At 37.1% G+C, this 72,089-nt stretch overlaps 4 protein-coding genes and 1 non-coding gene across 7 annotated transcripts; 4 read left to right on the top strand and 1 right to left on the bottom strand.

Moving 5' to 3' along the window:
• Nucleotides 1-16,225: 16,225 nt before the first annotated feature.
• On the top strand, nucleotides 16,226-16,298 carry Trnar-acg. The gene has a single exon. It is a non-coding gene; the product is annotated as a tRNA-Arg (tRNA).
• An 11,042-nt stretch (nucleotides 16,299-27,340) lies between these two features.
• On the top strand, nucleotides 27,341-31,822 carry LOC121734725 (upstream stimulatory factor 2). 2 transcript variants are annotated; one of them, XM_042125326.1, is made up of 7 exons: nucleotides 27,341-27,483; nucleotides 27,649-27,692; nucleotides 27,911-28,003; nucleotides 28,685-28,762; nucleotides 29,343-29,464; nucleotides 29,805-29,989; nucleotides 31,364-31,822. In XM_042125326.1, exons 1-7 carry the CDS (start codon nucleotides 27,428-27,430, stop codon nucleotides 31,524-31,526), a joined length of 741 nt encoding a protein of 246 aa, XP_041981260.1. In that variant the 5' UTR covers nucleotides 27,341-27,427; the 3' UTR covers nucleotides 31,527-31,822. The 2 variants fall into 2 exon arrangements, with proteins under 2 accessions (XP_041981260.1, XP_041981261.1); XM_042125327.1 differs by lacking the exon at nucleotides 27,911-28,003.
• Nucleotides 31,823-33,917: 2,095 nt separating this feature from the next.
• LOC121734724 (zinc finger protein 37-like) lies at nucleotides 33,918-55,357 on the bottom strand. Of its 2 annotated transcripts, none has more exons than XM_042125324.1 (10): nucleotides 55,062-55,357; nucleotides 43,323-43,516; nucleotides 42,735-42,793; nucleotides 42,061-42,250; nucleotides 40,399-40,769; nucleotides 39,337-39,899; nucleotides 38,616-38,747; nucleotides 36,904-37,052; nucleotides 34,826-34,920; nucleotides 33,918-34,127 (listed from the first exon to the last, which is right to left on the bottom strand). In XM_042125324.1, exons 1-10 carry the CDS (start codon nucleotides 55,164-55,166, stop codon nucleotides 33,931-33,933), a joined length of 2,055 nt encoding a protein of 684 aa, XP_041981258.1. In that variant the 5' UTR covers nucleotides 55,167-55,357; the 3' UTR covers nucleotides 33,918-33,930. The 2 variants fall into 2 exon arrangements, with proteins under 2 accessions (XP_041981258.1, XP_041981259.1); XM_042125325.1 differs by having other exon boundaries at nucleotides 38,631-38,747.
• A 3,352-nt stretch (nucleotides 55,358-58,709) lies between these two features.
• Nucleotides 58,710-59,772, top strand: LOC121734844 (phosphomannomutase-like). The gene has a single exon (XM_042125471.1). It carries the CDS (start codon nucleotides 58,928-58,930, stop codon nucleotides 59,666-59,668), a length of 741 nt encoding a protein of 246 aa, XP_041981405.1. The 5' UTR covers nucleotides 58,710-58,927; the 3' UTR covers nucleotides 59,669-59,772.
• Nucleotides 59,773-63,838: 4,066 nt separating this feature from the next.
• Nucleotides 63,839-65,865, top strand: LOC121735008 (protein FAM177A1-like). The gene is made up of 3 exons (XM_042125675.1): nucleotides 63,839-63,883; nucleotides 64,814-64,978; nucleotides 65,196-65,865. The coding sequence occupies exons 1-3, from the start codon at nucleotides 63,839-63,841 to the stop codon at nucleotides 65,460-65,462; spliced, it is 477 nt and encodes a 158-aa protein (XP_041981609.1). The 3' UTR covers nucleotides 65,463-65,865.
• Nucleotides 65,866-72,089: the final 6,224 nt, after the last annotated feature.

The following is a 72,089-nucleotide window of genomic DNA, read 5'->3' as shown; positions in this document are numbered from 1 at the left end:
GTTACGGGCTTCATCTGGTTTTAAATATCTTTGGGAGAATGAGAGTATACGTCATAGTGAAAATTGATTTAAGCTGAAGTAGATCACGTCGTAGGCTTTGGGTCTCCTCTGACCCGCCCTTGAGTTGGTTTCCATCTAGGATAACTATAACAATCAAGACCTCTCTCAACCCACAATGTCGCCCACAGGACAGCTCAACTTACACCAGCCAATGAAAGTGTGACTTGGCAAGATTCGATAGGTGACGTAACTGTGCCTCTCTTAATTCCAGATATCCGTAAACTATTCCCAATCTTAGGACTCTATGGTAGGGTCCAAAATGGCTTGATGGTACAAATGTTTTGCAGACTTTCCGTCTCCTCGCTGGCGCCTGGTAGGCGCCGTCAGAGATGAAGTCATATCTGTGAAAATCCGTTAATATATAACACCCATGTAATTTACTCCCAACTTATTTATTTCTTTTATGTAATGAAGGTCAATGTTCTTACGTGCGTCAGCCGTTATGTACGAACGCATGTAGCGTATTTTATTAGAAAAATTGCGCGATATATACCTATTTTCTTCTCTAGAACCTTATGAAATAAGGGGGCAAACGAGCAAACGGGTCACCTAATGGAAAGCTACTTCCGTCGCCCATGGACACTCGCAGCATCAGAATAGGGTAATAGTGGAGGGAAGGGAAGGGAATAGGGGTGGGTAGGGAAGGAATAGGAGAGTGCAGGGGGTTGGGCCTCCGGTAAACTCACTCACTCGGCGAAACACAGCGTAAACGCTGTTTCACACCGGTTTTCTGTGAGCCCGTGGTGATTTCTCCGGTCGAGCCGGCCCATTCGTGCCGAAGCATGGCTCTCCCACGAAAAAGATAATTATTATAAAAGTGTAAGAAAGAATAGGTATAAGGAGATTTTTTATAAAATACCTAACCAGTAGCACAAACGGGAGATCTGTTAATGGGAATGTGCAGGAATTTAGGTGGAAACACACTCAGTATAGGTTGTTAAACTAATATGTATCTATAAATTAATAAATTTGAGACGCCAGTGGGCAGCACTTTCTTGGTTTTAAAAACATATTTATAAGGCACATTATCAAGTATATAATAAAGTACAATATTCAGATTTTAAATTTAGGGAAAAGGCATTTAGGTGGCAACCATAAAGTTATTATACCTATTACCTAGGTCAGGGGTCACCAAACGGCGGACCGAGGTCCGCATCCGGACCGCCAGCCCATTGTGTGCGGACCAAGCATGTTCGAAGATGATCTTCGTTCATCTTAGGACTTCAACATCTCCAGGATTTATTGTCAATATCAGTCTATAGCTTGCACCAATGTTTCACTCCAAACTCCAGAGATCTAGATAATTAGCTACAAAAATGGTTACTTTTCTCATTGATATCTAAAAAATACCTTTGTATTTTCCGTGATTACCTTTGTTTAATTTTTTTTTTACTTAAGTATATAAAATGTGTGGACCGCGAAGGTCATTGCATGTTTTAAACGGACCCCGAGCGAAACTAATTGGTGACCCCTGACCTAGGTATATAAACTTTATGGTGGCAACACTTATCAAGTAAACGATAATAATATAAAAACCTTCGGATTTGAAACGCTAGTTTTTCAGCAACACCTTCATTATACACGTTCTATATAAGTTCTCTATAAGCAGTCTTAGTGTTACTCCATCCTTTTAACGGTGGTTTTCTGTTAGCCCGTGGTATCACAAGTCGAAGTCTTCATATGTTTGAAGTCGGTTTTCTGTAAACCCGGTATCACTTCACAGTAGTAAAACAACGTTGTTATCGCACCGGTACTAAAAGCTAATTCGCGTAAATAAAATCGTAAAAAGACTATTAAAGTTCGAGCCGAGAACCTTATAAATATCAATTCCTTCAAATGTCGCCCTCATAAAAATTACATTAGCTAGCAGATTACCAATCGCGAATTCCTTGTCGTCAAACACTAATCATATTTTTACGGTTTTGTTTACGCTCGTCGTAAATTTTTAAGTACCACAAAGTTGTCTGCGGAAGAGAAACAACGTCTTGTTATCGTGGTAAAAGAATACTTTACTACAATGATTTCATACTAGAATCAGCACGTGCTTGACGTGGGAGAGCCATCCTTCAGCACGAATGAGCCGGCTCGACCGGAGAAACACCACGGGCTCACAGAAAACCGGCGTGAAACAGCGCTTGCGCTGTGTTTCACCGAGTGAGTGAGTTTACCGGAGGCCCAATCCGCTACCCTTTTCCCTTCCTTTCCCTACCCTCTCCTATTTCCTTCCCTACCCTCCCCTATTCCCTTCCCTTCCCTACCCTATTACTATTAAAAGGCCGGCAACGCACCTGCAGCTCTTCTGATGCTGCGAGTGTCCATGGGCGACGGAAGTTGCTTTCCATCAGGTGACCTGTTTGCTCGTTTGCCCCTTATTTCATTAAAAAAAAGCACCAGCATTGGCAGTAAACAAAAAGTTTTGTTCGATATAATATTGTGATATGACGTGTGCAACACGCCGGATTTTGGTCGGATTGTTTACACTTGACTGTATGTGCTAGTGGCGCCCTCTGCAAATATATTTTCGCCCTAGTCAAATATAGCTATTTTCTTTTATTTCTATTGGTGGGGAGGGTGGACAGCATCACTTGTAAACCTCGATAAAGAGCACATAATATTAATTAGTAGTTTATTTATTTTCGTCATTTCCGAGCTAGTAGTGTTTAGCGAGTCGTAGTTGTAATAAACCAGGCTATATGCTCTGCAGCTGATTGACCCGCTCGACCTCAAATTGATGAAGAGGCTCGAGTGTCACTTGGCTAATAGCCTCCAATTAGCCCGCTCGGATTAAAGGTAAATGTCATAGGTAAAAATATTCATATGTATACCTATACTTATCGAAATAACAAGGAAAAGGTTATGAGGCAGCACATGCATAGACAGTCAACAAAAAGTTTTGTTCGACGTTTAACTAGATATCTGTCAATATTCTGTACATTAGCTATTCGTCTTCAAATTTCGTCATCTTCTTTCATTCAACGTTAATTTTGGCGCATGCAATAATTGAATGTGTCAACGAACGCAACGCCAACATTGTCATTTTTGTTCAGTTGCAGTCAAGAAGTTTACAGGGTGTAAAAGGGTGTAAACTTCTTGGTTGCAGTGTCTGTCAGCTTTTTGTAACATGTGCGACGAAAACATTTTACTGGGTGGAATATGTGCGGCTTATTTGGTCACAAGAAATTCCAGAAACAAAATAACAAAGCGTAAGTGTTGGATACAGTCAGAGGGCATGCGTCGCGGGCATGCCTCACGTTCGCTGTTGACTGCGCTATAACGCATGCCCCTGTGCCTTTTTCTGTTCGTCAAACAGAAAAAGGCACAGTGTGGACAAAGCTTATGACGCCGTGCAACATGTCGGATTTTGGTCGGATCATTTACTGATATATGCTAGAAGTGCCCTCAGCTCCAACCTTTGCGTAATATTTCCTATTTTAGGGTGCAGTAGCCTTTCCTAACTTTTCAAATCGTCGATGAAACCAAAATAATTGAGTAGTAATGAAGCACCATTGTAACTAAAACACTCCGCGAGAGTCGAATAACAGAGTGATTCAATTTTAATGGGGTCGGTAAACACAACACCTACAATCAAACAAGCCTGAGTGGGGTACCACAGATCTATTGTTACTGGATAGATAATATCCTTAGTTAATTCTGAGAAATATAATATTGAGAAGTTAAATTAGTGATATTATAAATATATTATGCGTTTACATAATTATTTTTGTTGATAGAGAAATAGAGACACGTGGAGGGAGGCAGGGGAGGCGTAAATCCATACTTGCTTCCATACTAATCCATACCAATATTATAAATGCGAAAGTGTGTCTGTCTGTCTGTTACCTCTTCAAGCCTAAACCGCTGAACCGATTTTGCTGGGTATGGAGATACTTTGAGTCCCGGGAAAGGACGTAGGATAAAGGACATAGAATACTTTTTATCCCGCGATAAACAAGTTTTGGCGCAACAGAATTCAAGACATGAGTGGAAGAATCTGGTAAGCAACATGAAAAAACTTCAAAATTTTTGGGTTAAATGGAGTGGCAAGTTTCAATTGGGAGGGACTTGGTCATGAAAATATGTCACTGGCTCTAGGACCAGAGGCTTTAGGGCTGGAACATTATTTGAAATTGAAAAACTGTGGATTATATTATGTGTAGCCAGATATATTAGCTAGGTTATGAAGTAGATAATTAGAAGGTTTATTAAAATAATAAGGGAAAAAATCTACGGAAAAAATGAGTCATTGTCCGTATGTTACGAAATGTTACTTATTTGATTCCACTCACGTCTTCAATTGAAGCCGTCATCTAGTATTTAATATAATATTATGAATATTTTAGGTGCTTCGTGTGAGAACTAAATTCAACAAGAGTAAGTAAGAACTTAGCCAATATTGTACCTAACTACTCTTATAAATAAGGAGGATTAGGACAAAAGCTATCCATTAATATGAAGTCAGCGGTAACCCCACGGTACAATATGGGGTCGTATTACACCCCATAAATACACTACGATGTTACTATCAATCATAAGATAATAAAGGTACATGTTACTTGTACATTTTTCATCCCTGTTTTGCTGAAAATCTGACAGGTAATGAATTATACTTTAGTATCTGAAAAAATACTTGGACATTTCTTAATATTATTTTTGATCTTTAATGATTGTTAAGAGACTGTTTTCCACAATACATTTATTTTTTTTATATCAACTAGAATCTAGATACCCACAGCTTCTTTGCAACAAGACCTCCGGCTCGACCGGAGAAATACCACGGGCTCACAGAAAACCGGCGTGAAACAGCGCTTGCGCTGTGTTTCGCTGAGTGAGTGAGTTTACCGGAGGCCCAATTCCCTACCCTTTTCCCTTCCCTACCCTCCCCTATTACCCTGTTCCCTCTTAAAAGGCCGGCAACGCACCTGCAGCTCTTCTGATGCTGCAAGTGTCCATGGCCGACGGAAGTTGCTTTCCATCAGGTGACTCGTATGCTCGTTTGCCCCCTTATTTCATAAAAAAAATTTTTCAACATGAAACTATCCTTTATCCCTTGCCGGGGTTTGAAGTTTCACTTTATGATTTTTTTTTATCTTCTAAACGAGTTACTCTAGATACAGTATGTTATATAATATTGTATATCTAATATATATTATAGTAATTAAAACTCTACCTAATTAGGTTTACTAAACTAAACCGCAAGCAATAGCCTTGGTTAGCTATGGCAATATTATAATTATAAACCAATGATATTCTATGTTACTAACGTAACTAGATTGGAAGTTTACGGTAGCAACGCGTTGCCACTTCGAAGATGCCTGCAGGCATATCTCACATACATAATGACATAACGAATATATGACTTGACTTGTCTTTTGAACAAAAAAGTGGTTACGCATTTCTGAGAATCTTTTGTAAGACATTGCTACTCTAGTATTTTAGAAACTTATTGTTATAAACTATTTGCATGATAATTGATAAGTCATTAATGACATCAGTTAAGCCCAGTATACACTTACGGCACAGAACAAATCACAAACAGTAAATCATCTTCATAGACCATCAGAATCAGCCTGGAGTCAGACGGGCGGACTGAAATCTAAGTCTTAGAGTAATAACTTGGTCCTGTTTTATCCTTTGGGTACGGGCCTCTAAATATTGACAAATTGATTTTCCTAACGGCCAAGTGCCAACCCACACGTACCACAACCACACCCCGTCGCAACGACAAAATGCCGTCAAGCAGAGGTTGCATTATACATGTGAATGGTGTCACTGCAGCTTTTTGTAGTTGCGTTGTGGTACCGACAAAATGTCGACGTGGTTGCGTTGTCGCCAGTAGTTGAGATATGGTTACGTACGAAAGTCAATGAAACGGAGGGGGGGTAAAAGCGCGGGCGGTGTACGCGCACTGTAATTGCGTCGACGCAACGTTGTGGTTGCGATGTGGTCGGTATCACACAAGTGGTCGACAACGACTGCAAAATGTGGTACGTGTGATTAGTCCGTGTGGTTATTGTGGTGATTAGTGTGGTTGTGGTTGTCATGTGGTTGTGTTACGTCTTCAATTTATTTTAAACTTTGTAGCTACTGTGCTTGGGGACTTCAAGTGCCAATATAGATAGGGCAACGTTTGCAAGCTCTCTAATGGGTACCCGGCTTAAGGCTCTGTATGCGCAGGGATTATGTAATAACCATAGTTGGCTTTCATATAAGCTGATTTAGCAATCGCATATTAGCGTAAGCCTTGTTTTCATAGAATACTAATAATTTAGCTAAACGCTGGAAATTCATGGCTTAGCATTTAAGAAATCTGTATTAGAAAAACCGTTCTAGAAATAATGGACACTCTACAAATAGTTTTTATTATTCGTAGTAGAAACTGATAAAATCTATTTTAAGCTTATACGGGAGACTAGAGTAAGTTAATCAGAAGAAATTATTATTAGAAGAGATATGCTATGACTTATGACTTAGGCTCTTATTGTAATATTGTACTTTTGTATAGGCATGGGTTTGCCGATGATGTCATAAGGTAGAATCTGGGGCGTTTGCCTATATAAATAATTAAAATTATATCTTTCAGCGCTGCAACTTTTACAGTCAACTCTTAATTAGGGACACATATTATACACCCTGAAGTATTATCGCTTAGTTTTGTTACATCTTGTAAAGGCCTAATAAGATACATAGTATATTTAATACAACAAAACATAATTACAATATTCCTGACGAAATTGATTTAAAGTCCAATAACCGAAAGTACGGAAATGAAATTAATTGAAACGTTCTCAACTTAATTGTCCTGTTATATTTTGATACAGCGTAAAAGCTTGAAATATACTTACCCCCTTATATAACGCCCCAGCCACAATACTGCGCCATCAGCCAACTCTGTTCGAGCTATTTATTTTTACGAGAGGGTTATATGTTTAAGGATATTATAATATTATATTTATTATATATGTACTCAGTAGCACGCTATCTTCTTATACATAAAATTCTCGTGTCACATTGTTGGTTACCGTTAGGGTTTCCATCCGTCCGGATTTCCCCGGATTTGTCCTAGTTTGAAGGACGTCCGGGATGCGTCCGGCCGGTTTTTTGAAAAGTATCCGGGTGAAATCCGGAGACTTTTGCTGAGTGAAATCCAACTTTTTGCCAGGCAGCAATAAACGAAAGATAAAAACTCGCTAAGCATACACACTTTCTTTCTTCTTTGATCAAAATCAAGTACGATTTCAAGGAAAGTTCTATCTAATTTAATCTAATTTTGTTGAAAAAATTGGGACATAATAGTAAATAGTTTTTAATGGGTGTCCGGAGAAATAGCCATATTTCGGCCAAATGTCCGGGATTTTTGTCGTGCTAGACTGGCTACGGCAATAAAAGTGATGGCAACCCTAGACTTACCGTACTCCTCCAAAACGGCTTTACTGATTTTTACCAAATTTTATATGCATATTCAGTAGGTCTGAGAATCGGCTACTGGCTACTTTTTATATTGATAAGTGCATTTGTTGAATAAATAATGGTAATATAAATGGTAAAATTTTTATATTGATAAGTGCATTTGTTGAATAAATAATGGTAAATTATTACAACTCGAGACTGACGGCGACCATTGTTTGTGCAACGGGATGGCAATGGACGATGCCATGGTGCCATACTTATTTAGTCACTTCAATGAAAATATAGTATGGGCGAAATACTTTGTATGGCAAAACTACGTTTGCCGGGACAGCTAGTAATGATGTAATATTTGTAACTACTAAATCGAACTGAAAAAATCTTATTTATTTGTGTTGGATAGTCCATGTGTCGAGAAAGGCTTTAGGCTATATAACATTAGGATGCTACCAAAAAATTGCTGAGCGTAGCATCAGCGACAAATATTGTGACGATAATAATAGAAATTGACGCGGACAAAGTCGCGGGCAAAAGGCGCAACTCAGAGGCAGTTCAGTCAAAATTCTGTCGCAATTTTTTCGTCGCAGTTAGGAGTAGCAATTCAATCGCAATTCAGTCGCAATTAAGTGCTAATTCAGTCAAAATTGGGCCACAATAAATTATTAATTATTTAAACAAGTAATCATCGTAAAGGATTACGGAACCTTTTTGTGTCATCCTATTAATTTTCCTGATGAAGGATACATGTGGAACATAAATTATTCTGGAATATTCGATGACGAGGCGAAAAATTGCTGATAAAGGCAGCCTATAGAGTGATTCCACAATCAATATTGGGAAATGATGGATACATTTTTTGCGGACGATGGAAACACGTGTGTGGCAGGAAACTGACAGGCGTATGTGTATAAGGCTGGCCGCATAGTGGGCGCATACTCGGGTTTTTCGTATTCGATTTCCTAATATGGAATTTCGTTTTGGGATTCCGTGAGACTAGAGCAAACGTTCGTTTTTCTTCACCGCGCTGGCTTGCACTCGGAACGTACGAGCGGACGCACATACGTAGCGGAATTTGTCCCGTTCGGAATAAAGCGAACGTGGGCATTAATGTATTTTCTATGGATACTATGCATTCGGAATGAATTCGGAATAAAAAAAATCACCCCCTTAAATAATTATTTTATTTTATTTTATTTTTGGTATTTGTTGTTATAGCGGCAACAGAAATACACAATCTGTGAAAAATTCAGAAGTCTAGCAATAGCGGTTCTTGAGATACAGCCTAGAAACAGACAGACAGACAGATAGACATCGAAGTCTCAGTAATAGGATCCCGTTTTTACCTTTCGGGTACGGAACCCTAAAAACAACAGCTTTCGTTCTACCTTTCCTACCTTTAAGTTAGAAATTTCAATTTCAATGGGATTTAAAGTTTGTATTATTCATGCTTGCGATTGAAAAGTTTAAAGATAACATCAAAAACTTTCACAAGCTACTTGCTTACAAGTAGAAACAAAGATCTAACTTGTTTTTATATTACAACTTCTATCTTATATCTTTAAACGAGCAATTCTTGTATATATGTATATAATTGGAATCTCGGAATCGGCTCCAACGATTTTCATGAAATTTAGTATAGTTTCGGGGGCGATAAATCGATCTAGCTAGGAATCATTTTCAGAAAATGTCTTTTTATTCGTGTTTTATCGATAATCGATAAACTGAAAAATATGACTCTTCCTGACATCTATTGGCGAATAATAATATTATTTTTTGAGCAACTAATTGTTTTAACGACCAGCAGATGGCGTTATCAAGTAACACGAAGTCAATGAGTGTTTGACTGTTTGCTATACCGAGCGAAGCTCGGTCATCCAGGTACTTATTGTTTGCAACTCCATTGCTCCAAAAACATTTTTATCGCGCGGGAACCGTACATAATATTTTCGGGATATAAAGTCCATATCCATATCCATACTTCCATATTTCCATCCATACTAATATTATAAATGCGAAAGTGTGTCTGTCTGTCTGTCTGTCTGTCTGTCTGTCTGTCTGTCTTTTACCTCTTCGCGGCCAAACCGCTGAATCGATTTTGCTGAAATTTCGTATGGATATCTTCATACGAAATTTCAGCAAAATTTCGTATGGAGATATCCAAAAAAATAAGACAGACTTTGATTCCCGGAAAATGACATAGGATACTTGTATCCTGGAAAAATGTACGGTTCCCGGAGTTGCGGGCTTCATCTAGTATCCTATAAATTATAATATATATTCATTTCCGGGACTCAAAGTTTTCCTATACCAAATTTCAGCAAAATCAGTTCGGCGGTCTGGGCGTGAAGGTATAACAGACAGACAGACAGACACACTTTCGTATTTAAAATATTAAGTGACTATGGATTTAAGGATCTCTATAACAGAGATTCAAATTCAATTTCTAATATAAAAATTAGATATTTGAATCTGTTTTCGAAAAGGTAATTTAAAAAAGTATAAACTGTATAGCCATTAGATTTAACTATTTAGTTTTAAATGTTATTTTAGAGAACCGGATATTTTAACCTACAACCTAATGGCTGTATAAAACTAAATCCATGTTCGATCCCCGATAGCCCATTAAAAACAAACTCTCTTTTATGGCAGTAAAGTGACGTCACAGGAGCCGTTACGGCGAAGTACCGTGATTACGTAGAACAGTGTTTCCCAACCCGTGGTCCATTAGTATATGCTATGGTATATGTATGGAGGTCCGCGGTGACATCTCTAGACCAGACATAATCCGATTTTTTTGCTATTTATTTTACATGGTGGTCCGTGAAAACTGTGCTTGATTTCCTAGGGGCCCATCACTAAAAAAGGTTGGAAAACACTGAAGTAGATAACTCCGTAATGTATCTGTCGGTTTATTTTAAGGTGAACTAGATGACGTTCACAACTCCTTTGCGTCGAGTTCGTTTATCGCGCAGGAACCATACATTTTCCGGGATAAAAAGTATCCTATATCCTTCCCCGGGACTCAAGGTATCTCCTAGTATTCAAGTACGAGTTTTGACACTTTTTGGTCGGGAGTTAATCGAATTACCATTAAAAAGCCATACTTCTATTATTATAAATGCGAAAGTGTGTCTGTCTCTTACATTTTCACGCCTAAAGCACTGAATCGGTTTGCATGGCCTATGGACATACTTTAAGTCACGGGAAAGGGCCTAGGATACTTATTATCCCGGAAAAATGTACGGTTCCCGCAAAAACTAATTTTGCTGCAACGACGATTCGAGCGTCATCTGGTGTTACATAAATTATCTATCGTGTCAAATAGGCATATTATGCCTATGATGACACATGACAACTATACCGTGAAGCCAATGAGCGTAGTTTTGTGAGTTGTAAGTCGCAGAATTTCGGTTGGCATCAATTCTGCTGCATTCAGTTTCATAGAAAATTCCTACTTTATTCACACCAGCGTAATTTTGTGAGTGATCAGTATCAAAAATAATTTTCTCACCTCCGGGCGGAAAACGTCAACTTTCGTCCCGCTGCGCTTGCCGATGTTGCCGCTTTCCGCCACCGTCGAGGAGAAAAATGAAATGAAAAAGCCTTAGATCACAATATTATGTAATTGTTGGCCGAGGCGAAGCCGGGGTCAACAAACATGGTGATCTGAAACATTCCTTATTTTCCTGCATTAGGTACGTAATGTACTAATACGCGACCGAAATTCTGCGACTCACGAGTCACGACTCATAAAATTACGCTCGTTTGGCTTTACCACAATAGACATATAATTTTGTCTACTCTGGCTTTACTTAGCGGCACCTTGTGGCAAATAGAATTTCAAACACTCTCATATAAAATAAGTTATTCGTAAATATTTTCCACTAAATTCGATGTTACGCAAATGGAAAATTCGATTTGTATGAGTGGGCGATGACACGAGGACGTGATTTATGAAACAGCAGGTGTCACTCGCTACCTGTCACTTTCACTCACTGGGTATTGGAATGTGACAGAATGTGATTGAAAATCCTGAGAGAATGTATTCAGAAAAATATTTAACATATTAAAATACAAAACTAAGTTCTAATATTCTAGTTTTTTGGCGAAGATGAAACCGTACATTTTCATCCAACAGCTATCCTATTCCGAGACTCGAAGTATCTAATTATTAAGTAATTATGTATATAATATAATATATACGAGCATTAAATAAAATCGGTAAGTATAATGGTTTAAATGAGACGAGGTAACTTACATAAAAACGCTCTTTCACGTTTTAATATTAGTGTGGATTATAGGTAATAGAATAAAATAACAATACACAAATGTACCTACACAGCTAGCTTAGAACAGTGTTTTTCAACCATTGGGTCGCGACACACTGGGGATCTGTGAAGCTTCTGTGGGTGGCCCGCAGTCGAGATAATAGTAAAATAATTTTATACGTGGCAGAGCCATGCTTCGGCACGAATGGGCCGGCTCTACCGGAGAAATACCACGTTCTCACAGAAAACCGTTCTCACAGAGTGAGTGAGTTTACCGGAGGCCCAATCCCCTACCCTATTCCTTTCCCTACCCTCCCCTATTCCCTTCCCTTCCCTACCCTCCCCTATTACCCTATTCAATATTAAAAGGCCGGCAACGCGCTTGCAGCTCTTCTGATGCTGCGAGTGTCCATGGGCGACGGAAGTTTCTTTCCATTGGGTGACCCGTTTGCTCCTTTGCCCCCTTATATCATAAAAAAATAAACAAAAAAATAAACGAATATTAAAAGATTGATTCGTGATAAAAAAGCAAAAGTGGGGGAAAGATTTTTTCATACCACATTATAAAAAGGGTTGAAAAACACTGGCTTACAATATACCTCTAATATTAGCTTGGTATAGTATATTTGTACTTTCATCCTGAAATGAACACGCATCCGGTAGACCCAATCTTAAACTTAATCTGATAACTGGTCCATCCCTTCCGTTTCGGGGCACAACAATCTCATACTACCTACCCCATACCACCCCATACTATCCCATATTCCCCATACGACCTCATACAGCATACTATCAATGGATATACCCCATACCTCCCATCCCCACAATGGGTAATATTTTTCCATCACAATAAATATTAATCATAAAGCAAAAATCGTTAAAGTACTAGTCTATAGGGAACGGGCGCATCTAAAATGATGCAAACTGGTGTTCTTGATTATTTAGGGTACTTTGCTGGTCTGATCTGGTCCGCATGCGGGTGCTCCTGGCGACACGTTGCCCGCATAAGAGTGAATAACATATAAGAAATTATAGGATGCGGGCAACATTCATGCGGACCAGGGGCCGTACCACGAAACCGTTTTGAGACTCAAACAATCGTACGAGAATGCCGCGTCCCACTCTGACAAACGTGAAAATATGACATTGTAGTAGGACCATAAAGATAATATTAGGTATATTAACTTTATGGTCCTACACTAACAACGTCATATTTTCACATGCGGAATAGAGCAAGAATCTCAAGCTGTCAAACGAAACCGAAATTGGTTTTATCTGTGTGTAAAAATATGTGTACAAGCATGATTGAACATAATTTCTATGAGATTAAATTGTCAACATGCGGCACGTGCCGACTGGACGTCAAAAAAAGAGTGCTGCTGTCATGTATCACACGTCTCTTTTTACCGCGCAGTGTTACTGATAGTGACATCTCTCTTGCTCAGGCCTTTGTTTCTCTATACCGCTAGGTATATTAACTTTATGAGTAGGACGCGTCATACTCGTCCGATTGTTTGAATCTCAAAATGGTTTCGTAGTAGGCTACAGAGCCGCGCGCGGGCGTAGACACTCTTGACAGGAAATTGCCCTTACTTGAAATACTACCTATAGTTGCTTTGCTGCACGCTGCCTACCTCCTTTCCCATGATTTACTGTTTTATAAATATTTTGAACCAATTTAAAAAATGCTTTAGTAGTAGAGTTCATTCAGTGCCAAACATTTTCTCTTTATTACGTAAAGGTGCATGATGCCGCAATACGCAAAACAGTCGCCATTCAGTCTGTACAGTTCACGGTCAGGGCTAGATAATAAACTTGAATTTCTAATTTATGTGACCTGCTTTACCCGCGAGTTGGGCCCATGGCCAACACTTTTGATGGGGCCAACCACGGAAGAAGGATAAATACATGGAAGAAGTATAAAACACACCATTAGTTTTTTATACGTTCTTATTCTTTGCAAAAGGAGAAACCCTCTTAGCTTTTTTTAACCCCAGCCAAAACGAGGGGTGTTATAAGTTTGACGTGTCTGTCTGTCTATCTGTCTGTCTGTCTGTCTGTCTGTCTGTCTGTCTGTCTGTCTGTCTGTCTGTCTGTCTGTCTGGCTGTCTGTCTGTCTGTCTGTCTGTCTGTCTGTCTGGCTGTCTGTCTGTCTGTCTGTCTGTCTGTCTGTCTGTCTGTCTGTGGCATCGTAGCATCCAAACGGGTGGACCGATTTTGATCTATGTTTTTTTGTTTGAAAGCTGACTTCATTGAGAGTGTTCTTAGGTATAGTTCATCATCATCAGCCTGCTCCGTGCTGAAAAATCGCGGTTCATCTGGTTCATGAAGAGCGGATTAGCAACTTGTAGTCGTTTGGTGGGCTCTATATTTTGCAATCTAGTTCGTGACATTTATGACTATTTATTTACACATTAATGGAAAGTTGACCTGGTGCTGCAGCATCACCTGGTAATCAATAGGATACCCAACTCTTCACCAACTTAGAGCAATGGTTTCGTGTTTGGGGTCATTTTAATTGCGACAACTAGTAAGACGTAGATAAACAGTAAATTTTTGCATGCTGCTGCTGTAGCATCACCTGGATTCTATAGGAGCCGAGCTCCATATGAACCCAAAGTGGAGGTTTCATGTTTGGACTGATATTGACGGCCTCATCCAAAAGGACAGATGGTATTCATTAGGATATAATATGATCCTGTTGATAGGAATTATTCTGCACTATAACGAACACAAGTTTAAAAAGCATGAAATAAAATTAAATTAAGAAATTTAAAAAAAACCCCCGCCAAACAACTTTAAAAAGTAATAAAATAATATATTTTACTGACTTTAAGTTTAAATAATTCCTAAGTGTAAAGTGATATTTTTAACCCCCGACAAAAAAGAGGGGTGTTGTAAGTTCGACGTGTCTGTCTGTCTGTCTATCTGTCTGTCTGTCTGTCTGTCTGTCTGTTTGTCTGTGTGTGTATCTGTCCGTGGCATCGTAGCATCCAAACGGGTGGACCGATTTTGATCTAGTTTTTTTTGTTTGAAAGCTGACATGATCGAGAGTGTTCTTAGCTCTAATTCATCATCATCAGCCCGCTCAGTGCTGGACAATCAGGGTTTATCTGGTTCATGAAAGGCCATTAGCAACTTGTAGTCGTTTGATGGGTTTTACATTTCATTATAGTTCATGACATTTGTGAATCTATACTAATATTATAAATGCGAAAGTATCTCTGTCTGTCTGTCTGTCTGTCTGTCTCGCTTTCACGCCAAAACTACTGAACCGATTGTAATGAAATTTTGTACACAGATAGTCTAAAGCCTGAGAAAGGACATAGGCTACTTTTTAACTGGAAAAAAGGGGTTGTAAGGGGGTGAAAATGCGTAAATTTGGTCAAATTAAGTTAGTTCCAAAAATGCAAAACAGATGGCGCCAAGAGTCCCCTAGATCGCGCTATTGCTTGCTCATGTGTATTTCTATAAGAGGTGGTACCATGTTAATTTGAATTTTTCGATTCTTTCGATTGTTATACACGTTACTAACTAATAACTCACCTACCAACTTAGATATCAAATTCAAAAACAACAGCGCCAAAACTACTGAACCCATTGTAATGAAATTTTGTACACAGATAGTCTAAAGCCTGAGAAAGGACATAGGCTACTTCTCACTGGAAAAAGGGGTTGTAAGGGGGTGTTTATGCGTAAATTTGTTCAAATTAAGTTAGTTCCAAAAACTGGAACAGATGGCGCCAAGAGTCGCCTAGATCGCGCTATCGCTTGCTCATATGTATTTCTATAAGAGGTAGTACCATGTTAAGTTGAATTTTTCAATTCTTTCGATTGTTATACATGTTATTAAATAACTTACTTACCAACATAGATATCAGAATCAACAGTCTACCAATAATAAAATATACTAAATAGTTTATGGGTATTGGGCAAAGCTGAAGTTGTGTAATGCATTATGCAGCTAAGTTGTGTAAGTTGTAACGCTAAATAAGCTTGGTATAAAAAAGTTTAATTTAATAAAAATCATATTATGTGCACACTACACGGCTGTTTTGGGTATTTTGATTTAAGGGTACCAGGGTTTCGAAAAAGCTTTTGACACCAATTTTATTGACACCGCGCGCTATAAACTGAAGTCCACGCGGACGAAGTCGCGGGCAACAGCTAGTATACAATATACGTATACACATATTAATGGAAAGTTGACCTGGTACTGCAGCATCACCTGGTAATCAATAGGATATACAACTCACAGGCTCATTTTAATGAGCATTGTCCAAAAAAAATCACATGTACTTTTTTTTCGTTAAGATAGGGTATTTTAAGAATATAAATTAAATAATAAAAATAAATTCATTGGCTAGTTTTTTCTCAATATTTTTCAAATTATTCAAATTAAATCTTGAGTCTTGAGTCTTGACTTGACCAAAAAATATTATCTTAGAAAATCTTTAAAACATCCAATTGTAAATTTCGCGATATTGTCTCACGGCCCTGTGGCGCAACGGATAACGCGTCTGACTACGGATCAGAAGATTCCAGGTTCGAATCCTGGCAGGGTCGAGTACGTTTTTTGAGCTTTTTGCTATTGGACACAATTTTTATTACACTCTTATTTGATTACAAACTACTTGTGACCCGCGGTGTCACCCGCTGTTTATTAGGGAAAAAATATATTTTCCATAGTAAAAAGTAACCTATGCCTATTGTAGACGACATACAAACTTTTTATTAATTAAATTCAATCGCTAATCTCAATTTTTCTTTAACGATTTTACATTTCAAAAGTGTAATTAAATTGTTCTAACGAAATCTAAAGCAAACCAGCTTTATATTGATCTCCTATTTCAGGATTTAACTTTTAAGGTTGCGTTGCACCAACTAACTTTAACTATAACTTTAACTTTAAACATAGATTGAACTATTGTTGTCTACTTTCTGTTGTGGATTGAATACATATTATACTTTTAATTTTTGTAAAGAAAAGCATAAAATAGGTATTTTCAATTTAGTCACCAATATTTTAACTCTCGTTTAAAATGACGTATTGTTTAAATGATTATAAATAAATACTTTAAAATTATTAACTAAGTAGGTATAAGTACTTATTTTATACTTACTTATAAAATAAGTTTTTTTTTTATTTCGAATATATTGATGTTCTTAATTCTCATTTACATATTTACTTCAATTCTACTTTAAAATTAACCTTTTCGGTGTCCAATCTGTTTTATCATGTCCACGAGAGAGAAAGGGTATAAAGCAAATAAAATATTAAACTATGTCCATAAAATTTAGCAAAATTTTACGAGGGGCCACCGTCCATACAATAAATTGTGCTCTGAGACATGGGGACCGTACATTTATGAATAATTCATGTCCCTGCCTGGGGACAGTTAAACTTGCTTAGATGGCCGCAGGGTTAAAATTATTTCATCATATTAGAACCCGATGAGTAATATTATTGGCTTTTTGTTGAATAAAATTGATTTGAATGAAAACCAATTAAGGATCAACTGTAAATTAATTTTCCTTTTCTAATAATAGTATGAAATAAGTCAAAGTATAATATTTATATATTTTACTTTGACTTATTTGACTCACTTTAGTTACCGCTACGTTAAATTTTTTATCAGGCTAAATGTATTTATAATATTTTGTCATAATATTTTGTCATTACACGTATTTGTTTGATTGATCTTTAATCAATAATTTGACAAAATAATATCGATGACGATTAGATTTGAAGCATTTTAGCAATTTATACAAAAAAGTATCCAAAACGTCGTATCGGAAATAAAAAGTACGTTTGTTCTTGTTTGAATGGAACGAACTTTTGAAAAGAGTTGCAAAAATACAGCGTGCTTAAAAAGGTTTCTATGCACGGCAGTTTCTATTAACCCAAGAGCCAGCGACAGCCAGACTTTCATCATTTTATAAAAGCTGAAAGTATGCGTAAAGCTTATATTATAATAGAGGCCAGGGCCCCCGTAAGGGCTACTGGCGCCTGTGTGCAAAAAAAGGATTTTGGCGCCCCTTTAAGGCAAATTTTTTGGGTCCTTGGTTTTGGCGCCCCTAAAGATGACGATTTGGCGCCCCTAGAGGATGGCGCCCGTGTGCATTGCACACATTGCACATATGGTAGCGGGGGCCCTGACAGAGGCAAGAACGAGCAGCAACTATAGCGTTTCGGTTGCGGCACAGAATATAATATATTAGTAGTACCAAGTTGCGGTTACTTTAGGCAGTATCCAGTTGTGAAGGTCTACCTGAACTTTGATCGTTACCTAATATCCATACTTCCATATCCATACTAACTAATATTATAAATGCGAAAGTGTGTCTGTCTGTCTGTTACCTGTTTACGCCTAAACGAGATACCTTCAGTCCCTAAAAAGGACATAGGATAGTTTTTATCCCGGAAAAATTTACAGTTCCGGCGCGATAAACAAATTTTGGCGCAACGGAGTTGTTATAAATGTGAAAGCGTAGAAGTTTGTTACCTTTTCACGCCTAAACCGATGAACCGATTGTGCTGAAATTTGGTATGTAGATACTTCGAGTCCTGGAAAATGACATAGGATAGTTTTTATTTGGGAAAAATGTACGGTTCCTGCGCGGTAAATGAATTTTGGCGCAACGGAGTATAAAGCTAAATATTTTTTACCTAATTTTCTCGGAATAACTGTGGGGACCTCATCTCTCACTGCCGGACACTTAAGACAGTTGTTTTCCCCTGCCAAACGAACGCCTCCGTGGTATAGAGCCCGGCTCTTGACTCGGAGGTCGTGGGTTCGATTCCTGCGTTGGAAACATATTATTTTCAAGTTTGGTTAGGACAGTGCAGGCTGATCACCTGATAATCTGACAAGTAAGATGATCCATACATCGGATGGGCATGTAAAAAGTCGGTCCTGCGCCTGATCTCTCGCCGGTCGTGTCGGTCTTCCGTCCCACTGGGTTATGAGAGTAAAGGAATAGAGAGTGCTCTTGTGTTCTGCGCACACACTTGGGCACTATAAAATTACTCCTGCGTAGCTGGCTTGGTTTCATTGAAACCGGCCGCCGTCACCGAATTCGGTGTGGGAGCTATTTCCCCTGCCAGACCACCTCAAAGTCTAACTTTAAGGGTCGCTGGCTCTTGTGTTATACGGACGTTTGTATGGAAATGTGTGGAACCCGGTTCATTTTACGGATGTGACACGTTTAACTATCGATTTTCATACAGCGACGAAAAATCCGCTCGTGGTTTTTCCAATATCCTGTGATTGGAAAATGGATGTGATTGGATGATAGGTTTCTTTTGTTTTTCAAATGTTTTTACAATGTTGTTTTGATTTTCGTTTAGGGCTCAGTATATCGAGAGGTATTATTTATATTTAGAAAAAATTAAAATCCAACTGATAGCATCAGGCAATTATACTAGATCTTAATTAGATACTATGTTGCAGTAGTTAGATACTTACTACAAGTTTTTATGGAATAAAATATTTCCTACTACATTTCCGGAACATAAACATGAACCCTAAAGAATCTACATACCTAGGTACCAAATGATATACTTACTCGATTCCAGCGGCTTAAGACTGAAAAGATCTTTACACTGTTAAAAATATATATAATATACGATAAAATAAATTGCAGTATTTTTATGCGTTCACAACGTTATTTTCAGCATAAAATTAAAGAAACTAAAATGAATGTGGCCAACTCGTTTGGCGCACTTCCAAAACAGCCGTCCAATTAAATGGCGAGAATCGGACAAACTTTCAGCCGAAACGAAGAGAGAACTTTGTTACGAACTACAATCTCTTGCACTTAACTCCGATGGCTACTTAAAGTTCTTTTGGAGAGCCAAAACAAAACTCGTTCTATGCAACGAAATAAGTTTTTACGACACTATCAAGTTGGAACAATTCATTAAAAAAATCGTAGGATGACCTCTGTGGCTCAGTCGTTGAGACTTGAGCCACGTGAATTTTAGCCTAGGGCTAGGTTAGTGTGCAAGTGGACCTTAGGGTACCATATAGATACGAATGTAACTCCTTATTTGTAGATGTCGGTACTTTACAATTTAGGCTCTACAAACAAACCTACATAGACTTTAATAATAATAACTCCCACAACGGTTTCGGTGATGGTGGCGAGGATAAGTCGAACAATGCCTAGTGTAGGTACCTACAACAAAAAATCACATAAATCGGACTTCTAGTTTTTTTTTTTAATGAAATAAGGGGGCAAACGAGCAAACGGGTCACCTGATGGAAAGCAACTTCCGTCGCCCATGGACACTCGCAGCATCAGAAGAGCTGCAGGTGCGTTGCCGGCCTTTTAAGAGGGAATAGGGTAATAGGGGAGGATAGGGATGGGAAGGGAAGGGAATAGGGGAGGGTAGGGAAGGGAATAGGTTAGGGGATTAGGCCTCCGGTAAACTCACTCACTCGGCGAAACACAGCGCAAGCGCTGTTTCACGCCGGTTTTCTGTGAGAACGTGGTATTTCTCCGGTCGAGCCGGCCCATTCGTGCAGAAACATGGCTCTTCCACGTATGAGTTCCGGAGATATTATGCGAACACAAACATACATACACTTTTGAAATTTGGCACCTTTGTTCAGAGTTCAGACGCTTTAAATATTATATTAGAATAACATTATATGTATACGAAAACTGGGTAGATCTTATGTTACCCACATGTGGGTCGAATTGATGACCTTCTTTTTTGAAGTCGGTTAAAAATCATAACTCTTCCTTTTGGCTTCGGTTAAATCCCGAGTAAACGTTTCAGAGATGAGCTAGTCAAATATAATTTAGGTAGTACAAAGTCTTAACAGATTAGATTTCTGTATTCTGTACATTGTACTTAGTACTCTGTCCCCAGAGGCAATACTGCAGATATTGGATTCTATAATAATTATTATTGTTAGGTAACAATTGTTGCTGGTAAAGATTTCAACTTAGGTAGAACTTTCATAAGAACATTTATTCTGGCAACCCTGCATCGTTATAAAAAAGATTTCGACCATTATAATTATAGAGGATGCTACTGCACACTTGCAGTATTTTCAAATGCGCTAATATAATATAATTATTACCCATATTATATTATTAGCGCATTTAAAAATACTACAGTTAAGTGGGCTTCGGTTTGACCGAGCATACCTACTCAGTGGCGTAACTGTATGATCTGGGGCCCATACCCCATGGCAATATTTAATGGACAACCCCAGGAAGATTGAAAACTTTTTGGGATTCGAACCTGCGATCCCACGCTTGACCACGCGTAGCCACAAAGGTCGTCAAATTTCGAATTGCAAATCCTGAAATATTGTTTAAATTATGGTTTTAGCACTAATTTACAGTGCCGAATTAAAAAGTGCAATGCGGGTTTGTTATCGAGTTGATGGACATATTCATTAATGGTCGAACGTGGTTGAACTGATGACTTTTCACAAGCTCGTGCAATTTTAATTAAATCTGAATTGTCGTGAGCCTGCCGGGAAATTTGGTTTGAATTGCTTTAAATATTGCACGATTATTGGGAAATTTTGTCCCTGTTGTTTGATGTAAAGGCCCATATTTTAATGTTTTTTTTTTATATTGTTTTACTATCTGACACTAACCGAGCAGCTAAAACTATAATAATTAATTACTTACAATTTACGTGGCATGTTAATGAATAATTCTAATAATTTTACTAATGACATCACTCAGTCAATTTGTTATAATAATGAATTACAATAATTTACCTACCTGACATGATAATGAATTCAATTATAATATTAATAATGTAATTAAAAAATTTAATTTTTAAGATTTTAGATGGGCTTTGTTCATTTAAGTAAGTATTAATATTTTTTAATGATTTTGCATGCGTAATAATAGATAACAAAATTAACATACTGTCTGTGTACTCAAATGTTGCTGTAAAGCAAGCAATAAAAGGCTTTTTATTTTTATTTTATTTATTATTACTAGCTGACCCGGTAAACTTCGCACTACTTTAGCTCCTAATATAAACCACCCTGGACCTCCACGAACATTTCAAGGCCAAAATTAGCCAAATCGGTTCATCCGTTCTCGAGTTTTAGCGAGACTAATGCCCGTTTTCACCAACACCTAAAATTTAGTTATCCCTTAAGGGCAAGTTATTCCAAATTCACGTTTCTATACTCTACTCGGGCTAACTTGTCGCTAGCGGCCATTGACTCCCTGTCAAAAACTTGTCATTTTCCATATAAAACCACGATTGACAATATCTGACACTTCATTGTCAATCGCGGTTTATATGGAAAGTGGCAGGTTTTTGACAGGGGGTCAATGATTGCTGGTGACAAGTTAGCCCGAGTGGAGTAGGTATAGAATGAGTAATTTTTAAAGAAAGCGTCATTCAAAAAAACTGAAAAATATATACATGTAGTATGTATAGATACATCTTTTAACTAGTGACTTTTATGGTTAGAAACACAATACAGATAATTTTACTCGATAAAAAAAATCCGAAACAACCTCAATTTTAAAAATATTTTGAGTTTTAAAGGACTTACAGGACTCAATCAAAAAATAATTTGGACAGTTCGATAACTTTTTTAATTCGATTAATTTTACAGGGAAATGATTGGATACATGTTTAGTTATGATATTTTTCATCTAAGTAAAAAGGGTTTTTCTCCTATTTCGCCCTATCATGGACGCGGCGAGCATCGTAACCGCCACCGTACAAGGCGCGCTGATTTGAATGTTATTTTAATGTCATTTACGTCGATATTCGCACTGACAGACATCAACCTGCTAATTTAGTAATAACCTGCCCTTAAGCCAATATAAGGAGCACCTAACGCAGGTTTTGTTTTTACCAACGCTTAAGTGACACCGACAACATTATAATTTAGGGGATAAATTGACAAATGACAACCCCGTAACACTCAGGTGACTTAATATATTTTGAATAAAACAACCTATTATGCGATTCATCAGTTAACCATTAGGCGACCCTTATAATTTAGGAGATGAATTGACCGTTAGGTGGCGGCGACGACGACGACGTTAGGTGACGGTTGCCTTACAATGAATCTGTTACATTATCGAATGGCCGTCTGATATTTTATTTGTTTTTTTTTTAATGAAATAAGGGGAGCAAACGAGCAAACGGGTCACCTGATGAAAAGCAACTTCCGTCGCCCATGGACACTCGCAGCATCAGAAGAGCTGCAGGTGCGTTGCCGGCCTTTTAAAAGGGAATAGGGTAATAGGGGAGGGTAGGAAAGGGAAGGGAATATGGGAGGGTAGGGAAGGGAATAGGGTAGGGGATTGGGCCTCCGGTAAACTCACTCACTCGGCGAAACACAGGCGCAAGCGCTGTTTCACGCCGGTTTTCTGTGAGAACGTGGTATTTCTCCGGTCGAGCCGGCACATTCGTGCCGAAACATGGCTCTCCCACGTAAAATAGTGAACTCCCATAAATATCTTCATATTTATCACAAACCTTCCTCTTTAATCACTATATCCGTTGCGTAGTTTTAAAGATTAAAGGGAACAAAGGGACATGAGGACAGAAAAATCGACTTTGTTTTATACTATGTAGTGATATACGTCACCTAAGAGTTACGGGGTTGTCAATTCATCCCTTAAATTAATATAATGGTTTAGGTGTCACTTAAACGTCGGTGAAAACAAAACTGACCCCCCGGTGTGAAACGGTGCCCCTAGTTTATTAGCTTAATTTTAGGTGATGTTGGTGATAACGGGCCCTAGTCATAATATCTACAAGATATAGTTTTATTAAGCAACTCATATGAAAAAAATGCTATTATTTTTCTTATATAATTGAAATTATTCTAATTCTATTATTGGATACGAGGGGTGGATAAAACCGTATTCAATATTTATGATTTCCAACATTTCCAATATAATCATGTTACGCTTGGCTCGTTAGCGACGTCACTTTTCATTCTACCGCGTTAAAAGTTAAAACTCTGTAGACATGTTTTTCTCGGATAAAAAATTTATTCAAATTTCAATGTTCGATGAGTATAAAATAATTATTATTGTATTATAGGTACGCTCTATAAACACCCTAAATTGTAAGTTCGCTTTTACGAAATTTTAAGCTATTGCATTATAGCTTTTATGTGAGTGCATACTATTTTCCGGCTAAAATCTCTTCCGAACAATTTTCAAATTCAAAATTGCAGACATTGACAAATTTGACAGATAAGTGAAACAAAAGATACGAAAAACCATTTACGTAAAAGAGACAGTTCTATTTTTAAACGTCGAATCGTATCGCTGTCTCTTTCTTCGCCTGAGCTATGACGAAAATTCGATTTTTTCAGATTGTTCGAAAAAATAATTGAAAACGTAAATAATCGAGGTATTTATTGCAATCAAGACATGTCGTAAGAGATTCCATGTGTTTTGTTTACTTTCGAGTCATAATTGGTACATTTTCGAAGCACGCACGACGTCATTTTCAATTTGTTTAGGTAAGACAAGACGCGGCACGTTCGTGACTGCGCTCGATGCAGACTAAACAACAGACGGCCCAATTGGGCCGTATTTGAAGCTTCACAACGCGCGCGCTAGTAACATATCTGGTTTGAGTATTTCATCATTGGTAAATTGGCGAAAAACCAAACATTGAGACCTTTGTCGCCTCCCCTCCCTCCGGCTCACCTCCTAGACGTCAGGACTTTTTAGCAGTTTTTAGTATGTTTTGTCCTTTATTATTATTATTAATTGACTAATTGAGATACTTTCTAGAGCTATTCCGAATAGGTAATAATTATTAAGTATTATTCGGAATAGCTCTAGAAAATATTTATTCTCGTCTTTCACTGCCGCGGACCGCCTGCCGGACACCTATAACAACTTTGCTTCCCATTTCCAGTAGACTATTTACTTTTTAACGTTCCTGGCTCTATAAAAAAATTGAGCCTTGAACAACCAACCACCTTTACCACTTGATAGCTCGACTGAAATAACAAGAACTTAAAATTCAAATTCTGTACTGTCGCTAGTCGGTCTCTCAGCTCAGCTCACAGCAGCTCTAAGGTCTAAACTGAGAATACGCATGATATAAGTACCCAAAAAAATTACTTCTTATTAAATTGCAATTTGAAATCGATAATAAGTAATGATAAGCATATTAATATTTTAATTGCATCTTAAATCAATATGGCCATAATGCAATTTGATTGATGGGAGATGGATAAAATTGTATTTGCGTTTGGCGCATGATTTAATTTGTACCTGGCGAACGCGCCAGGTACAAATTAAATCATTCCCCGCCACGCCATCAGCTACTTAATCGCATCATACGGGGTTTTCATGCCGAAGTATGTATTGATTTGCAAAAACAACATAATATAAAAATATATAAGAAATTTTAAAGCCCCCCGCAATTTTCCTATAACACATACACACACACAATCACAAAGTAATAATAATATTATAATATTATGTCATTTGGGTAACTTTGAATTGCAGTTTAACTTTGAACAATACAATTATTTACGACAATAATGTTAAACCAGTTAGTTCAAAGTTAAACCGCAATTCAAAGTTACCCAAAATGAGCGTATAATATAATATTATTATTACTTTGTGATTTATCCGTTAATCGTTAATTAACGAAGTTAACATTTTGATTAACGGATTAACTTTTAAGTTAACTTTTAAAAATATTAACGGACTTCTGCATATTAACGGAAGTTAACGAGTCCGGTTAACTTCCGTTAATATGCAGAAGTCCGTTAATCGTTAATCCAATGCCTACTATTTACCGCACGGCACTGCGGCGCGGCGCGAAAACAGGATCAGACAGTTAATATGAAACGACAAGTGCCGGGCGGGCGAGCAGCGCGGCGTCGCGGCACGGCAACAGCGAATGAAACAAAAACAATACTAAATACATTTTCAGGCGCGTGCGAGTGAGATTTGTTTCGTTTTATCATATCATTACTCAGCGCCGGTGCTTATAGAGTGAAGAGTGATTTGTTTATTGTTATTATAAATCATTTGCATGTTGACAAAGAAGAGTGCAGTGTAATAATAATAAGTTCACTACTCCGTGTGACTAGCTAGAAAAAACGAGCGAGATCCTGGTGTCCTGAAATACAGGCTACGCCTAGTTTAGGCACCAGTCTCCCACATAAGTTGTGATAACTTTGTAGAGTGTGTAAAACATCTTGTATTGTACCTGTGGTGAGATAAATAAACCAATTTTTTATTTATTATTATTTATTAATTTAGTTAGCTAGATTACAATAATTATAAAAGTATTTTGTTTTGTCCCTAACCTGTTAACTTCCAGAACCTAAACCAATTAAGTACTTACAGGTTTTGTATGTACACATAATATGCTAAGTACTTACATACGGTTTTGCTCGATAGTTTAACTTCAAATCGAGCAATAACCACCGTGTGGACCACAAAACTGACAGCTCGAAGGCTCGCTTCGAGCCGGCTCGATGGAATTAAATATGTCAAATATGTCATTTCCTTCGATTCGGAGTAAAACTATCGAGCAAAACCGTATGTGAGTACTTAGCATAACGCAATGATATAAGTCATAACAAGGCCATAATTATTACACATATTAACGAATTAACGATTAACGTTAACTTGCGTTAATTCGGCCGAAATGCAACGCTTTAACATTTAACGAAGCTAACTTTTTTTAACGGATTAACGATTAATGAAGTTAACTATATTATGATTAACGGTGCCCAGCTATGCACATTAAGAGGCCAATTCACAGCGTGAATGGGCCTCTTTAGGTATTGTAAAATGTAAGCACGTAGACATTTCATATTGAATGTCATTGCACTATTGTATTTTCTATAAAAAAGAACATAAACGCGGTCTATCGCAATGTTGCCAGATCAGGGGATTTCCCCCTAGATTTAGGGGGTTTTCAACCAAGATAGGGGCAATGGGGGGAAAAAATATTTGGGGTATTTTTAGGAGAAATTCAAAAACACGTCAAATACAGTTTTTTTGCCATATTATATTATCACGTTCCTAATGTTTTTAGTTTTTTTAATAATGTTTTTTTGCCATCTTTAAATTACTTGAGCGCCACAACAACTAATCGAGGTCGAGATTCGAGATGTTGAAAAGATGAGGAACAAATTTAGCCAAAAGTAACAAAATGCAGCAATAATAAAGTTTAGTACGTATTATATTTTTATTGAATATTAAAAGAAAAAATAAATTCTAGGGGATTTCTGCTGGACTAGCACGGCCACCAGTAGAAATGCGTAAGTATAGACAAACTGTGGAGATAAACCTAAGGTGAAGTTCCTATCTTTTTTCGTTCCGAAAAATTCAATTAAAATGCCACTTTATGACAGATTATAGTCCTAAAAATTCAAATAATATCCTACTTTTTGACATAATATTATATTAATTATATTATAGTCTGTCATAAAGTGACATTTTAATTTAATTTTTCTCGGTCGCGATTAGCCGGGGTTAAATGATCGGAACGGCACCTTAAGTTTATGTCCACAGTTTGTCCCTACTTTCGCATTTCTACTGGTGGCCGTGGTAGTCCGGCTGGGGGAAATCAAATTAGTTCAGGGGTACGTCGCCAAGACCATCTGGCAGCACTGGTCTATCGTCTATGGTGTGTCACATGACCATTATTTTGTCCCCGTGATCAAGATACAGAAAATTCAAAATAAATTGCAATGGCCAAAGTGGAAATAGATTTAATGGACGTTCACGAAAACTCCCTCGATAATAGGTAAACATAGCTAACGTTATTATGTTTTATCTAAATCCATGAATGATTACATAATTTTAGTGTTTTACGTGCCATCGAAGGTCAGATTTTAGTTTTGCGTTTTTGCAAATCGCTGCCAACAAATTTCTCAGTTGTCTGACTTCTAAAACTTGCAATTATTTACAGTGCCGATAGTGAATACTGTGGAATGGTGGATGACGGCTCCTTTGGTAAGTTATACTTTGTTTTCTCGCCATAAATCTTGACCATCTACCTTTAGGGTCTATGATGTTCCACAAATTCAGTGCCTTCTGGTAACTTTGGAACGTATTTTCCTTCCTTTGAGTGTGTTTTTATTATAATTCTTATACGTACCGAGTACAGTGTGCATTGTTTATTGAATTAGTGTACCACCATTAACAAATTAAATTAATTAAACCTATTACAGAAAGCAGTGAGTGTGAGGGTTCACAAATAGTGTCAAACGCGTATCTTGATGGTAGTGAGGACACCACATCATCATACAGTTTCAAAGATTTATGTGAGTTTGTAAATTACTAGTATGGGTCACTAGTAACTTTTTGCACACAACCCTAAACACACATAAAAAGCTATGCAATTTTTGTAGCCAAATTATTACTTGATGTGACATTTTTAGCACTAGGGCCTTATATATCACGAATAAGGGGTTATTAAACTTCTGAATTATCTTTTTAGCTTACTAAAATACTAATTCAAAAGCCCAAAAAACATTGTCCAAAACTTACACATTTAATGTTAAATCCATGTGTTTGAGACATTCTTTGGCCATTCTTATGGTTTATTTATTATATATCTAACATAAAATGTTCACTAACAACCTTTATTAATACTTTTATGGTATGAAATATGCAGACCAACTCCTTTGTTATGACCGAGTAACTCAGACCAAACTTGACACGTTTTTCACGCTTATAAGGCTCTCTCCACTAGTCTAGATCTCAATGTTTACAAAAGATGACATGCTGACTGCTCAGTCTCTCATACTTTAGTGCATCATTATAATATTATCGCATTATTGAGTGGTTAATAATATCATATTTGACTAATGGCATCATAACTGGTGATACAGAACTTAAACTAAGACTGAAACTAATCTAAACAATGTGTTTGTAAAATTATTTACTATTATTATGCTTCAATAGGTTTAACACAAATAATATTACTATATTATCTGTTACAGCCGGAGCAGTAACATACAAACTAGTACAAATGAAAGATGAAGAACCTAGCGACATGACCACACATTCACCATCTCACGGTAAATTATTTTTATTGCTATTGTAGTTTAGGTAAGGATGGGGGGGGGGACCGTTATTGGTTAAAATATTTGTAAAATTATCATGGTGAATAAAGATATTTGTATTAGATAAGCTATTGTGTCTAGTTTTTCCACGATCGAAGGATTAAGTTTATTTTTTAATAAGAGAGTAGCTAATGCTACATAGATGTAATTGACTTGTACTGTTCAGATTAAGTCTAGTATACCTTGGCCCTGGGGCCTCGTATAAGATTTGTTAGGGGGGCCTTAGGAGTTGTTAAGATTTCTCAGATAAAGAAATAAATAAAATTGACATAGGTCAGGTGGGCAGGGGCCCTGAATAATTGATACAGCTTATACTATGTGCTGTTATTAAGTTTGTAAATAAAATGTAACTTGATTGTAACAATCAATTAATATTTGTTCAATTTTATCGCCAGTTAAAATATTCATTGTTAATTCAAACTAATTGTATTATCTGTACTAATTTTGCTTTAATGCTAGATTTTCACATTTTTTTGATAAATAAAAATTGAGTAAAAGTTTTCTATCATGAAGCATAATTTTTTTTTTATTTCAGTCATGCCAAGTGGGGAGTTCTATGTAATAAGTAATCCTGAAGATATATTCAGTTCTTCCAACCCAGACAAGAAAGTCATCAGAAGGCAGCCCCTACAGCCCAAAGCAGTTACAGCCAAAAAGGTAAAATATGTTTACCCCATACAAAGTTTTGCTAATTTAAGTATCTGTAAAAATAGTACACTTTATTTGTATAAAAATAAAAACATACAATTATTGTGTAAGACAAAGATGGTCCAAATCTATTGGTTTTAACAATTGCATATTAGAGATTTAAATAGATTATTCTTGTGTGGGGTCATATTATATTTTGTCATGTTACAAACTATTCCATGCTCTTCCTGAGATTCGAAAGTATGTCAAGTTTTACCATATTTAGTTCAGTGGTTTAGGAGATAAAAGGTAACAGACAAAATAATAAACACTTTTGCATGGATCAATCATCATAAAAATGTACTTACAGAGGGATGACAAAAGACGAGCCACACACAATGAGGTAGAAAGACGGAGACGGGACAAAATAAACAGTTGGATCACAAAGCTGGCTGCGCTGGTCCCTAATTCTGGACTCCCGGACACTGCCAGCAAAGGTGGAATACTAGCCAAAGCATGTGAATACATCACAGAGCTGACCGATAAACAGAAGAAGTAAGTTACTGCATATACTGCATACAAATCTTTGAAGTGTAGGGCAAGATGTACTTATGTTCAGAGATATTAATTATGTTCTGTGCACCATATTGCCTACCCTTCCATACTTATAGTACCCACAAGCCACAGCATGCTTGCCCCTTTTCTTATGATATTTACTGTCACTACAAATACTTTGTAGTTTGTAGGACATTTACCACTATAACTAGATGTTAGCAACTTTGTAGAGCAAATTATTTTTTCCAGAATAGAAACTCCTATATCCACCAAAGTTTCAGTCAATTTTCTCAAAATCTGTTTAGCAAATTTAATTTGAAAGTGTAACAGACAGACAGACACATATTATAATAAAATGGTGTATTTTAATATACACCGTGTATCGTTTCGGTTTGTGGACCATATTATAGTGTAAAGGAGTGAGCCCATTGAGACGGGCCGTGCCGGGGCTCAGCGTGCTGGGGTTCATCGCAAAAATCCGCCTCCATACAATTTTTATGGAAGCGGATGCGCGTATCGCACACTGTGTCGGGGCGTAGCGGATTTCCGTTAATGCGACAAGGCCCGGAAAGGCTGGACATACCCGCTGCGCGGTGCGCCCCGGCAACAGTGTGACCACACTTTACATAGATTTCCACTTTTTGGTAGATTTGAGGTCAAATGAATTACGATTTTTGTAGTCCAAAATTTTTTGTAAATTTTAATAGAAGATTAATATTATATAACAAATAGTATAAAAAAAATTAAAATGCAAGACAGTCCATATAAACATTTTAGTTTTATTTTAGTTTCAACCACATAGAATACATTGATTAATAAAGGTAGATTTTTGGTAGAAGATAAAACACGGTCTAGTAGATTTTAGTAGAATATAGCAACGTTTTAGATATATAGAATCACGAGTAAGCTATCCAAAGTACTCAAAATCCGTCAATGCGATGCGGCCCGGCCCGGCAATAGTGTGCTATAGCGCATTTTGCGCTGAGCCCCGATCCGCCCCGGCACGCGCCGACAAACTGTGCGCGTACATTTAGTAAACATTTTACTTAAAAACAATGTTTGTAAGAATACAACATTACAAATAATAATATATTATGGACGTGTTTTTATTAGTATTCAGGGGTAGGTAATAAACTATTTCATTTAATGATTGATGGATTTATCAATAAATTAAAGATTATACATAATAAGATTTGCCACCATACTGCATTTTTAATTTATTGATAAGATCAACCATCATTAAATAAAATACATAGTTTATTGTTTACCCCTGAAAATTTTACTTAAAACACATAGAGAATTTGGCAAGCGCAACGACGATATGTGTCTTTCCGTCTGTTTATTTACAAACTCAGCTAAATACTTTTGTTACAGGTTGGAAAAATTGGAAGTGGACAATGATAAGTTGGTATTGGAGATTTTGCGATTAAATCATGAACTCACAGAACTGCGTAAGGAGAACTCAGCGATGCACATACAGCTTGCTGAGAAGTGTATCTCCCTGCCTAACACCAGGCCAAAGGGAGAAAAGTCTTAGTGGAAATTAATAGTATGTTCGGACAATTATTTAGATATTGTGAGGTGCTGACAGTAGTGACTAGAAAATAGTGGCATCGGTAGCACTGAACGGATTGTAATGCTGTTATCAACTTGTTGAATAAGTTATACTCCAAGTGTAGATAACAAATAAGGTAACAGTTAGACAGGTATAAAGATATACCCATAGATAAAAGTAGTATTAATTTCTTTTATACATTTTTTTATGTTATCAGGATAAGACTTGTTGATTTGTTATGTAATAAATACTATTATGAAGTAAGTAGGTACTACAAACTTAATAGTTTTAAAATACAACTATTTTCTTTATTATATAAAACTATAGTCTTCATCACAATTCAAATAATTTGTTTACAAAATTATTAAGTATTTATTATGTTGAAAAACAAAAATCTGATCCATTTTTTACTTTTTTACATTCACATTTTGTAGACATAGATTGATTCTGTAATTTTGTGATTTGGCCTATATTTGAAAAGCTTCCAAAAAGAAAAGTGGTTAAATATTCTGTTGTTTATTATAAATTTTTTTACACGAAAATTATGACAAGAAACAATAAACTAAGCAAGTACCTAATTGTAAAGTGCTTAGTTTTTTTTAAATATTTGGAACAATAATTTCCAATGTTCTGTAATATTTTATTGATCTCCAGTAACTTTCACAATGCAAGCAAAAGTTTACTAAATGTAAAAGTGCATGTTGCATCACTCCTATCTATTGGGTAAGTCTTTTTGAGATTGATGTATACTTGCTATGCCTTGGTAATAAAAAAATGATAGTATCACTATCAACTCTACAAACTTTGCTTGTCTGGCACATTGAAAAAGTCACGTAACAGACTCAGATATTGAACCATACAATACATAGTTTTATGCTAAGTACTCAGATATGGCTTTGCTCGATCGAGCAATAACGTCGAGCAAAACCCGCGGCTTGTGATTTCGTCCACACATTCAGCATTGCTCGATAATTTTATTATAAATCGATATTCCATGGAGCCGACTCGATTTGGAGTAAAACTATCGAGCAAAACCGTATGTGAGTACTTAGCATTACACTACATAAATATTATTATTGAGAGGGTTCATTTATTATTTAAGTTCTTATGAGATTAATTTACTTTTGACATCAGGAGAAATTTGCGGTAAACAAATCGCTGAGCGATTATACTTTTCACTTTTTTTTTTATTTCATAATTTACCGATTTTGCTTATAACAATTGAACGAATGCATACTGTCAATATAAATATGGGGTAGAAGAGGTGTTTGTGTTAAAACACCTCTGCTTGTTTTTTTTTTTATGAGGAATAGTAATTAAAAAAGTTTCTTAGTAAATCCTAGTTTGTCCCCTTTGTTCGGACAGTATGCAATTCCATTTGAAGGCTCCACTGCAATAATGATGAATGTCCTAAGTTGCTAATTTTAAGATAATTGGGTTTTTTAATTTAGAATGGTATAACAAAACTTAAAATAATTAAGGATTATTTTGAAGTAAACGCCTGTGACGTTGAGCGTTTTAGCCGTGTAGCCGAAATATAAAAAACATATTTATCATGGGACTACAAGCAATATTGCTAATTTTGTAAATACATTTTAAAGATATTAATTCAAGTGACCAAATGGCATTACTCGTTAAGAATTAAATTTTTTTGGACGTTCATCATTATTGCAGTGGTGAGTGGACCCTTCATTTGGTATATTATTCTCATTCGTAAATACCAAAAATAATATTACTTTGTCCTTATGTCTTGGATTTCTAAAAGTATACTGAATGAAAGATGGTTATCATAGTTATGTTTAAGTTGGGCCTTGTTTTAGCCTAAATTAGTATAAGAACTAAAATGGGGACTACAGCGAGCCTTTAGCGGTGTCTGTGATGTTTACTGAGGCACTAATGTTATTATATTTATATTGTAAAATGATTTTGTACATAATAATTTAATAAAATTGTAAACTTTGGATGTGATTTTCTTTACAATAACCAGCGCGGCGCGGCATTGCTAGATTTTTTTTTTGTGCCAAGTCGGGACTTTGGAACTTTTTGAGTGGAAAAGCGGGATTCTTCAGTCAAAAGCGGGACAAAGTAAAAAAAAGGTATAAAATTAAAAGTTTTTTTAATTTTTATCTTTTTATTTACGTTAAAATAACGTTCACGTGACAATAGATAGCTAAGTAGCCATAGAAAATATCTTCATTACGCACCTTTCTTTCTCAGCTCGCTGCACGTACGTTCGGGCTTTCCCCGAAAAGCGGGACTGAGCCTGTCCCGCGAGGGACATTTAATTCTGATGAAAAAATCGGGACGTCTGGCAACGCTGACAATAACTCACTATAAAATGCGAATGTGGGTAATAGAATAATGACCAAATTGTGTTGGACTATATTCAGTTTATTAAGTTATTTTCTTCTAAGAATATGCTACTTATGATATGATCTTGATAGTTATTTGTTTCTTCATTATTTTGTATGATACTTCCTCTTGTATTTGTATCTTTTTTCATGCATTGCTTCACATGGCCCTTATAGTTAGTTATCGTCACATATTTTTTATGGCAGTATTCGCATTCAAACGGCTTTTCTCCTGAAAGGTATATAATTCGGTTAATATTCGCTGCGCTAGTATAAATTGACCCTAAGTGGCATAGTTATTATTACTTACTGTATCGTGGGAGCAGGCCCGGATCTACTTTTTAAAAAGGGGGAGCAAAATCCCAATTTGCCGCCCTCCAAGCAAAAATAGGTATTTTTTTTTTTACCGCATAATGAGTTCTACGGAACTTTGTTGAATTGAAGTGGCGGTGGTGAGAAGTCACAAGACAAGGGACGCCTCCAAGTCTTTTAACAACAGATATAATTATGCGAAACAACGTTGACTGGGTAGCGCGGTGGGCCACCGGTGGCGCGCGCGGTGGGCCACCGGTGGCGCACGCGGCGGTGAAGAAAGCGGCAAAAGATTGGCAGGTGGCCTCCGGCCGCCCCCCAATCTTTGCCGCCCGGGGCAAGTGCACCCTCCCTAGATCCGGGTCTGCTTGGGAGAGCCATGCTTAGGCACGAATGGGCAGGCTCGACCAGTGAAATACCATAGGCTCACAGAAAACCGGCGTGAAACAGCGCTTGCGCTGTGTTTCGCGGAGTGAGTGAGTTTACCGGAGGCCCAATCCCCTACCCTATTACCCTATTCCCTCTTCTGAAGTTGCGAGTGCCCATGGGCGACGGAAGTTGCTTTCCATCAGTTGACCCGTTTGCTAGTTTGCCCCCTTATTTTAAAAAATAAAATACCTGTATGACTTTTGATATGCTTGTTCAAGGCATCCGACCGCGAGTACCGCTTCAAGCAAATGGTGCAATGATGTGGCTTCTCTCCCGTGTGTTTTCTGAAAATAACAAATTATATTAACGCTCGGTTATCGAGGTGAATTTCTCGTTAGTTTGTAGATTAACTAGTTAATGTGTATTAATTAATGCGAAATTCGTTTATGGCGCGGGAACTTTACATTTTTCCGTGATAAAAAGTATAATATGACCTTTCTCAGGACTCAAAGTATCCCTGTACCAAATTTCAGCAAAAGCGGTTGACCGGTTTGGGAGTGAAGAGGTAACAAATAGACAAACTGAAATTATTGTACCATAACATTTGCCCGCAAGCATTAAGACACAAAATTAAAAACGACAAACGACACATACGAACCGAGGGTTTCTGAGGGATTTTGACTAGTGGATAACTCTACTGTGTTCACGAGCGCTATAGAGTCGGGTCTAAAATACATTTAATTTTGAACGACATGACGAAAACCCAATTTAAGGCGCGGATCCACCGCGGCGCACGCTGTACACGGCCACGCGGTGAACGTTTCCACTGCAGCACACGCTATACAGACACGTTACTCATGACTAGACATCGGATTATATGCATTTGCATACTTGCATATGCAAATGCATATAATGGCACTTTTTAGGCGATAGTGCATATTTTGGCAATTTTTCGTTGATAGTACATATTTCGGTAGTTTTATGCCCTCGTAGTCTCCAAACTAGCTATCATGACATACAGTAAGGCCACAAAACAGAGGTACGATCGATCAAAACGCTTAAAATATGCGGCTTCATCGCCATTTAAAGAATTCAATACAGCGGATAGGTACAATAGCTTTCTAGAAATAACATTTTTCTTTGTAGTTGGCAACATTAGTAAAAAATTTGAATAAAATAGTTACCGATTTATTAAACTTCCATGGGCTAATATTAAGATTGCAATTCGAAATTGTTGGTAGAAAATTATTATTGGTGCTGTATAAAAAACGAAAAATCCTGGATTTGATGAAATTATAAAAAAATTACGCTTTTATTAACGGCTCCGCCGGAAAGCTCTTCAAAAAAATAATAAATTTTAATAATAAGTGACTTTTGACTGTGCATATTTTGTGCATATTTCGGCCATTTTATCGTGCATACTTGCATGCATATTTCGGCACTTTGATCGTGCATATAATCCAATGTCTACTCATGACTATGTACACAATTATTGTTACGTACTTTAAATCCGCTTAGCATCCGTGTATCCCGTGTACAGCATGCGTAGTGCAGCCAGCGTTGAGCTACGTGTGCACTATATTCGAGCAAGTCACGTATGTCAATTCATACGTAATTACGTAGCGTGTCCGTGGGTTGCAGTGGACACAGTCACATAACATATTATTTTGCAAAGCGAATATTGACGCGCGTGCGTAGTCTCTCCGTGCGCTGCGGTGGATCCGCGCCTTTAAACGCACGAAGGCAGTTGGCAGGTGAATGTGCCGAAAGATAAGTCTTAATAAGCTTTTATAACCGCGAGGGCACAGAAGGAGTTTCTTGTGCGATTCCTCATTCGGAAATGAAAGGGTCGACGAGACGACGACACGTTACACGACCTACGTTGTAATTGCGTCGATTGCAGATTTTACCGCGAGTAAACTGTATATAACACGCCACCTCATGTGACGGGTGAGGCTCTGGCTTCTGGTGCAGCCGGTAGTTGGACGAGCTCGCTGCTGACTCATAGCGCGAGTGTTGTGCACTCTAACCCCCTTACTAATAAATGTTGTATAAGCTTTGAATAGTTATACAGTGTTTTGTTCCTGTCACACAAGTGACATTTTTAATTGGATTGAAGAAGACAAAACACTATCCCCCTTACTAATAAACGTTGTTTATGCTTTGAATAGTTATACAGTGTTTTGTTCCTGTCACACAAGTGACATTTTCAATTGGATTGAAGAAGACAAAACACTGTATAACTATTCAAAGCTTATACAGCGTTTATTAGTAAGGGGGTATGTGTATAACATTTGTCGTAACGCGCCAAGAGTAGACTGTATTACCTCATGTGACACGTGAGGTCGGACGTCCGCACGAAGCCGGCGCCGCACAGGTCACAGTGGTGCGTGTAGGCGCGCGCGTGCCGCCGCTCGTGTAGCCGGTAGTTGGAAGAACTAGCGAAGTGTTTGCCGCACGTCGTACACACGTATTTCTGGAAAGTTACATATTTTATATCTTTATTAGCAGGATTAGACTAAAGAGCGGTAGCGTTGAAATTTGCACCGATTGCTCAAATACTGCTCGAGCGGTCGGTGTTTGATAATAATATCAAAGTGCACGGATGTATTGCGGTTAGGAATTTAGTATGAAAACTGCAGATCGCCGTGCGGCAACCGCATCTTATAGTCGAGATTGCAAGATGCGTCTATGAACGGCCTAAGGTCATTTGCCCACAGCCGCCGTCACTCGGACGTCACCGACAACATGTTTTATTGATCTAGCGACCCTTTGCTGCCGCTTTGTATAGTCTGACGTCTGTCAAAAAAGTGAAGAAATTAAAAAATGGCAGCATCGTAGTGTCATCACTTTTTTCTTAGATTGATTTGAAAGGGATGACACTAAGATGTTGCCACTTTTTTCCGATTCCGTGCGGATGTCGCCGCAGAGGCACCATGGGTATCTTTTCTGTATGGCGTGTGACGCCCGAGAGGAGATAAAATGTTTATCTGTAAAACTATGATGAAATTATATTTTTCAGTTTCAGTTAGTTTTAGGATATTGCATAAAAACTTACACTTCAGGAGCCAACAGTGATTAGTATGGCCGACGAATTATTTTATAAATATATTACGCCAACACCAGCAAAATCTCACATTTATTCTTATAATTAACTAGCAGCCCGCCCCTGCTTCACACCGGTATGAAAAAAACACATTTCATTCAAAAACTACAACTTATACAATGTTTATTTGTTTATAAAATGCTATAAAAAGTAGATATACATTTTTTGGCGTTATACATGACTAGCAAGTAGCATGTAATATCCCGTTTTACAATAAAAAAAGGTTTACAACACCTGATAAAAATAAGTCACTTACCTTCCATTTCTGTTTGTACACGTAAATAATCACGTTCGCTGTTGGGTCGCTACTAAAAGAAAAACATTTGGAAACAGACGAAACGACGATAAATTAAATTCATGGCGGGTGGGGCTTGAGAGGAGTCATCAAAGTTCCTGGCGCTAGGCGCCTCAGAGGATTCACGAAATATTTGTTAGCAGCCAGACGCAAAATATTGCAAAAAATTACACCGCACTGAATCGGTTAATTTCTTAACTTTTTTGACAGGCTATAGTAGCGTGCTGCAAAATGAAACCTCATTCTCGGTGGACAAACAGCGCGCCCTACAATATGTGTGTCGCATTTCATTTAAATCTGTCAAAATAGAAGCCTATTCGATGAAAGTAAATACACCTTTTCTTCGTAACAATATTATTTATTGTAAATACAGATTTTTAGGCTTGTATTTGTATGGAAATTTATTAAAAATTATATAATTTATTCATCACAATGTTATTGCTAGTATAATGTAAGTGCAAAATAACGATAAGGGCGCTTCCACCAGAGATGTGTTGCGAGGAATGTGTTTTTGAGAGCCAATAGAATCGCTTCATTGACGTGAGCTTGCCATATCGCTCAGCGCGGCGATGCTATTGGATCTTATAATCCCCTATTAAAAACACATTCCTCGCAACACATCTCTGGTGGAAACGCACCGTTATAGTACATACCGAGCGGACAGCTTTTTGTGGTTTGATGCCAGTATGTGTTGCTGTGTGATTTTCCAAAGAATGTTTACTTGTAAATCGATTCAGAGGGCAGTATTCGCAAGTATAAAATTCAGGCTCCTGAAAGCATAAAATTGTGATTGGACAAATATTCTTCTTTATAAGTTATATCTAAAAAAGATTACATTTTATATGCTAGTTTCTTCCTCTTTAACCTGTTTATATAATTCAGCCTTTTCCAAAGTGGGCGATAACGCCCCCTAGTGGGCGCTAAAGGTCTAAAGGGTTTGGTGTGGGACCAAAAAAAATGGAGGCGTTGTGTAGAGGCTTGGGGATTGTAATTTCATTTCATCTAGATGCATTTTAATTCATCAAGCCCCATACGGTCACCAGTGACCGAGACACAATAGAAATTCTATTGTGTCTCGTTTTTCTATGATCGACGGGTTAAAGAAAATGCATCTATTCCCTCACATTAGTTAAATAAGGAAAAGAAATTAGGTGAAACAATGGGGGCGCTAAAATATAATTTGTTTTCAAAGTGGGCAGTAGACAAAATAAGTTTGGGAACGAGATAAAGTTAGTTAGTTCCCTGGTTTAGATAAAGTCGGCCAAATTAGTGGTTCTGATAGATATTAGATCTAGGATATTTGATGTAATATAAATTGCTTATAACATACTTAACATTAAATAATATCAAAATACTTACAGTGTGTTTTTGTAAATGTTTAACAATACATCGCGGAGATACAAAGTATTTTCCGCAGTAATCACATACATATTCTTTGCGTTTTATCTTCTTCGGTGCAGTAAAAATTTTAGTGCCGTGATATTTTTTACTGTGTATTTTCAATCCTTTCAAATGCTCAAACTGTTTCTTACACATTTTGCAGTAGAAGTTTGTGATATTAAAGTTTTGTATATCACATTTCTTGTTTTCTTTATTTGGTTCTATGTTTTTGCTTATTTTGATACATTTCTTTCCTGATTTCACCGTGTTTCTTACAATTCTTTCTTCGTTTATTGGTATATTAACTTGCAATTGTTTTATATTTTTTACATTATCTTTAACAGTGAACTCCTGTGTATTATGATCGACAAAAAAATCTTTGATATCTATCATATCTTCTTTAACATTATTGTTAAGAAACTCATCTAATATATCGTGACTCAGTTTGTGTTGGTTATTTTCGGCTGCGTCATCTTCTAGCTTGTCTCCGAACAATATATTTGATATGAGTGGGGTCGATGGTGGAGAAATATCACCTCTGACTGAAATTTTAATCAATGCCAACCATCAAAAGTATGCCACTAAGTGGCTGTTAACAATAACAATAAGTGTTAATTAACTTATTCTACAGGTTGTCAGGCTGAACAACGTTATCCTTAACACCATCAAATGAGCCCATCAAAATAAACAACTTTTTCTATGAGAACAATGCTGGGAACTCAAAAAAAAATGCCGTCTTCATACCCATACAAATTGCCCGGATCGGCAATGGTTTTAAGGATAACGGTGTTCACCCAAACAACCTGTTTAGTTTAATAAAACAAGACGTTGTTACGTCTTACAGAAACAAAATAGAGTTGACCCTCAGTATTATACACCTCGATTGTCGGAATCGCAGATACAATAGATTTTCAATTGTTATGCGACAACCGGGTGCTGCTTGGTGATCGATGGGCGAATTAACTTTGTTATTTGCACTAATAATTAATTATTCACCGGAAACGAAACACAAATAGATTGTACTAACCCTAGGCAAATTACCTGTTGGAGTAAGGATTAGGTCCAATGGATAACTTTCAGTGTCTTTTCTCAGTGCACTCTCTAAATTCTTGTCAATAGAGTCCCTATCGCTAGCTTCTTTTTTATCTTCTTTAAATTCATCAGTATCTCCCATAGGTTCATTATCTTCAAAATTCTCTTTAGACTTATCAAGACTCAGATCTTTGAGTGGGCTTAAACTTGACTCAAGTAGCTTTTGCAATGAAATGTCTTTGACTCCGTAGTGGCTATCCAGAAACTTTTCTACGCTTTTAAAGTTGGTGTATTTATTTTGATTCTTCTGATCGGCATCTTTTCTCGGTGTGTAACAGTGGTCTGAATTCGCCAAGCGAGGTGTCGCAAATGGGCTGAAACTAAAACAGTACTTGTTATTGTATGTGAGTCTTATATCTTTAAACGAGCAATTCTTGTATATTATATGTATAATTTATATACAGGGTGCAATTAAACCTTCCTGCCAAATTTTTTCCAGGGCTTAGGTATCATTTTATTATTGTATTTTTTTTTTAATTACATATTTTATCCCATTTAAAATCGTTGCAGAACAGTCACTCGCGGCGCGGGGTAATGAGCGGGGGTGACGCGGGGGAGGCGCGCGCGCGGGGGAACGTCACGCGCGGGCGACGCTTCGTGACCATTAATTGTAGTGTTTTTGGGATAATTTTCGAAAGCTATTTCTCAACATTTTAGTACTGAGTGATTATAAAAGAAAAAATACGTGTATTTTTATTTTTGACAAGGATCAATATATAAAAATTTGACAGGAAGGTTGAATTGCATCCTGTATATAATTGGAATCTCGGAATCGGCTCCAACGATTTTCATGAAATTTAAATCATGAAATTTAGTATATATGGGGGTTTCGGGGGCGATAAATCGATCTAGCTAGGAATCATTTTTAGAAAATGTCATTTTATCCGTGTTTTATCGAATACCGAGCTAAGCTCGGTCAAATAGCTAGTATAATATACAGCTAAATAACGCCCCCAGCGCCATGCGTTTATCGCGCGGGAACCGTATTTTTTTCTAGGATAAAAAGTATCCTATGTCCTTTCTCGGGACTAAAAATCCTCCATAAAAAAATTCAGCAACATTGGTTCAGCGGTTTGGGCATGAAGTGGTAACAGACAGATAAACACACTCTCACATTATAATATTAGTATGGATTGACAGTGAGTAAAATTATTGCAAAGGTTAAAAATGTTTGTGAGTTTCGGGTGCTAAAGTCAAGCTTAAGAGGTCGGGTGCCATCGAAATTCTCATACATACGTAATACCAAAATCATTTTTTCATACGAAAATATTTAACATGTTTGAGTTATTTTTCAGCTTAAAATTATTTAAACACTAAAAAATATTTAAATTGAAAAATAACTCAAACATGTTAAATATTTTCATATGAGAAAATGATTTTGGTACTTATTACGTTTGTATGAGAATTTCTGCACCCGGCCTCTTAAGTTTAATATTGTACTCGTAGCACAGTCTATTTTGTTATTATCAGAGATAGATGTTATTTTATTGTATGTATAAGGTTAAATAAACAAAAACCACCGAGATCTATAAAAGTCTGTACGAGTCAATGTGTCAAAAATGACAAAAAATGTATATTTTATAAAAAAACCTATAAAATTATACAAATTACCTAAAATTGAATGGTATAGAATCTGTGTTTATTGACGCATCATCCTGCAACCAGCACGAGTCCAAGGAATCATCTAATATGTCAGCTTCTTCCTCAATAACCTCTAAGATTATTTTTGCCTCATTATCTGGTATTTCCTCAGGTGGCAAAATATCCGTCATAAAGTTCTGTATACTTGTACATGTTGATTCTGGAACGAGTTTAAAAGATCAATAGATAAAAAGCACGAATAAATAGTCTACTAGCTGTCCCGGTGAACTACGTGTCACTTTAAAACCTTCCCTGGACTTCTACGAATATTTTAAGACTAAAATCAGCCCAATCCGTTCAGCCGTTTTAGAGTTTTAGCGCGACTAACACATTAGAAAATCCATTTTTATATATAAGAAGATAGACAGTATAAAGATTTCTGTTTAATTATTATACACAACTTCTTTTTGTATTATGAACATAAAATAAATAAAAATAAAATAAAATAGACTTTATTTTCTACAACAGTTTTACAAGCATGATTAATAATTAACAATTATATTTAATTTTAAGTAGTAATCGCCTCTACGGCGTAGGCATCTGGTACTTTTGGAACATTGGAAATTTATTAATGGGGCCAGATGTATGTTTTTCACGTGACATTAATATGAATTTAACACCTTTATAAATGTAAATTAATTTACCATTATCATCATCCTTCCTTGCGTTAGCTGGTGTGCTGCTGCCTATCATCAGTGGAAGCCTGAAATTGAACAACATTTGCCATTAAATTCCACCCAAACCCATCAAACCCCAGGCAGCAGCCAGCTGCCGCATAACAATTTAAAATCTATTGTGTTTGCGATACCCACGATGAAGGTGTTAAGAAATATTAAAATTATGTTTCTCACCAATTGGTTGTAAGTATTATTTTTCTTTAAATAAATAAATTTATAAAAAAAATGTCTTTATCCTTAAAATGGTAGTTAAAATGTATAAAATAGTGTGTACTAATAAGTTGGAGTGGAAATATTCAAAATATTAAGTGAATTGTCAAACAATTAACCCATGAACGCCCAAGTGGCACCCGGGTGCCGCATTTAAGCAATTAAAAATCTATTGTGTAGAGTCTGCGATTACCACGATCAAGGTATTAACCAGTGTAGTAACTAAGAACTAAGTGGAAAACAATAAGATATCCATTGCAAGAGATTATTTTCTTATATCACTTATGAAGGTTTTTTTTTAAAGAAAGTTAAAAACATTTTTTTGGCAATGGCAAGAATACCTACCTAAACTTCAATGAGTCATCATTATTTTTCAAATAAGTGCACAAGTCAACGGAGTCTCCATCTTCTTTAATAGCAAAATAGCTTTTCAACTTTTTATCAGAATTTCGGCTGTTCTTCTTAAAAGTACATGCTATTTTCATGCAGCTGTAACATTCTTTGCAGATTTGAAAGGTAATATTGTCGTTTCTTTTAACCTGTAAAATATTTGAATAATATTATATAAGTAAATAAAAAGTTATAACTTCCTAGTTTTTTTTTCTACATTCATTTCCCATGTAAATAGAATACAAATTAATAATAATATCTATGGACGCTTCACACCATGTCAGTCTGGCCCCGTGCTAAGTACCTAAAGGACTTGTGTTACAGGTACCAGACAACGGAAATATATTTAATACTTTTATACTATACATATATATCACCGAACCGGTGGTAGGCAACATGTAGTTCAACATTCTGAAAATATTTGATTCAAATTTATTCAGAAATAAAACAATTTTTATTTATTTTATTTTATTTATTTAAGATTTTTATTATATCATACACATATTTAATACACATCCAGACCCGGGAACTTTGAAAACTCTTTGTTCCTTCGGCGGGATTCGAACCCGCGACCTCCGGCTTGAGCTACCGACGCGCTCACCACTGAGCCACAGAGGTCGCCCTTTAATTGATTAACCGATTCAATGCGGCGCACCTCTTTGAAGACTTTCAGTCGTGGCGGCATACAATTTTCTCGTGACACGTGAGCCGTGTCATACGCCATAGAAGTAGATGACACGGCTACCGTGTCATCCACCACGTTCAAAAAAGTTTATTGTTTTTCTTGGTTTTTACGTGTTTATTAACGTGATTTATTTAATTGAACCCAAACCATTCATGTTAACGGAAGGCTACGTTGTTTTGAGTTGATTTAGAGTAGTTTTATCCTGAAAATGGCAGGTAAGCGAATTTTTTATTCAGATGTTGCAAACCTTTTGTAGGTTTCAAAGTTAGAAAAATGAGTATATTAAATAGATCTGGGTTTCCGATGTAAATTATACGTTCGTAGATAAAGGACTATGAGAAGAAACGTCCCCACCAACCAACAGAGCAGAAACAGGTGTCATTCGAAAGATCTACTAGAATAGAGATTTTTTTTACTATGGCGACATCTGTCAAATACGTGGGGTTACAGTGCAATTCCATCAAACTTGGCGCGGCGTCGTCATCGTGCCATGACACGACGCCGCCACCATGAGACGGTGCGACGCCGCACAGTGTCTCGGTGACGCGAACGGTGCACTGCGCGCCCCTATTCAGGGTGAAACTTCCGAAAAATGGCGTTCCAAACTTAAACGAGGCATGTAAAATACCTATCAAAGTCACGTAGTGGAAATATTGTCAGATTTCAATCAATGGGCCACGGGTGGGCGCACTGTTCGTGGCACCGGAAGTCGGAACACGTGTCACGGTGGCGGCGTCGTATCGTGGCACGGTGACGATGCCCGCCGTGTTTGATGGTGACGCGACCTAATGTTTTATAATAATATATAAACACTGGAAAGGAAAAGTCGCTGAAGCGCCATTTTGTCCACATAGAGTTATTATATATTTGGAATCAGCAGATTTTTCTGCGTCGAATGATCGGGGTTTCAAAGCAATCAGAGTAATTTTGTGGTCAGTTAGCAAAATGAAAATTGGCTTATTTTATAAATCTTTTCACTGAACGACGCTCAAAACGGTCTTTTTTACACCTATGTTGCTTAAGTTATTTTTCCATTAAGTACTTATTTGGAGCATGAATAACACTTAAGCGATTATTCCACTAGCTCGTATTGTTTACTATGGCACATCAGCAATTTTTGCTTTCTCTCAAAAGTTAAGCTATGGCGGTTAAGCGAAAAGGTCCTCTGGTTATTTCAATAAAGATATTGTTATGTCAAAAGTGTCTACTGATAAGATGAAAATGCTGCGTTTTAATCATTTTTACCTGTATTTTTTTAGTTTCTGTGTGACAATAGCGAAAATAATGCTAAATTCAAGACTTTATAAATGGATTTCAGACATTGATTACTGTATCACCCAAATAACAAAGTTCTCCTAAAGTGCACAGTTTATAGGCTTGCAGCACTAGTAACTCTCTCTTGGTAGTTCCAAGTTTTACTACCAAGCTTATAACAGGTGTTGGCGACGCGACCTCCACCGTACTGCACCTTTAAGAAATGTAAAAAAGAAACTAAGTTATGTTTTGTCTATGGCGAAGCGACGCCTCGAAATTCAACTGTTTTTTCGTGGTATGATATAAAAGAGAATTGTCGGCGGATTTTTGTGGCAGTCTATTTTAGTTTTTTCTGAAGTGTACATATTTGTGGTCTTCCGTTAATATACCGTGACTTTACTCGTACATCCAGAATTTTATTATTCCTCCTCCCGTAGCCTACAAAGGCTGGTCTTCGAGCCGCATCGTCTATTTTCTTCGTCGGTAACCAGCACGCGATGTCCAATCCTGCGCCACACGATATGGTACTAACTCATGGCGCGAGGCAGAGGATGTTGCAGAGTCAGTCGGCACGGGAGGAACCTTATGGGGATGTACGAACTACCGGGGACCGCGGCAACAGTCACAGGTCGGAGCCTGTCTGCCGTGGATCCATAAAGTCCGAACGGAAGACTCATAGCAAGTCGTCCAGAATGTCCAGAAATCTCGAGTTCGAGGCCCAAAAGAAGCTCATCGAGCTGGAGGCAGCTGAGGCTTCAGAAGCCCTAGCGAAGGCCCAACTGGAAGCCGAACGGAAAGCCGCAGAAAAATTAGTCAAGTTCCAACAAGAAGTTGTAGAACCAAAAATGGCGGCGAAAATTGCCGCACTTGAAGAGCAATATTCACACAGAAGTGCAAGCTCAGAATGCTCGTCGCTATCAAACAAAGTCGAAGAATGGCTAGAAAACGGCGAACAAAATGTCGATATTGTAAATAATTGTGTAAATAGTAAAAATAATTATTTTCATCGAAGCGTCGACGACGCCAACTTGTCCACCGCGCATGCGCGGAGCGGGCCGGCCGCCGCCGCCGCCCGCGCCGAGCCGATCGAAGTCGCGCGTTTGTCGCCAATCGATGCGAATACACAATCGGGCTTCAGTAAGTTAGCAGAAGCGCTAAAGGAAGTAACTGTGGCCGCTACTACTAATGCCGTGAACGCGGGAATGGTCAGCCGATTGTGTACCCCGAAGGAGCTACCTGCATACTTCGGCGACCCGATGGAGTGGCTCGCTTTCAAACAGGCGTACGAGGAGTCGACGGAGGTCTGCCAGTTTACCGCCAAGGAGAACATGTGGCGCCTGCGAAAGTGTCTCAGAGGAGCGGCCCGAGAGTCCGTCACCGCCCTCCTCATCAGCGCCGCCGACCCCGAGGCCGTCATGTCAACGCTGGAGCTGCAGTTCGGCCAGCCGGATGTCGTCCTGCCTAGGATACTCAACGAGATACGGAAGCTGCACCCTGTGGGCCCGGAGTACCACCGAGACATCGTCAGCTTCTCCATCAAGGTGAAGAACTATGTGGCTGCAGTCAGGTGTCTGTCCCAGGAGGAGTACCTACGCGGAGTGAACATAACGTCCCTAGTGTTGTCTAAATTGCCCCCCATTCTATTGTCCAAGTGGAGTGACTACAGTTATCCCATAATAAGTGTAAATAGTTCCGTGTGTCGACTCGAAATTCTCTCTAATTTCCTCAGTGAAGAGGCCCTCAAGGTGTCCAAAACCTCAGTGTCCCTCTGTGTGTCAAATAACTATTTTAAGAACCGTAAGTGTGAAAAACGTGATGTTTGTACACAGCAAAGTAGGTAATAATAGTAGGTCTAAGTGTAAATATTGTAATATAGGTGTACATAGTTTAACGGAGTGTAAAAGTTTTGTAAGTCGCTGCGCAAATACAGGTGGGAATTTGTGAAACGTCAAGGTTTGTGCTACAAGTGTCTGAACGGCCGCCACAACCGGGAGACCTGCCCAGCAGCAGCGTGTGACGTCGACGGCTGCAACCAGTCGCACCACAGGTTGTTGCACTTCACTTCACCGCAGCATAATGTAAGTACTGCACAGTTGTCTAATGTAGGGTCTCAGGTACAAGATGTCGAAAATATAAACACCTGTAGATCTGAACAAAGTGTACATAGTGTAAATACAAGCAGTACGTCGCAGGAACAAAATGTGTCCAATGTAAATACCTGCAGTACATCGCAATGTCTGTTAAAAGTCGTCCGTGTAAATATTCACGGCCCTAATGGTGCAATAAGTTGTATAGCCATGTTAGACGATGGCTCTAGTGTATCATTAATAAGTAGTGAATTGACAAATAGGTTAGGTTTATGTGGAGATAAACAAACATTACGTGTATGTGGCGCGTGGAATAACACCGCGCTAGAATGTAACAGTACGGTGGTACGGTCGTGTATTGCCGGCTCTTGATATAGGCGAACGCGTTGGCCCAATGTGTAGAACGGGCGTTCGCGCGTTGGCCGTAGGTATTTAGACGTTGGCCGACGCATCTGCGAGCTTGCCGCGCGGGTCGGAAATGTCGGCAAAAGATCAAAGGACATTTGTCGCAAGCTTCGCGCTCCATCCACACATAGGCCGCGCGATCAGTTTGCCCGGAGTTATAATTATGATAATTATTATAATATGTAATAATTTTTGTATGTAATAATTTAATAAATAATAAGTAGGTAATAAAATAATTACTTATATTATTTTAATATTATAAAATATTATGTAAAAGTGAGTTTATTTCTTTGTTTGTTACGTTTTCTCGCCTTTTATTTATTTATTTCCAGAATACTCTTTAAAAACTTTTTCTTGTCCACATTTACAAAGTAATTATAAGCTGTGAATAAATAAACAGCTGCAGCTGTTAGCGACTAAACATCCATTTTGAATCCGTCCGCACATTGGCGCGATCCAAAGCATACTGAACGACCTTCCTATGTGTGGATTACTCACAAACGCCGTTGCAAGCGCACTGCCAACGCGTCTGCAGACGCGTTGGCCAACGCGTTCGCCTATATCAAGAGCCGGCATATCTCGAACGCAGACGTACAAAAGTTCGAATTTACCGCGCGCAGCATAGAAGAGTTAAAGTTACCGGTGCAAAACTTAACGTCTGTAGATTTCTGTAAATATAAACATTTAAGTCAAGTTCATAATAATTTTGCTACCGGAATGTGTAAACCGGAAATATTAATAGGTCAGGATAACTATGATTTGATTTTGCCGCTCAAAATTATTAGAGGCAAACCTAACGAACCTTACGCGACACTGACCCCACTAGGTTGGTGTATTCATGGGTTTGTGTCCAGCTTACCTGATGTGTCCCACTCGGCGCTGCTCATCTACGATGAACCTGTTGTCCGCTCGGCTAGCGAACTTACTTTAAATGTAAATAGTAGCAATAGTAGTAAGATTCCAAAGTCGTTTCCGCGCGCTGTGAATAGTGTAATTAAAGTCGAGAATAAAATAATAAATGTAATTAGTTTGCCGCGTTACTTTCAAAGTGTAAATAGTCCTAGCGGCAATGTACTCGATGCACCGAATAGCGAGTGCCCTCCGTCTCCCCGCGCGCCCCTCGCTTCCCCGCGTGCGCCCGCGCGCGCTCCTGTGTGTCGACCGCTGTCGCCCGGGTCAAGGACACGAACAGCTGACGCGTGTTCTTATGTTTCGGGCGGTTACAATAATTTAGAATTGCATTTATTTTGCGACGCGTCTACTAAGGCTATGTGTGCTGTCGCTTACTGGCGCTGGATGTCTAATAATAATATTCGCGTTGCGTTTATTGCCAGTAAGTGTCGAGTGGCTCCCTTAAAACTTACGTCGGTGCCACGCTTGGAACTACAAGCTGCGCTTCTCGCGGCTCGGCTCGCCGACACTATAGGAAAGGAGCACACTATGAAACCTGTAAATAGATATTTATGGTGTGATTCTAGTACGGTTCTACATTGGATTCGGAACGACGCGCGCTGTTATAAGCTTTTATTGCACATCGTCTAGGGGAGATAGATGAACTAACTAGTATTAACGAGTGGAGGTATGTACCCACCAAATTAAATGTCGCAGATCTGGCCACAAGAGATTCGTGTGATTTTTCCGTTTTTAACGTCGATAGCGAGTGGTTCCGTGGCCCGAATTTTTTGTATAGCGATGAGTCGTTATGGCCAGCAGATTTCTTGGTACCGAGGGTCAATAAGGTAGATCTAGAGTTTGTAAATACAGTCCACATAGTCGAAAACAATCTACCTGCTGTGCCCGATCCGCTGCGTTTCTCATCGTGGCTACGGTTACTTAGGTCTACTTCCCAACACATTACAGTCTACCGCGATTAATTACGGCACAACCTGGACCTTTATACCTCCCTCCAGTCCGCATTGGGGTGGGGCATGGGAGCGCCTCATTCGAACTGTCAAAAGTTCACTTAAAGTCGTATTAAATGAGCGCACCCCCCGTGAGGAAGTTCTACTCACACTGATGGCTGAGGTCGAACAGATAGTGAACGGTCGTCCGTTAACGCATGTGAGCGTGGAGCCAGGGTCGGAGGAGGCCCTCACGCCTAATCATTTTCTTTTAGGTTCGTCGTCAAATTTACCGGTGTTAGGGGAGTTCGACAACTCCGATTTATTTTTACGTAAGCAATGGCGTATAGCGCAACGCCTTGCAGATATGTTTTGGTCTCGCTGGGTAAAGGAGATGCTGCCGCAGCTGATCCCTAGGAGCAAGTGGACCCAGGAAGAGATACCTCTGAAAGTAGGGGATTTTGTTTTTATCGCGGACCCGAATTCTCCGCGAAACTGTTGGTTGCGGGGAACAGTAGAGGCGGTCATGCCAGGGAAGGATGAGCGCGTCAGAGTGGTGGACATTCGCACTAGGGCTGGAATTCTAAGACGCTCTGCGGCCCGCGTCGCACGTGTACCTATGGGCTAGGAGTGCAGCTGTTCCAGCACTGGGGTGGGGAATGTTGGCGACGCGACCTCCACCGTACTGCACCTTTAAGAAATGTAAAAAAGAAACTAAGTTATGTTTTGTCTATGGCGAAGCGACGCCTCGAAATTCAACTGTTTTTTCGTGGTATGATATAAAAGAGAATTGTCGGCGGATTTTTGTGGCAGTCTATTTTAGTTTTTTCTGAAGTGTACATATTTGTGGTCTTCCGTTAATATACCGTGACTTTACTCGTACATCCAGAATTTTATTATTCCTCCTCCCGTAGCCTACAACAGGTTACACGGAGTTCGTTTGGGTTTGTTATAGTAGACGTTCTTATAAGTTGACTTATACGTCGTGTATAGAACGAGATTATAGGCGCAGTACAGGCTAAGATGGCCTATACAAGTGTTTCAAAGGTGTAAATATACTTGATAAAACTTGCTCCAGTAAGTTACACTTGTAATATAGACTACAAGCAGGGCCCGATCTAAGGGGGGGGCGAGCCGGGCATTCGCCCAGTGCGGCGAAAATTCGGAGCGGCAAAATTGACTTCCTATCTTCCAAACCTAGCTATTAGCCATCCACCACTAAGTTCGAGAATTTTACCTTCCAACCTACTTCAAGTTGGATAGTTTTGTCATTATGCCCCAACAAAACTTGTCCATGACTTATATTACGGTTTTCTGTATGTAGGGAGCGGCGAAAATTATCTTTGCCCGAAGCAGCTAAATAGCTAGATCGAGCCCTGACTACAAGAAATAATTATAAATCCGCTATACGGTCATACGCCAATAATAGTAATGTATAGAACGAAATGCACTTAGTACCATTTGACCTTGTTACTTGACCTTATAGTGGTGTACCTATAAGTCAAATTTATGTGCCAATTATATGTGAATTAGTTCTACAGTGGTTTCTTCCCAGAGTGAGTGTACGAGTACTTGGTATTATTGTGGGCACTCGAATGCTGTTATAGTCAAAATTTCTATATAAAGGTTTCTTGAAAACCATAAGTGTCCAAAGTATTCTTTGTGAAGTCCATCTAAGATTTTAAAAAATTATCGCACCTTCACGGCCATTGTAAATACGCCGTGTTCAATGGGCGAACAAAAATTGAGCTGTTAAACACTTGTACGATGTACTTCACCGGAAATAATTACGCGTTTGCCGTTCAAACATGTATGCACGTATAATATGACGTGCGAAATACTTTTTATTTATTTAATATTGCCCGCGACTTCGTCCGCGTGGACTTCAGTTTATAGCGCGCGGTGTCAACAAAATTGGTGTCAAAAGCTTTTTAAAACCCTGGTACCCCTTAAATCAAAATACCCAAAACAGCCGTGTAGTGTGCACATAATATGATTTTTTTTTACTTAATTAAACTTTTTTATACCAAATTTTAAAGCTTATTTAGCGTTACACAACTTAGCTGCATAATGCATTACACAACCTTAGCTTTGCCCAATGCCCATAAACTATTTATTATTGGTAGACTGTTTCTGATATCTATGTTGGTAGGTGAGTTATTTAATAACATGTACAACAATCGAAAGAATCGCAAATATTAACTCAACATGGTACCACCTCTTATAGAAATACATATGAGCAAGCGATAGCGCGATCTAGGCGACTCTTGGCGCCATCTGTTCCAGTTTTTGGAACTAACTTAATTTGAACAAATTTACGCATAAACACCCCCTTACAACCCCTTTTTCCAGTAAGAAGTAGCCTATGTCCTTTCTCAGGCTTTAGACTATCTGTGTACAAAATTTCATTACAATCGGTTCAGTAGTTTTGGCGCTGTTGTTTTTGAATTTGATATCTAAGTTGGTAGGTGAGTTATTAGTTAATAACGTGTACTTATAACAATCGAAAGAATCGAAAAACGCATTTCAAATGGTACCACCTCTTATAGAAATACGCATGAGCAAGCGATAGCGCGATCTAGGGGACTCTTGGCGCCATCTATTTTGAGTTTTTGGAACTAACTTAATTTGACCAAATTTACGAATTTTCACCCCCTTACAACCCCTTTTTCCAGTTAAAAAGTAGCCTATGTCCTTTCTCAGGCTTTAGACTATCTGTGTACAAAATTTCATTACAATCGGTTCAGTAGTTTTGGCGTGAAAGCGAGACAGACAGACAGACAGAGATACTTTCGCATTTATAATATTATAGTATAGATAAACAAAAACATACTAACTAATAAGTATGATTAGTTCTATGTTACAATAAAGTAAAAATTAAAACGCCATCTGCTGAATCGTATTAGAACTAAAATGTTCATTGCATCGATATATTTCTGGATTTTTTATAATATTATACATAAAATATGTTTAAGATTTTTGAAATTTTATTTTAATACACATCCAAGAACCAGGAACATTGAAAACTTTTTGTTCCGCCTGCGGGACTCGAACCCAGGACCCCCGGGATGAGCGCTGGCCACGCACAATGCGAATTCATTTTCATTGCAATCGGTTCAGTAGTTTTGGCGTCAAAGCAAGACAGACAGACAGACAGACAGACAGACAGAGATACTTTCGCATTTATAATATTAGTATGGATAAGCAAGAAGGAATATTTTGGTAGATTTTTCACACAATTAATAACACTTAATACGGTTCCCTTTTTTCTCTCATTAAATATAGCCTATATTCAGCAGACATAGTGTGGATTAAAAAATATGCATTAATACTTCCATCGTGCATCGGCATCGTGGGTATCGCAGACACAATAGATCTTCAATTGTTATGCTGGCAGCCGGCTGCCGCTATTGGAGATTTATAGTTAAAGAAATTAATTAATTATAATAGCAATCAAAAATAATAGTCATTCAAAACTTATTTTAAAAAGTTCTAAAAATATTACTTTCGTAGTCATAACTTTTAAAGCTTTTTTGAAATTAGGATTATAATAATGAAGCACGATAGTCTATATCAAATCAATAAAGCAGCACCCGGCTGTCGCATAACTATTGAAAATCTATTGTGTCTGCGATTCCCACGATCGAGGTAATATTTACGTGGACTCTCCGGGCGAGTCTGTGGCACTGATAATTAAATCTCTCCCCTACCGCACGCACACCCGCGCATCGCGCCTTGACGCCCAATTCGCAACGTGCAGCAGAAATCGTAATATTTTAATTTCGCCATAACATTAAAACCAAACGTCCAATTTTAATCATTCAAAGACCAAATATTATCTACATTAACTGTACTTAGTGATGAAATAATTTATTTTGATAAGGGTCAATAGCATGATTTAAATAAACGCATTTAAATATAGTCCAAAAAAAATTCTAGATTTTTTAATAAAAAAATGGTTATTGTGCCTCACTCAACATAGATAGGTATAGTGTGTCGCGGACTTTTTTGTAGATATTTAAAAGATCTATAATTACTTAGAACATTTTATGCCTCTATCTTTTATAGTTTAGGCAGCGTACGCAAAATAAGTAACTTTTCTGGTTGATTTTTTAAACCTTGCGTCCGAAAATCCCAAATATCTTACGGAACCTTATATTTTTCCAAAATAAAAATTAGCCTATGTTCAGCAGAAATAATGCAGGATTCCAATGGTAAAAGAATTTTTCAAATCGGTCCAGTAGTTTCGGAGCCTATTCGACTCAAACAAACAAACAAACAAACAAACAAACAAAAAATCAAATCTTTCCTCTTTATAATAGTAGTGTAGATTAGAAAATCAAGAGCTTTAAATGTATTTAAATAGCTAAAGAATAGAAAAACAAAAAGCCAATGACAGGTTTTCACCATTAACCATCAGCCTATTGCTGTCCACTGCTGAACGTAGGCCTCCCCCAATGAGCGCCAACCATCCCGATCTTGGGCAGCCCTCATCGATCCGCTGCCAGCCACTTTCTTCAAATCGTCGGTCCACCGTGCTGCGGGACGTCCTACACTACGTTTGCCTAAGCATGGTCTCCACTCTAACACTAGTCTGTTCCATCTACCATCTTCCCGTCTGCAGACATGACGTCCAGCCCACTTCCACTTCAGCGTGCTAATTCTATGAGCGATGTCGGTGACTTTAGTTCTCTGGCGAAGGAATTTTGTCTACCAGAGATACTCTCAACATAGCTCTTTCCATAGCACCATTTCACCATTAGCATTAAGGAAGTGACTAACAAGCAAACATGATTTTTTTAACACTTGCAAACAAAAATCTGTGTAATTTAAAACTTAAATAACGATATAAACCAAATTTTTCGAGGAAGTTAAGGTTAAATTACAAAAAGCGTGATGCTTAAGAAAATATATCCAAGGCACTAATTCCTGGCTTCAACAAGAAACTATTAGAATTAGTGCTCACCTTGGGTAGGAACCAATTAAGAATACACGTTAAAAACATGTATGACACGGCTCCCGTGTCATCCGCACTGAATCGGTTAAGTAACTTTTGATCAGGTTTTCTTTTTTATACATAGAGATCACGTCAATCAAGTCATCAAAGTTATCATAGTTAGATAAACTAAATTCTATTAAAATACCTTATTTATATTGAATTTAGAAGAATTGTCTTGGGGCATGTAGCATGACAGTCTGTTATAGAGAACTGTAGTGTTTTATGTAAGTAATTACTTATGCTTTTAATATTTTATATTTTTATTTATTTATTTATTTAATTCAGGCATCTTGGCCCATATTATAAATACCTTATAGACTAACATACATACAATTATACACTAAAACTAAGCGTCTAAGTACCTTGAAATACAAAAAATAGGCATTTATGAAATAATTAAATATTAAATATAAATATTTTTACCTGTAATCCCGTTGAGTAAACAAATAATCTTCGATTTTTCTCACTATATTGGAGTAAGGAGGAATCATCAAACTTTACCAAGCAGGCCCTACAAAAACCTTCCATAATTTTGAAAATGGTTGACTTCTAAATGCTCTAACCAACGATATCAAAATATATATACGTTCTAATTCTATGGCTCTAACTGATAAGAGCATTAAGCCAATGATTCAATCCATAAAACTTTTGACTGAGTTTTATTAAAGTTTTACAAATAAATACGATGCTAAAATTCCAAAATAATATCGGATCCCGCAATTTTTGTGGATTGTTGTGACATTTAATCTTCTTCTTCTTCTTTTTTAAAAAATGGCCTCCCAGGAATAGCCAGTGTCAGTAAAAGTCATGACAGGCGGGAAAATTTTCTAAACGCAAATATAGTTAATCTAAACTAAACTAAAACCAGCGAACTCGCTTGTAGCTCACAACTTCCTAAGCAATAGAGTTGTGCAGACTTGGAATTTTCCGATGATGTTGTATCTGCACCAACTGTTAACAGCTTTAAAAATAGACTTGACAAATGGTTGATGACAAATAAGTCCTGCAAAAGAAATTAATAACGAGTGTGTGAATTACAACACTGTGTGATATGGTCATTATCAGATAAATGCTGCTAGATCATTAACAATAAATAAATAAATTTTCGATACATGCACGACGTCAATTTCAATTTATTTAGGTAAGACAAGACGCAGCACGTTCGTGACTGCGCTCGATGCAGACTAAACAACAGACGGCCCACTTGGGCCGTATTTGAATCTTCACAACGCCCGCGGTAGTAACATATTATCTGCTTTGAGTTTTTCATCATTGCATTTATAAACATAAATTCGTGTAAATAAGGTTTATAGGCGTGGGTGCCAGATTTAGTACTGTGAACTACCAAAAGGGATGCGCCACTGCCGATGCCGGTAGGCAGAAAATGAGAACTCAGGGTGTGGTTTCAGTTTGTTACAGTAGTATTTAGGTACACTTTACAGTATACAGTTACTACGATAAAGATTAACACAAACGGAAAGACGATGTTGCTTGCGGTGCGAGCGTCGTGTGTATTGCGCGGGAGACTGAAAAGTACGTACGCGCAGTCTCACGGCTTCGGCGAAATCCACTGAAAACAAAATGGCGGGCGGCGCGTGCCGTCCGTTTTCAAAAAGGGGTGCGGGAGGCGAAAGGGGAGGTGCCGCGTTTTCTGCGCATTACACTGGCACCACACTCACACTCGCACAGTGTTGCCAACTTTTTTTTTACTAACCCACCAAATTCAGCAGCGTAAACAACCAGAAACCGCTAAAACCTAAATGGCCTCTCAAACCACCAGAATTCCACTAAATAACGTAAAGACAACAACAACCTATCTGAATATAATTTGAAAATAATACAACAACAACGTCTTTATTATTATGAAATAATTATTTTTGTTACTACAAAAAGGAAAACTTTAGTTACCTATGTACATATGTATAAGATAGGTACTTAACTAAAGAGTAAAGATGAACGTCTTTAGAGGAATCATTGTCATTCACTTGTTCAGTTTGTGAAGAATAAATTTCTTTAGTTCTAATTTTTGTTATACGGTATTTGGTATTAAGTTGTTATTACAGCATTTGCCTTCGCGTGCTAACCTTGCACGAAAGAAAGGCGATCAAACTTCATCCGGTTTCTCTGTTAAGTCTTGACAACATTCATCATGCTAAATAATCGCTCTATATCAGCGTTAGAATGCAGCAAAACGAATAAAGATAATAATAATAGAATTAAGTTTCCAGTGTGCGTCTTCAAGGGTTAGAAACATAATAAAAAAAACTAGTGGTGGTATGATTTGCTATAGGTTGCAGGTGGGTGAAACTTTCGAACAAAAAAAATTGGGTTCCAAATTTAAACGTAGCAACTAAATTAAGTTGGATAATCTGTGCAATTTTTAAGCAAGATCGACTGTGATTGGTTGATAAAAAAGACAAAGAAGAAGTTTGAAACTCAAAGTTCGATTTTCAGTTAGTGAAAATTATTTTGTAGCAACTCTTTCAAAAATTGTAAATTAGTGGATTAATTATTGAAAAACAAAAGGTAAGCCATTGTAAAATGTAAATATAACCGTAAATTGATAAATTGAAGCAAAACATAACTATGTCATACTGTGTTCTAATACAAAGTATGTCATAGTGATTATTTGCATATTTGTATAATAATTTACAACTTAAACTATAATAATATGAAAAAGATAGATTATTATTTCATGGAAAATATTATAATGTATCAGTATGTATGCAGTTAATTTCGAAAATGTTGAACTGTGTCTATTGATTTATTGTAGTAATTAATTGCACGTTAAGGTTATGAACTATAATAATTTATGTATGGAAATGTAGTAAATGAAAAACTTTTCATTAATTTCAGATTTTTAGGTCCCTGTACTAGTTTGCAACATTTTAGTCTGCAGGCAATGGTTGTTAAGAAGATTTAAGGAGGAGGAGAAGGAAGGTATGGGATTATGAGAGGTGCGGCCACTAAGGGAAAATCCTCTGATCAAGTGAGGTGGTATACAGCTGTCCTGAGCCCACGCGATATATTTCAGCTGTCGTATGTACAGGGTGTAACAAAACAAAGTAATAATACTTATGTGTGTATGTATAAAGATGCGCGTCCACTGGATCGGAATCGGAGCGTAAGCAGCGGACGGATTTGTTGCCTAAACCTTGTGGATTAAATCTGTTTTATTGTTTTGTGTTTATTTAGCTATGTACAATAATTTTTATTGAAATAAAACATTTATTTGAGCTCATTTTTTTTTTTTTTTTGGCATGTTTAGAGTGGAAGGTTTTGCACTTAAATTTTTTAACTTTAGTTTCAATTTAAAAAAATAATAAATGTTAATTTTTTTCTTCTAAGTCCGACCTCTTGTTACGTAGTATATGACATTCTCTTTGATAGGTTGTAATTTAAGTTCTAATACTGAAAGAGATAAGACCAATAATTATTTGATTTGGAGATACTTTTGAGTTCCGGGAAAGGACATAATATGGTTCGACAAGGCTTTATTTGAACGTGGGTGACATTGAAGAATGACGGGAGCGCGGCTGGTAAAGGAGAACTGGGAATTTTGCCGGGAATGTGAAATGGGGATGTTGTGTTTTTATATTATTTTCCTAAAATTGTATTATCTTGGTTTTTGATGTGTAATATTGGTAGAATATTAACCATTAGATATTCATTATCGTGCACAAGTGTGGGAAAGTGATGTAATAACCAGAAACGTGCTCTTTTGTGTTCCTTCCAAAACTCCATCAAAAGTTTCAGTAAGCGTCTACCACTTTACTGAATCGACCGATTTGACTTCTTGACTGTATTGACTTTATACTTAGACTTTAGACCTGACTGACCTGACGATAATATAAAAAAAAAGTGTATTAAAGTACATTGTTTTCCCGCCATAATATTATACTCGACACTGGCCATGGTTATAGCCGAAGTGCCATTATAAGAAAAAAAAACGAGAACTGTCAAACATATGTCAAAAATGACGTTTTTTAAGATAGAAGTGACTTTCTTTTCTGGAATTTAAATTAATCTATGATTAATGATTATATACATATATACTAATCTGTGTTATATACCTCTTATCTCTTATCTGTGGGGCAAAGTTTAGGTTGGTTGGGGTTTACCGGTTTACGTTACGAGTTACGACTAGGTACCACAAACTATTTAAAATGCTAACGCATACGACTACGTGTTGTTCGAAAAACAAATCCTTATTGATCCTTACCAACTTTTGGCTTGTGTGTTAACCGGCGTTCGCAAAGGATACCATCAGCAACTACTGCTAGAAGAAAATGGCAAGTAAAAAAAGTATTTTACTACTGTTCGACGTCGACAGGACGCTCACGAAACCTGGGCAGGTGATTTCTGCGGAGCTTTTAGACTTCCTTCTGAACAAAGTGAAGCCGGTGGCCAGCATAGGCCTCATCAGCAGCTCCGATTACCCTAAGGTAGTGGAAAAATTAAACGGGGAGGAGAATACGAACAAATTCGACTATGTGTTCTGCGATAACGGTGTCTTGTTCTACAAGAACGGCAAGCTGATCAAATCGGAGAGCATCTTGAGCATCGTCGGCGAGAGCACGCTCCAGAGCGTAATTAACTTCGCCCTCGGGTACATGTCCGAGATCCAGCTCCCCGCTAAGAGGGGCAACTTCGTGGAGTTTCGGTCCAGCATGATCAACATCTGCCCCGTAGGCCGGTCGTGCAGCCAGGCCGAGCGAGACGAGTTCATCAAATACGACACAGAAAACGGCATCCGAAAAAAATTCGTTGAAGCCCTGCAGAATGAATTCAGTGACACAAAATTATGCTTCACTCTCGGTGGTCAGATAAGCATTGATATTTACCCAGCAACGTGGGATAAAACAATCTGCCGGCAGTTATACATTGGCTATGAATTCAGAGAGATACATTACTACGGAGGTATGACTATGCAGGGTAGCGACGATTATTCAGAGGCATATTATGACAATCAGGTGACATCCCCAGAAGATATCAAGAAAAATGTCCAGAAATTGTTGAATATAGAATAAGCCACGAATAAGCATTGACAATACCAAATACTTATATTCAGAATGATTGTAAATTATGGGCACTTTATAATATTATAATTATTATACATACCTACTAAAGTACAGTTTTGGTTTTGTTTAATATTTTTTTGTTATTACTAAGTAGTTTACTATCAAACATGTTTAAAACATTCTTGGTGGAAAAAGTTGTTCCTATGATCCTACTCACAATGTGTTATCTGTTTGTAAACTACTGATTTTTAATCATTTTTTATCTCATCAATCATTATCTATATTTACAGTAAACCATACTGTTCAACAAGGCTTTGAATGTGTCAATTCTAAGTATCTAGTCTGTGGTGTCAATGTCAGTCAATGTGCGCTGCTGGTAAGAGAGAACCACATTGGCCAACCCTTTTCGATCAAAATTCAAATATCCTTTTATAACTAAAATTAGACATATTTTATTTAAATGCTTTTTGCAAAATATCCGGGTTGAGCTAGTTTGGATTCCCAGCCATTGTGGTATAATAGGCAATGAGAGCGCTGATTTTTATGCAAAACAAGCCATTAACACAGGTGGTCCTGGATACTCCAAACTTTTCAGCAATGACCTTATTCCATTGGCAAAGCAACATTTAATGACTGATTGGAATGTGGATTGGACTGCGTCAGGAAGAGTTAAGGGTAAATTGTTCTTTTCTCTGCAGAGCCGGGCGCTAGTTAAGCCCTGGTTTTTTAAATACAGGAAAGCTAAAAAGTCCGTAACCTCTACAGTATGTCGATTACGTCTAGGTCACTCCTGTACTCCTGTTTTCCTCAACAAAATTAGGGTAAGGGATTCGTCTTTATGTGAGTGTGGACTTGAGGAAGGTTCTCCTGAACATATTTTCTTCAGCTGTCCAAATCATCTGTCTTCGCTCTACGATTCTCTACCACCTAATATCCCTCGTCCTGCTGATTTCCGCTCCCTTTTATCCTTAGTTCATACTTTTGTAGATATTTTGTGTAACTTTATTAACGATAATAACATTAGATTGTAGAATTGTGCGTTTAAATACTAACAAACTAACTTTTTGTATGTTTTGTATTGTTTCAGATTTATATTATGGAGATTGACTGGTTTCGTATTCCAGGTTATGTGTACGAGATGACAGACCTGACGGATATGGTGGGGCTGCCATGTTAATAAAAAATACCTTTTAAAGTATTGACATTGCCACATGTAAATAGTACTAATTTCAATAGAGTTGGTGTACAGTTACTAAATCTTAATATATATATTTTCTCATTGTATATAGCACAAAATTCTTCTTCGACATTTTTAGATGTAAATAATTTACTTAATTCTTTTTCTGGACGAAAGTTAGTAATGGGCGACTTTAATGCTCATCATCAGTGTCGGGGAAGCGATGTGTCCAATAGGGATGGTGAGGATTTATTGGATATCATAGATACATTTAATTTATGTGTACTTAATACGGGGGATCCCACACAGGTCGTGAACATTAATGAAAACAAAAGTGCAGTTGATGTTTCCATATGTTCTCCTTCATTAGCACCAAATATATCTTGGCAAACTTTGTCTTCTTCATATGGTAGTGATCACTACCCTATACGTTTATCTTTGGCTTATAAAAGTAATAGTATAAATAATAAAAGAATAAGAAACAGATATAAATTGGATAAGGTTGATTGGAGTAATTTTAAAAATGAAATTGATTGTGAAATTAAGAATCTTCCTGAAATTCGAGTAGGAAACGAAGTAACTGCTTCTGAATTGCTAGCTAAGACAATGATTGAAGTTGCTGATAAGCATTTCCCTACAAAAAAAGCAATGGGTTCCATTCCCTCCGTGGTGGGACTCCGAATGTTCGAAAGCAGTTAAAGAAAGAAAAATCATTGAGAAGGAATATGCTATTAATATGTCTAATGACAATTTTGATAAATTAACACAAATTAATAAAGCCACTCGAATTTTTTTAAAACAAAAGAAGCAACAGGGTTGGAAAAATTTCTGTTCATCTCTATCCCCATCCACATGTACATCAGAAGTGTGGAAAAGTATAAAACGATTTAGATCTGTATTCAAAGAACAGACCATGGTACTTCCTAAAGACTTTTTAAGTAATTACGTTGATTTATTAGCTCCATCTTCAGTAGCAGAATATTTTCCGGTCCCTTCTCCATCCTGTTACATAAGAGAACATTCGTATTCTGCATTAGATTCTCCATTTACAATGGTTGAGCTCAAAGGTGTTATATCAAGTGTAAATGATTCCACTCCAGGCATGGATGGTATTCCGTATTCTTTTTTGGCTAACTTAGGGGATATAGCATTAGGGTACTACTTAAATCTTATTAATACGGTCATGATTTCTGGAAACATTCCTGACTCTTGGAAATCTCAGGAAGTAATACCAATATTAAAACCTAATAAACCCGCAGACGAAATTACTTCATAAAGACCAATAGCACTATCATCAGTTTTAATTAATCTTGCTGAAAACCTAATTAAAAATAGATTAGAATGGTTCCTTGAGCATCATAAATTATTGTCAAACAGTCAGTTCGGTTTTGGAAAAGGTAAATCCACCATGGACAATTTAAGTATATTTACTACAGATATTCGATTAGCTTTTATAAATAAACAATACGTTGTGGCTGCCTTTTTAGATATTAAGTCTGTTTATGATAATGTTATAATTTCAATTCTAGAGAAAAAATGTACAAATTAAATATTCCTCCCATTCTTATTACGTTCATAATTAATTTAATTAAAGAAAGATTAATTTCTGTATTTTTTAACGATATTGAATGTCTTATTCGTACCATATTTTAAAGGACTGCCACAAGGTTCGGTTTTAAGTCCTGTTCTTTATAATATTTACACGTATGATTTGGCTTCGGTAATTGCGAAATTACAATACGCAGATGATTTAACTATTTACGCTATCAGTGCAGACATTCATGCTGCAATTCATTAAACCAAAGTCTTGTTGCCCTTAAACAGTGGCATTTTGATAATGGACTAGATTTAACTGTGGAGAAAAGTAGTGTAGTAGTATTTACCAAAAAGTTTTCTATTCCAAAAGTAAACATCTCCTATGATAATAAATCAATTCCGGTTAAAACAAGTGCAAAATTCCTAGGTGTTCATCTTGATAATAAATTAAATGGTAACTCACATATTGATTATGTGATTTCTAAATGTGAACGTTATTTGAATATGTTAAGATGTCTTGAGGGAGTTTGGTGGGGAGCTCATCCGTTCTGTTTAAAACTCATTTATAATGCTGTTATTAGAAGTGTCCTAGACTACGGTATATTTTTATTAGTAGGTTAATATAATTTGTGTGTAATGAAGAAATTAGATAAAATTCAATCTAAAGCTCTCTGAATAATAGGTGGAGCTATGAAGTCAAGTCCCCTGTCCCATTAATGCCTTACAGGTAAAATGCACTGAGCCACCTTTGTGTCTAAGGAGACAATATTTAAGTGACAGATTTGTTTTTCGTTTAAAACAGTACAAATTCCATCCTTTATTAGAAAAACTAGCTCAACTGAATACTGTTTTAGAGTCACATCCCTTTTATAAAAGGTCTCTGCCATGTCTTATTGTAAGTTATCGTAAACTTCTTTCAATATATCTGCTCCTACTTATCAATCTGATGTACTACCTTTGTTCTCTTATAATTTTGAAAGTCTGTTGATTAAACCGGATGTAAAATATAATTTAGGTGTAATTAACGATAATAATCGAAATAATTTTATAAACACCCAATATAGTAATTGGCATCATATTTATACTGATGCTTCTAAGTTACAAGAAACAGGAAATGTAGGAGTTGGTGATTATCACAGTCAATATAAAATAGGTACATCAAAAATTTAGAATGCCTATAGAAAGTTCAGTTTATTCCGGGGAATGTTTAGCCATATTTAAAGCTTTAGAATACGTATTAATGTTTAAATTAACACAAACCATTATATTTTCAGACTCAAAAAATGCATTACAGGGTATTGAAAAATTTCCGTTTCGCAGTAAACCCTATCACCATATTATTTTTGATATCAGATATAAACTTTTTAAATGCATTGAGACAGGATACAGTGGCATTTTATTGGGTTCCTAGCCACTCAGGAATTTTAGGCAATGAAATAGCTAAGGATGCAGTACAGAGTGGCGACATGTATCCATTTAAAATTTATCCCAGTGACCTTTTGAGTTTACCGGTAATTGATTTATATAGAGACTGGAATAAATATTGGGAATTTACTGGACAACATAAGGATAACCGGTTTTTTTTTTATTATTAAATAAGGGGGCGGTGATGAGGATGGTATGTTTTTCGCGTGGGACGATAGCGAAAAGTTGCAGGACGTGGTATGATTCCGAACAATTCCTCAGAGCGCTCCCCGTGATACAACCGATAGAGGATGCAGAGTGAAGCTACATCTCGGCGTAATTCCAGGGGGTCTAAGCTGTTTGAAACACTATGGCAGTCAAAGGATGTACAATCTGCAACCTCTAGTACCAAAAAAGTCTTGGTTTAATAGAATAAATAGTTCAAAACAAGTGATTTCATCTATAATGCGATTAGGACACGTGTATATTCCTAGCCATCTAAATAGAATTGGCGTATTCAATAATGATATGTGTGATTGTGGGGAAGACACGGGAGGAACTTTAGATCACATATTTTTCTCGTATCCTTTGCTTGATCATACATCGTTTTTATCCTCTTTACACTCCCTTCATGTTCCTCTTCCTACTAGTATGATGTGTATATTATGTGACCCTATTAAATATTTAAGTATTTTATCTGAATTTATATTATTAATAATTTAAGTTTATAAAATATGTAATTACTGATGTTTCGTATTTTATTATAATTAAAAGTATATTTTATTTGTATACCAAAATTTTCCTGATCCTATCCAAAATTTCGTGCCTGCCATAAACCTATAATATATTAAGTCTATGGTCCCTGCTCATAAACATAATATTAAGTCTATGGTCCCTGCTATCCCTACCTTTACCGCGTCATAAGTTTCCCAACTTTTAATTCTCGACACTGGCAATAGTTTCATGCTAGTCGCCATATTAAAATAAAAAAGAAGAAGAAAGAACTTTTAAATTTATTTTTATTGTTATGAAAACAGTGGAACTTTACTAAAAAAATGGAAGAGAGCAATGAAGTTCAAGTAACTATTAACCGACCTACAAAAATAATTCATTTTAGCGACGGAGTGGACGAAGAAATTGAGCAAGAAAAGGCTACCGAAGTAAACTGTACTGTTTCTAACAATGTAGATGACGTAAATCCAGTCAGTAGTTTTTATTATTTCTAAATATTTTTACATGCATAAAGTAATGTAATTTAGAACAACAATTTAAAGCCAGTGCTAATATTTATTTACCACATTCTAATTACTACTACTACAAAAATACTACATTCAGGCAATATCATGCACTATCAATGTTCTTTTGTTTCCATAAAGATAATGTTATTGTTTTGCCACAACGCAATTTTTTTCCTTGCAGCAATCAGGCTGGATGCCATGGCTTTCACATTATGCTTGGAAATCAAGCTCAAAAATGCTAAACGCTGTTGACTATGCGGGTGAAGGGCTGGCAAACTTTTTCGGTATCACGACACCAAAGTATCAAATTGAGATTGATGAGTATGAAAGAGTTCAAGAAGAAAAGAAGCAGCTTGAAGAAGAATCTGCTGGTTGGGTGCCGAAAAATGCTGGGAATGATATACCTCTAGTTTTGACGGAACCAACAAATAATCCCTCAAAAGTCTAGTTTCTGCTATTACTTATAATAGATTTACTTAACAAACTTATTCAATAGGATTATGCAGGTTTTTTGAGATGTGAACAATATTTTATTATTTATTTATAATTATTAAACACATTATAATTTATGCATGCACAATGAACTAATATCAACCAAAGTATTATGATGAAACTGTATGATGAGGATGGTGGCAATGTTTGGTCTGTGGTTGAAATGGTGTCTTATTTAATATACTTAATTATTGTTGAGAATGTTTGATAAATTGATTGAAATTATAGTAGGATATAGGATAGATAGAATGTTTGATAAATTGATCGAAATTATAGTAGGATATAGGATAGATAGGCTGTTAAGCATTTGTGTCCTAATCCACAATTTTTTTTTGTTCAATTCTGAATGCAGTCTTGTTCTAAAATCTAAACGATCAAAAGAACATAACTGCATTAAAAACTCAATACATATTTTTTCGGTAGGTTAGTTCACAAATGCTTAACAGCGTCCAGATGAGGTGTGCATTCTTAAGGACTCAATTTTTATTATAATTAATGTGAGATGAAAGGCTAATAATAACATCATGTATTAGGTACTCCTACTAATTCCCCCAATCAATTATTTTATGCTTAAATAAAGTTCAGCTTCAGTATAAAAAATTTAAGGTATTTTATCTACTACTTCTACTAGCTATCACAGTAGTTGATTCATAGGCAGGTGGCGGACCTATGTAGTTTGGTCTAACGGTCACGACACAATAGACAACTACCAGTAGTTCGACTGCAAAGAAACGGACAGGTTTCAATACATGTCAAATTCGTCGGGTTTCACTAGGATTATGAACGGAATGTGTCTCGCGCTGGCTGATAAAATTTATTTTTAAATATTTAAAATAAAGATTTCAAAATTGGATTCTGCCAATTTTAATCGCATGTGCCAAAACACAAACAACAATATGACCACAGAGGAACACGTACATTTCATCGATGTATGAAATTGATACATAATAATTCATAAACAGAATAATAATGCCTCCTTCAGGTTGCACCCCTTCTAATACAAGACATATAAAAATAAAATATTATTATAAGAAAGTGAACACATTTGTATTTTTTATGATAATTACTGTTTTAAAATAGATTTATATTATTGTATTATATTATCTGAAATAAAAAATAAATAAGTTGGCTTTTATTGGCATTTTATAATAATTATTTAGTTTCTTCAAGTGTGTTGCATATTACAAATAAATATTCTCCAGAAATCAATTTAAAAAACGAAGTCTTGGTAATATTGTCCCATTTTACACTTAGGGTACTGAACCCTAACACAACCCTAATAAGATTTTGTGGATGAGATTAAAACCGCCATCTAGCGTCGAATAGTTAAATCATTTTCTTGTGTTCGTAAATTGATTTCAAATAAATGCTGTTAGATGGCGCTACTACAATTTTTTTAAAACATCTTCCAATATTCCCGTCCCTTGAGGTCACACCAAATCGCTAGGCATTTAAGACCAATTAAATTTAGTTTAAGTATCTAAATACTTTCAGTTCCCTCATAACACTAATTACTTACTTTTAGTACTTACTTAATTGTTGTGTAGTACCTAATGTAGATTGTAGAGTAATGTGTACTAATCCATGTAACATTTTGCATTTTGAAACTGTTCTTCATTGTCCATGCACAGTTTTAAGTTAGTGAATATCGAATAATAATTATTTGTAATTAATAAATGGACACAGGGCAACAGAATTTACTATCCAAAATGAGCCTTATGTAGTTACAATACGAGTGAATTTCGAGTGTAACGACGCCGCAATAAATTATATCTCGGCGTGAATCGGCGTACAGTATGTGACACGATTCTGCGGAGGGAATTTAAACTTTATTGGATGAGCATAGGGTTGATATTCGCGTGCACATGAGATATTATTGTTTGTCAGTGTTTAGTGTGTGATATGTCGAAATGTACGGCGTTCCCGTGTCCGCAGATCAATATGCGTGTGGCGGGGTGGGGGCCTCGCGATTGGCCCCCGTATGTGGGGCGGGGCACGGGGGCCGCGCGGGGCCTCGCGTGAGGCGCGGTCTGATGCTGGATTTTGGCGCCAAATTGCGCGTCCTCTGTCAGAGGCCATCCGCCATAAAGGGAATTTATGGCCTATTTTGCGTTATTGAATACACGCATATTTTCACATGTCTATCTTGTCGATACAGTAGGCTCCTGATATCGGTCTTTTTATGTACATATTTAAGTACATACTTATTATAAGTATAATTTGTATATAGGTACTTACTTCAAATTTTAAAAATAATTTTTTTTATGAAATCAACGAGCAAACGGGTCGCCTGATGGAAAGCAACTTCCGCCGCCCATGGACACTCGCAACATCAGCGAGCTGCAGGTGCGTTGCCGGCCTTTAAATTCGGCATTTTATAAATCATTATTTTCCGAAAGGAAAGGATCATGGGTAAAGTAAAAGTAATTTACCATACTAAAATACTTCAGTAGGTACTTACTTAATAAAATATCTTCTTTTCAATTACTCACAATCACAGCAAAATACCTTAACGCTTCTAAAATTAGGAAAGGGCGAGGATTTAAGACTTAGGGCGTTTGTGCACTACACGGAATTTTACCATCCGGCGCGGCGGCGGCGCGGCGCGGCATCCCGATTTCCTACCTTATTTATATGGCAAACGTGAAAGTTATGAACGCCGGACTGTAAAATTCCGTGTAGTGTACAAACGCCCTTAGGACGGTTTTCTCAATTTCTATCTTTTGAGTACTTACCTACCTATCTAACGTTTAGGAATTCGAACGATAGAGTCATAAATCATAATACCTAGTAATAAAAATAATTATACCTACGACCATTCTATGTCATAATTATTCATACTACCTAAGCAAATATAAAAACTGAATAAATAATACAGAATACTATCTTCAAAAAACCTTGAAGCAGGCGCGGTCAGAAGGGGGGGGGGGGGGGGGACATGACACCCCCAAAATGTAAGGTAAAATTGAAAATAAAATAAAACCCAGAACCGTTCGAGGGCGCAGATAAAAAAAAAATTGTGTAGGGACTACTGAGTGACCCCCCCCCCCCAAATTTCTGGCTGCGACCGCGCCTGCCTTGAAGTAGGTAAGTACCTAAGTAAAGTTCAAATTTCAAATAATATTAGGTAGATTTTGCGGTTATATATATATAACCGCAAAACCGTCGCTCCAAAATTCGTTTATCGCGTGAGAACCGTTCATTTTCCGGGATAAAATACTTTTTAAAAAGGTACTCCTTTTCTATGTCCTTTCCCCCAAACAGCAAAATCGGCTCAACTGTTTGGGCCCGAAGAGGTAAGTAGACAGACGGATGGATAGACAAAGAGACACACTTTCGAATTTATCAGGGCGAGCGAAGCGAGCCCTAGTATATCCCACAACCTGTACATTTTGTTGTGGCACACTTTACGGAAAAACTATCACGCCTATTGATTTGTGCTATAACATACTTAGTAATTTTTATTTTAAATACAATTGTCTTGATGCGTCAACATCAGTCAGTCAAGGTGTGACGACGCGAGCCCTCACAAAGCTACAAAGCTCGGCTTGCTAGTTGCTAGTAATAGCACAGAATAGATAATAGTACAAGGCAATAGGTAAGTATTAGTATGGAACACGTCCTATGGAAGTATGGATAGCTCAAGACTCAGGTAGTTTAAATAAATTACACAGTAAATAAATAGTAATATTATAAACACTTTAATAATACATAATTATCTTTGGATTGGTGACCCTGTTTCATTTTCTTGGTTTTTCTTTGGTTTCCTAATCTCTATTGATTAGGCAATTGTTTGAAGATAGAGATGTAGAGAGTAGAGACCACGTCCTATAGGCACAGCTTTAATTAAACTTCCATCACCAAATGAACGAAGGAGATCAGTAGGTAATTCAGACCTGGAACAAGAAAGGGAATCTATTAAAAAGTGTACAATATTATAATAATATATTTAGGTACTTACGTATAGGTCTGGTATAGGTACCTAACACCTGCTAGGAAAAAAATATTAATAAGCATATGAACCTACAAAGGCGATGGATCTAATTAGTCCTAATGACCTACCTAAGACACAGAATATATATTAATATTACCAACCTAAGAATAAAAAAAAACCCAAAAAGCAATAAATAATACCTACCTATGTATTAAAAATATTCGCGTAATAAATAACAAATAACACAATTATTAACTAATTCTGCACTGCTGTTAATACAAGTACAAACCAGTGGCACAACAAAATTTTCCCCTTGATTTAAATCATTAAAAAAAAATTGCGAATTACAATATGGCGCGTGTTCGAATTTTGAATTTGAAACTGGAAATTCTGGTATTACTGGTCCGCGTGTAATTGAAGCGTGATGGCGAATAAACTATTGTCGCAAATCGCCTTCACGCTGTTTTGCAAAATATTATCAAACGTTGTTGTTACTTTGGCGTCCAGAACAGAAAAACATATTTTATGTTTGTAAAAATTATAATTTATATGAATCTCCATTTTGGCAAAAAGCTGATTATATAAAATACTAGTGAAAAGTAAAATAGGTGAATTTATTAATGACATAGGTAGTCGTTTTGTTACTCCTAGCAGAATCCTAGTAAAATTGGTTAATTTTAGGTATGCAAGCATTGGCTAGCTATCTTTTGTTAAAATTTTCAAGCCAAATGAGATTTGATAAACAGTAATAATATGGTTCGAATACCTACTACCCAGTGATATAGCTAATCTTAATGTTATTTTTAACCGACTTCCAAAAATTAGGAAGTTATAATATATTCAGCTGTGGATATTTTTTTGTTATTATTAACTTACAACCTCAAAGTTTGAGCTACTTTATTCGTAGCAGATGGCAGCCCGTATCATACGCAAACATTAACAATAAACGTAAAATGCATATAAAACTCATTCCCGCCTACTTATTATAATAAAATCTATAAAATCAATGCACCAAGCTCATTATTATTCCGATAGTTATTATTGTTGCTACTATTATTAATTATTAACTATTGAAGCGACTGCAATATTCAAATTTTTGCAGCAAGGGTTTGCAGGCAGATGTTCTTGCCGTGTTGTTTATTAAAAAAATCTTTTGTGGCCATTTAAAAGTAAAACGTCCCTTGACAATGCGCGATGCAAATTAGAAAGTTCCGCGCGCAAAAAACGACGCAAATAAACTTAATTGTCACGCAAATACCATCCTTATATCGACGCAAATTAAATCAAAATCGTTTGATGGAATATTTTGCGCAAATATTATTTTTATTGAACGTATCGTTTTGCTATTATGGATTATATTTCGGCCGGGATAGGGGCGATTTTTGTTTGCGGCGGGAAGGAAATTTGCATAAGCATTGCGCACCTTTCGGTGATCCTTTCTAGCAGTTTGACTGACAGGGTTTAGTTTGAATGGAATTTGAATCACGGATACGTTTAAACCTTTATGTACTTGCTCGGTTATGTATTTCAATGCAAATGGTTCAAATGGCAGTAGTTTTGTTGCAGTTAGTCAGAGATTTTAAGTTAGCTTTAGCATTTGTAGATAAAATAAAATAGCATAAATAGCAAAAGTAGCAGGACATAAGTAATATTTTACAATAACCAATAAAATTGTTTGCCTTAAAAATGTATCTTTGCATGCTAGGTGATTTGTGTCCAATTTTTTTGAAATGTGTCTATTAGTACCTACCGTATTTTGCTTAGTTCATATATGTATATCATACCTACCTAATAACGGAGCCAAATCGTTGGCAACAAAAACAATAATTCTAAAATAATTTCAAATACAAAAATAATCATGTAATAAATAAAACAAATCCGGAAATAATACATAAATCAAAACCTGTGTTGGGTTAAAAAATTCGCAAACCGGTCCAACCCTGCGATGCGACACTTAAAAATTTAGTACACAATGGACGGCCGGCGGGGTCCGAGTGACCGGCACAAAAGGGAACCAGCCGATTAATATGGGACACAATGACCAGGGGCCGAGGGGTCATATTTAGGTAGAGGGGTCAAGGGGTCAGGGGTCGGCGGTAAATAGCGAGCGCCCAATGCGGAGGGAGTGACGGCGGCTAACAGTTTAGAAACAATTTGACGTTGACGGGCCACGAAATTTATGTGTTTTTGAGTTATGGAGTTTTGCGGTTGTTTGTGTACTGATGTTTTTGGGTTTGTAAGTTTTCTTATGTTTTTATGGGCAATTTGAGCTGTGGATTTGTGATAATAATATTTTTTCCAGTTTGATTGGTAAAATACTTAACAAATTAAGTTGAATCGAGAACAAAGCAATACTACCTAAATAAAATTAGTTGGCAATTATTGTTTATTAGAATAATAAATATATTAAGGAATTCACGATTTATTAAAAACATTGTAACGTAGGTACAATGTTTTTCCTACCACCAAATTAACGACGCGAAGCACATTTTAGTTTACATAATAATATATTATCTCTAACTATATTCCAAAATTAAAAATGAACTAGCGGTGCCCTGCGGTTTATTAGGGAAAATAAATTGTGATAATATTTTCCCTCAGTAAAAAGTACCCTAGTTTGTATTGGTCCAGGGTTTCAAAATCCATACG

Source organism: Aricia agestis, chromosome 16 (assembly GCF_905147365.1).
Source record: "Aricia agestis chromosome 16, ilAriAges1.1, whole genome shotgun sequence".
Taxonomy (NCBI): domain Eukaryota; kingdom Metazoa; phylum Arthropoda; class Insecta; order Lepidoptera; family Lycaenidae; genus Aricia; species Aricia agestis.
This window is presented reverse-complemented; position numbering and strand designations above follow the sequence as displayed.

Excerpts from the sequence above, each read along its gene's own strand:
- LOC121734844 (XM_042125471.1), top strand. The coding sequence starts at position 58,928 with ATGGCAAGTAAAAAAAGTATTTTACTACTGTTCGACGTCGACAGGACG.
- LOC121734724 (XM_042125324.1), bottom strand. The coding sequence starts at position 55,166 with ATGGAAGGTTTTTGTAGGGCCTGCTTGGTAAAGTTTGATGATTCCTCC. Across the intron at positions 42,794-43,322 it reads GATGACTCATTGAAGTTTAG|GCTTCCACTGATGATAGGCA; the intron begins GTAGGTATTCTT and ends GTTCAATTTCAG. Across the intron at positions 39,900-40,398 it reads CCTAATCCTTACTCCAACAG|TCAGAGGTGATATTTCTCCA; the intron begins GTAATTTGCCTA and ends TTAAAATTTCAG.
- LOC121735008 (XM_042125675.1), top strand. The coding sequence starts at position 63,839 with ATGTATCCATTTAAAATTTATCCCAGTGACCTTTTGAGTTTACCG. Across the intron at positions 63,884-64,813 it reads GTGACCTTTTGAGTTTACCG|TGGAACTTTACTAAAAAAAT; the intron begins GTAATTGATTTA and ends TTATGAAAACAG. Across the intron at positions 64,979-65,195 it reads ATGTAGATGACGTAAATCCA|CAATCAGGCTGGATGCCATG; the intron begins GTCAGTAGTTTT and ends TTTTCCTTGCAG.
- LOC121734725 (XM_042125326.1), top strand. The coding sequence starts at position 27,428 with ATGGCCAAAGTGGAAATAGATTTAATGGACGTTCACGAAAACTCCCTC. Across the intron at positions 28,004-28,684 it reads ATACAGTTTCAAAGATTTAT|CCGGAGCAGTAACATACAAA; the intron begins GTGAGTTTGTAA and ends TATCTGTTACAG. Across the intron at positions 29,465-29,804 it reads AAGCAGTTACAGCCAAAAAG|AGGGATGACAAAAGACGAGC; the intron begins GTAAAATATGTT and ends ATGTACTTACAG.